The sequence below is a fragment of the Barbus barbus genome (assembly GCF_936440315.1).
Source record: "Barbus barbus genome assembly, chromosome: 42".
In the NCBI taxonomy this organism is placed as follows: domain Eukaryota; kingdom Metazoa; phylum Chordata; class Actinopteri; order Cypriniformes; family Cyprinidae; genus Barbus; species Barbus barbus.
In genome coordinates this window covers 23,083,321-23,155,409 of record NC_136720.1, presented here as the reverse complement: position 1 = coordinate 23,155,409, position 72,089 = coordinate 23,083,321, and the positions used below count along the sequence as shown (strand labels likewise).

Genomic DNA, 72,089 nt, shown 5'->3' with positions numbered 1-72,089 from the left:
TGATTGGGACAACGTCTGGGGAAATTGTTTTGCTACCTCTAAAAACCCAGCTCACCAAATGATCCATTATAAGTTAATCTTTAAGGCATATGCCACTCCTTGTTTATTATATAAAATGAAAAGAAAGTCTGACCCCTTCTGTCACCTGTGTAATAGCTCTAGTCAAGGTACATATATACATATGTTCTGGGACTGTCCCCGAATTGCCTCGGTCTGGGCCTTGGTACAGGACTTATTGTCGGATCTTCTGAAGACTCAGATCCAAAAGGACCCACTGCTTTTTCTTTTGCTGGATGATTCATCACTATCGTTGTCTGTCAATCAAAAAAGGATTCTGTCTGCTGCTCTTACTGCTGCTAAAAAGGTTATTTTAAAACTGTGGTTGGAGTGTACCACAGCCAAAATACATGGTGCCACCAGAAAGACAATACAATTTTGGTTAGACCTTATTGACAATTTATCAGACCTCTCGAAATCCTGAGATGACATATATTTATGTAATTTTATTTATCACCTTTTTTTATATATATATATATATATATATATGGGCAGATCTAGGGCACTGCTGTAAAAAGTTGAAAATCAAAAATCTGTAATAAATAAAGAATCAAAAAAAAAAAAAAAAAATTAAATGCAGAAAGACAACCAGACGAGTGAACACGGCCTGATTTGAAAAGTATTCATAATAAGAATGAGAATGAAGTAATGCACGCGGTCGCCTCGGCAACGCGCGCTGCAACAGCCAGCTCTCACTCAAAGTGGGAAGAACCGCACCGGGGCTTCCAGCCCCAAGCGAGAGTGCTAGATCTGGGGAATGCAGGTGGAGATAAGGCGAACCCGTCTCCAACCCATCCGCCAGATCCATGTTGCAATCCCCGCGATCTCACTCGCCGCCATGCCTCAGCAGTGGCGGACCGGAACCGCGAGATCTTACGGCGGGGAAAAGCACAATCAGCCTTTTATCTTAGAGCTGACAGCGCGAATATAATGATGTCGTCATTCATAATATGCTTGTGCAAACACTGCAGCTTACAAAGCTCATCGACGTCTTTCACGTCCACCTCCTCGGAGAAAGACAAGCGGAGCGTCGAGCCCTCTTGTCTGGGGAGAAGAAACCGCGGGGCGGGCTTCCGAACACAGAGAGCGGGCGCTGGATCTGATGGGAAAGGAAGAATATAGGGGCTCGCCCGTCTTCATCCCCTCCACCTGATCCATGTGCGAGCCCCACGAGTGTAGCCGCCGCTCTGCCTCGGCAGCCAGCACCGTGAGGACCACTCGCAAAGGCTCCCTTCTTGAAGAGAGCCCTCCGGGAGCGAAGCGTGCGTAGCGGAAGCCGCTCACGGAGCAGACTCCGCATGCTTCGCGCCCAGGCAGACCACGCACAAACTGTGTGTATCCCCGCTCGTGATTGTAGCGAGAGCAGGGAGGAACACACAGCTTGAAGCGTGATCCGAGATCGCCCTTATGCTTTGATTTACTTGTGGCAATGGATATAGTGCTTTATTTTGACAAACAACACCAAATAAGACTCACAAAACAAATATCGGACTGACAGACACACAGAGCGCTTGCTGAATGACAGAAAGCTGAAGCCGACTCCATCGCACGTGCTTATAAAGCTTCCTGGCCGTGACGTCACCCGCCCATGACGCCTCGCCCTTCCATTGGACTGATTGTACAGATGATTCAGAGCACGGTCACACTGAAGGCGTTCCCAAAGCGTTTCTGACGCAGCTCGAGTTCCTGAAGGGGAACTAAGCGCCCATATACAATAAACGTTATAACCTGTAAACGCAGATCTCCGTCATTCGCTGGTCAAAAACCTTGTTAACTCCATTTGAGCTTGATTTGCATATAATGTTAAGTGCAAGTGTCTGATAAAACCACAATACCAAGTCTGACGACGCAGTGTTGAAAAAATCCCCCCAGAACAGCTCATTTCTAACGGATTATTCTACCTACGACCACAAAGTGGCAGTACAGACCAAGTTTGCGCTCAAACAAAGCAAGTCACATTATATACTAGTGACCTAACTACTAAAACACTCCACAGTCTACTGGAATCATTTTATCAGCTGCATTGTTGCAGTTTGCATGCACTCATTGCCCTCTTCTTGGCTTTGCTTTCTCATTCTTTCTCTCTCCCTACTTTGAGTCTTTTCAACTGACCTTGGCTGGAACTTAATATTTAGCTTGTAGGTCACATGAGTTGAGGAAACAAAGTAACAAGTGCACTGTGTTATTGTCCAGTTGAGGAAGCAGGTTGCAGAATGGCTGCAGATGGTCTCCCTGATGTATGTCTAGCAGGTGGAATGTGGGATAGATGGGGCCAGTTCATGGCCACTGTGTATCCGGTTGGAATAAAAGCTGATTTCCACACACACACACACACAGACAGACAGATATAGACTAAGACTAAACGTTTGTCAGTGTGTCTGGACACATTATGAACAGGAGCATCGTCCTACATGTCTCCCAAATGAGACAATTCTGGCCTTTTGTGGCAAAAGTTGTGGGTTTTAATCACTGTATTTTCTGTCTACTGAGCCATTTTGTGCTAAATGAAATTCTACTCTTTCAGTTTGGTTCCCATGCCTCTGCTTGTCTTTCACACGTCTCAGATATCGAGCTAAAAGTGAAACATCTCTCATTGTCAAGGTCTATTGGGGGATGGGGGGAGGTGTTAGGCAGAGAAAGAGGGGAGAAACAGAAAAATGAAGAGGAGAATAAAGGAATAGATGCCAGGGAGGGAGGGTGGAAGTAGAGAGCGATAGAGAGAGGGAGAGTGTGTGCCTGTCAAAACTCACGTAGACCCACAGCTGCAGAGCCTTTCTGATCCCAGAACCTCCCTTCGCTCCTCCGTCACACTCCCAGCGTTCAAAATGAGTGTGTGTGTTAGAGAAAGCGCCCTTTTATTTGTAGGTCAAGCTGTTTAAATAACCTACTTGTCTGGGTGGCACCACACAAACTTTGCAACCAACATATGCAAGTGTGTGCTGCCAACATGTGCTGCTTTTTATAGCATAGTTAATATACGCACCAGCTGAGAACAGACATTTATGACATGCATACGTGTAGAGCGGTGTCTTTTATGAAATCAGCCCATCTCTATCATGCTTATTTGATCAGCCTAATTCTGATTGGTTGCTGCTTTCCTCTTTTCATGACTGGATTACTGTGATTGGTCACTGGTTTGCTTTTTTGACTGGCTTTGATTTGATTGTTTGCGGCTTTAAAAGTGTTAGATTTACATTACTGAAATGTGATTTCCAGTCACTACAGCTAAATAATCCTTGAAATGGTGATCAGGACCCCGATGTCTTGTAACTGTTTATGAGCCTACTTTAATAGCTTCTTACCAAATACATGGATTTAAATAATGAAACTAACATGTGATATCAAAAGAGACCAGCCACAGAGTATTAAGAGAGACATACATTTATAAAAGCTATCGGTTTATATCGTTTAGGGGTCATTATGCAAAAATATTTAAACACCAATTTGAATTAAAGGGATAGTTTTCCCAAAAATAAACATTCTGTCATCATTTATTCATATTTTTTTTTATAAAACCTAAAAAGTTTCTGTCACTCTATTGACAGTCAAGGTAACCAAACTTAGAAGATCTAAAAATGTCATAAAGGCACCATAAAATTAGTCCATATGAATCGAGTTGTTTAGTCCAAGTCTTTTGAAGAGATGCAATTGCTTTAGACACTGAAAAATAATTTAGTGTAGAAACGATAGGATTCCTGCTATAGGATACTATTTACTTGTACAGCATACTCCAGCAATCTTTACTTCAAACTTAAAATCACTTTTACAGTGTGTGATGAACAGGTTTCATTTCAAAGATTTTGTTTCAAAGATTAACCAAAGTCTTATAGGTTTTGGAACAACATGACACTGTAAAAAAAGTGTTTTTTGTAAAAAAAAAAAATATTGGAGTAGGTTTCACAAGAAAATCCTATTTCACAACAATTGTTTTTTATTTAATTCTATGTGCTACTTGCCATTTCTTTATAAAAGTTATGCAATTTCTGAGTGAAAATGGTATCCACACTGAATTTTTTTCAATATAAATGACAGAATTTGAATTTTTGGGTGAACTATCTCTATACCATCAAGAATTTCTAATAGGCATATCCAAGTTTTTATGCAATGCTATAAGCATTTATTTTGGCTGTTTATGGCATATCCTCACACATCTGTGTTAACCGAACAAACCAAATATTATTTGTGACCCTGGAGCACAAAACCAGTCTTAAGTCGCTGGGGTATATTTGTAGCAATAGCCAAAAATGCATCGTATGGGTCAAAATTATCAAATTTTTTTAATGCCAAAAATCATTAGGATATTAAGTAAAGATCATGTTCCATTAAGATATTTAGTAAATATACCGTAAATATATTAAAACTTAATTTTTGATGAGTAATATGCATTGCTAAGAACTTCATTTGGACAACTTTAAAGGCAATTTTCTCAATATTTAGATTTTTTTGCACCCTCAGATTCCAGATTTTCAAATAGTTGTATCCCGGCCAAATATTGTCCTATCCTAACAAACCACACATCAATGGAAAGCTTATTTATTCAGCTGATGTATAAAGATGATGTATAAATTGTATAAATCTCAATTTAAAAAAATTGACCCTGAAGACTGGTTTTGTGGTCCATGGTCACATTTGTGCACACTAATTATGTTGCAGAACTGAACATCTCAGTCTCCATTAATCAGGTTGAGTGTGTTAACAGGTCATCTGGACACTGGTCATTGCATTAGAACATTCTGTGCTCATCAGCACACTGCGATGGTCTACTGCCATCATATATCTAATACACAGAAATATTAAACATGGCAAAGCATGCTTTCAGTGCCGTAAAGCATGGCTAAGAAAGTTCAAACTCACTCGTGTTCAAGCATTGTAAGAGCATCTGCTAACTGAGTAAACAAAACCAAATTTAGCAGCAGCTTAAACTTCTGATATTTGAAAGCATGCACTGACTCAAGGAGAAGGCTATTTTTAGCCTGGGTCGTAATTTCAAGGTTTCCTAAGAAGAGCCGTCTAACATCATGCTGGCAGTCGGTGATGCCTGCTGGCTGTCTGGGAGCTGGTGACTCGGACATTGACAGGCTCCTACAACAGTGGGGCATCTGATTACACATTGTCTCAAAAGATCAGCAGTCTCTGTGAGAAGAGAAGATTCATTCAGACACCTGTAATTGACTGTACATGTCGCTCATGAATCGGAGACTTTCACTCTTTAAAAAAGGTGCTTCAGGGTTGCTTTAAGTAATGACTGATTGCATCAGAATCTGAGTCATTGCAATTCTTCATATAGCTTCTAAAACCAAAAAAGAACAATATATATATATATATATATAAACTAAATATTATTAACATTAAATGTAACATTTTAATAATATTTCACGTTTTACTCAAGTTCAAGTTTTTACTGTATTTAAAATATATTCCAAATATATTTATACATGTAATAAAATATTTGTAAAGTCATGCAACACTTATAAAACTAACAAATTATCCTAAGTATTGTACTTTGATTTGAGATATTATATGCAACCTCGATCCTTAACCACTGTTTACCACATCCAGTGTTTAATAAACCTGATATGAGGTCATACATCATTGAATTTTGAGGATTTAATTATCACCTGTGTACAGAAACTGTGAGAAACTCTGTTTACAGTAAGCCAGACATCTTCGGTATTACATTTCTCTCAGACTGAAGATTTTCTGAATGAATCTGCAGGCTGTGTTGACCCAGCTTTGCTGTGTTTCTCGCTGCAGCTGGTTCCTGTAGCGACAGCAAACATGGCAAGCTGCCACGCTGCTGAGCTCAGCCAGCCACTGAGGTAGAGAGCCAGATAGTCAGCTGACTAGAAAGAGAGAGTCAGTCTATGAAAGGATATGGCTGAGAGTTGTAAAGCGGCCGAGTAAGAAAGAGAGAGAGAGAACGAAGGACTTTGGAAGGACGTGTTTTGTAGTCTGAGGCCAAAAAGAAGAAATGGAGTTGAATTGAAAGAAAGAAACTGAGAGGGGGACTTTGAAAGGGTGTGGAAAAAGAGAGAGAGTCAGAGTTCATACAATGCACATAATGGCAGTATTTTTGTCCAACATTTAGCAGATCCAGTGCGACCAAAAGGACAGCTGGGTACAGTTAACATGAAATTCTTCTAATTCAAACTCCAATTAAAACTATTGAAATATTTTACTTATTCCTTTCTTATTAATGCAAGATGTATGTGTATGTATACACACACAAATATGTTTGTTTCTGTGAATTGTGGGGACTTTCTATTCCACTTCTATTACTTTTATACTGACCAAACAATATTTTTTATCCCCTAACCCAAACCTACACTCTTGGAAGAAAAGGTTCTATATAGAACCTTAAAAGGTTCTATCAGGCGCTACATATTTGGAACCCCTAAAAGGTTCTATATAGAACCCTTTAGAGGTTCCCATCATGGGATCATTCTTTGGATTTAATTTTTGTTTTAATTCAGTTTTAAGGCTTAAACGGCTCATATAACTAATTTATTACTAGAAAAACTGAAATATCCATAAGCATAACACATCAAGGTTTAGTGTGATCATTTAAGACATTTTTATTAGCATTTACTGTGACAAGCAATATATAACACAGCAATTCATAGTGCAACAGCTACAGAGATGAACATAAATCCATGTTTCTTTATTTATTCATACTTTTTAAAATCATTTTTACCTGTCTAAATAGCACTCTCCGTTTTAGAAATATTGTTTTTTCAACCCCCTCCACCTTACTCACCCATCCAACATGTCAGTCACAAATATTGATTGCTAAGAAACTACAAATAAAAAAAAACAACAACAACTGAATGGAATGTTAACTTACACAAATAAATAAACTTACAGTTAACTTGCAAAAAATTATTATTAATAATGTAAGTTAGAATGTGAAAAGTCTGTCATGAAATAGTACCGGTATATTAATGACACTCTTATTTTGCATCTCACCACCAGGTCATTACCCTTTACCTTAAATAAATGTCAAGTATTTACTCCACATTCTCCTATAAACCAAGTAGTCTGAGTTTTTTTTTTTTTTCTTTTTTTTTTTTGTATGCTGCAACTTTCCCCAATTCTGTAACCCATGAAAGATGGTGAACAACATGTTTCTGAAAAGGGAGTTAAAAGACTAACTATAGTATTATTTTTAAATGTATAAGCATTAAATATTAATTTAAATATAATGTAGTATAATAATTTTAAATAGCCTAATGTGTAAATATACATAAAGCATAGTTTAGCCCAAAGAACCCTTTTGTGCCAAAAAGGGTTCTTTCTCCTTATATAGAACCTTTTTGGCATAAAGGGTTCTTTGGAGTTGAGTATAGAACCCCAAATAACCTTTTTTTCTAAGAGTGTATCCCTAAACCTTACAGGGGTACAGGTGCATTGTTACACTTTCAGATAAACATCATTTACTATTTTTAATAATTTTTTCCCCTGTGGGGACTGCAGGCCGGTCCCCACAATGTCAAAAATTTCAAGTTTTACTATCCTTGTGGGGACATTTGGTTCCCAGAATGTAGCATAAACAAGTACACACACACACACACACACACACACACACACTATATACCACTGAAGGCACTGTTGAAAAGCAAAAGAAATTCAAATAGCAAAGCAAAACATCTTTCTTAATCTAACCTAAAATCTTGAGTCACATTATATATCAACTACCCTTATCTATATCTATAAGATTACTGTTTCACACTTTCTTACAGTTTCAGTTCAGATGACATTCAAATAGTAAGGTGGGAAATGCTTTCCATTATTTCTATGTTGAATTTAATGGAAAAATCTGGATTCAATTTTGGCTTTAAATATGGTAAAATGCTGATAGTATTATTAGTCTTACTGGCAGCTAAAAGCTGAAATATTTCATAAAGAAGCACCAGCAGGATATGCAGAACTTTTTGAATAATTGCGTTCCAATTCGATGGCATTTTGCGGAACTTTCAGCGGAAAATTATTTATTTGCAGGTGTTCACAGATTCTGTTTAGAGGGATAGTTCACCCAAAAAGGAACGTTCTGTCTTCATTTACTCACTCTTCAAATTGTTCTGAAGTATTTTTTGATTAAAAATAAATGTTTTGAAGAATGTTGGTAACCAAACAGTCACAAGTTGACCTCCATAGTGTAGGAAAATACTATGGAAGTCAATTGTCAACCTGTTACTTTCATTCTTCAAAATATCATCTATGTTCATTTGAAGAAAGAAATTCATACAAATTTGGAACGGTTTGTGGTAATGTCATACCAGATGATCCTTAAACATGATGGAGACACCTCCAAAATGGGGCGAAGGGGATATTTCATATTTGCTGGTGAAATGAAGCGGGTTAAAAGGCCTTCTTACTCTTCCTATACCCACCAATTCTGAAATATTCTGTCAGACTCCCTCAGAAATCCTCAGAGATACCAGAAAACCCACATCTATAACTCAAATATACAACTACTAGCATGATATATGTAGTTTGAGTTTATGTATGTGTGACTCAGGCGTTTGATTAATAGCTGCTGTCAGATTACAAGTCATCACAGTTGCACTGAATTATGGCTAATAACAGTGAACAATGTGTGTCTACCACTCTTCGCTTAAACTTCAGAAGTTTTAGATATAGGAAACACAACCTCCTTTTTCTTCAGCGAACGTGGATATGTCAACACCCACGCCGGGACAACAGCTTTTGGCTTGTTTGCTTGTTTAATATAAATGTTGGAAAATTGGAGAATCTGCTCAGGATCTCCTACTGCCAGGAAAACCTGCCGGAGAAGGGAGTGGTTGAAGGCATTCATCTTATAAATGTTTATACTCAACTCTTTCAGGTCCTGTCTTGCAAAAACCTACTGTAAATATGAATTATTTGCTCATTGTTTGCTATCGTGGCCACGTGAGGAAGAGGGAGAGAAATATTTTCTGATGCTGAGCCAGAATAGTCCAGGAGGTGATGTCAGGGTGCGTTTCTCCTACAAATCTGAGTTTTCAATTCCGCTCAAACAGCCATTGATCATTGGGGAAGTCGTGGCCTAATGGTTAGAGATTCGGACTTGTAATCCAAAGGTTGCGGGTTCGAGTCTCAGGCCGGCAGGGATTGTAGGTGGGGGGAGTGAATGTCCAGCGCTCTCTCCAACCTCAATACCACGACTGAGGTGCCCTTGAGCAAGGCACCGAACCCCCAACTGCTCCCCGGGCACTGCAGCATAAATGGCTGCCCACTGCTCCAGGTGTGTGTTCACTGCTGTGTGTGTGCACTTTGGATGGGATAAATGCAGAGCACGAATTCTGAGTATGGGTCACCATACTTGGCCGTATGTCACTTCACTTCACTTTTTTATCCCCTGTAATATGTGAACTGTAAAGGTGAAAGGATGTTCTATAAAGGCCAGTATCTGCTGACTGGTCTGGCCACTCTTTAAATAGCCCACTGTCCACTATGTCCTGCTCACCATGGGCACAATTATGCCTTTTTAAAACCTTGACACAACACTCTCACTGTCATTGTGACCTCACCAGATGACACACACCTGTCATACTCAAGTGTTAAAGTCGAGCAGCACATGATCTACATCAGAGGAATTCTGCACTCTAATCGGTCAGGGACGTGCAGGTCAAGGTTGCAGAGAGTGACAGTGAGCCACTCTTCACGTCTGTTTCTGAATGTGTAAACCTGTCAGGTTTGGCTAGTTCTTAAAGTTGCAACTTTCCCAAGGCCATTTTTACGTAATTTCTAGTATGTGTTGGATTCAAGAATGGTAAAATGCTGATAGTATTTTTAGTCTTATTGGTAGCTAAAAGCATTATTAAATAAGCTGATATATTTAATACACAAGAACCTGCCGGAACTTTTTGAATGATTGGCGTTTCAATTTAAGTAAAGCTGAAATAAAATACAAATGTCAGATGAAAAACTAAACAAAAATTATAAATGTATCTGAAATATGACAGATATAAATATAAAAGATAAATATATTTAAATACCTGTTTAACTATTTAAAAAATCTATCAATTGAAATTAAAATTATATAAAATAAAATAGAAATATTAGATGAAACACAAACTAAACAAAAATTAGAAATGCTACCTTGACGGGATTATGCGACGCTTTCATGAGCCAAGACACACTTTAGCTGAACTCCGCGTATATAACCGTCTTTTACTGTTGTTCATCTTCTTTTCTTACATTTGCGGTATTTTTTCTGTTTGTCGTTGGTCTGGACTTTACACAGTCGTAAAGTCGCTTATCTTTCACCATCATCCTCGCCAATTAAGAAGAAAACAAAACCAGCGGTCGTAGCGGGCCGAGTGGACATAGAAGACAATATGGCAGTCAATAGAAGCGATTTGAGGACATTTTGAGGCTGAATTAGCAGCGATGCGCACCGAATTCGCCTCTCACATGACTACAATCCAGAATATATGCTCTAAAATTGAATTTTTTTTAATCGGGGAACAGAGAGAGCAGAAAAAAGTTATCTGCGAACACACCGGCCGTCTGGATGCCCTCGAGCAGCAGGTGACTGATTTACAAGACCGCAGCAGACGCAGTAATCTCCGGCTGTTGGGACTACCTGAAGGGGCCGAGAAGGATGATCCGATTGGCTTTCTGAAACGGTCACTGCCGATCTGGATCCCATCACTTGCGGGCAAAGATATCAAGATCGAACGCGCACATCGAGTTTAATCCAGAGCTTCAACAGATCACTCCAAACCGTGAGTGTTTCTCTTCAAACTGTTAAGCTACAACAACAGGAATTTGATTCTTAATGAAGCAAGACGCCGCGGTCCTGTAGAAGTCAATGACGGTGCGATGTTGAGCTTTTCCCCCGACTTCTCTCCCGCGACAGCAAAGAAGCAGAGTTCCTTCAGTACAATACGGAAGGAATTGAAAGAGGCAGGTCTGCAGACGTTTCTTCAGTATCCAGCTACAGAAGATCGTCATGAAACATGCGAGACCAAACTAATGCACTCACCGGACGAAGAGCGTCAATTCCTGAGCTCCATTCCCGCTCCTCATTTTTCCGGGATGGACGTGCCATAAGGGTTTGATAATACCGAGTGACTCTAATTCTGATTTACTGATCTAGATCTTCATGTGACAATCGGCTACTGGCAGTTCTTCAAGTAAGCTAGGAAACTTGGTATCACTAATGTACAGTTTTCAATGTTTTATGGGGTGGGTTTTCTTTATGTTAATGGATTCTTAAAGGCAGACTTGAGTTCATTCATTTGCAGTGGTACAACTTTCTCTCATTTGTTCAGTTCACTTATTTGTTTGATAGTAATGACTGAAATTAATATAATAAATTGTAATGTCAATGGTTTAAATGGCCCCCAGAAACGTACAAGTTTTTTAGAACTACAGCAAAAAAAAAAAAGGTTGACATTGCTTTGATCCAGAAAGCGCATTTGTGGAGGGATGATGTTCATAGATGAAATACTAAATATTACGAGGTGGTCTCTTTTGCTGCGACTGACAATAAAACTAAAGGTGTTTTGATAACTGTTTGAAGAAATTTAAATATTTCCATTTTAGACAGAAATGGTGATAATGCTGACAGAATTGCCTGTACATCCCTTGTGAAAAGTAATTCTCCCCTCTGATAATTCTGTTGTTTCTGCTTCAGTTGTTTGCTCTTTTCTCCTCAAACAATCATGCAGACCATTGTCCATAACTATCTGGTCTAAGGATATCAGTGGTGACTTGCGAACTTTGTTTTCTGATCGGATTTGGGAGACAATTACATCATCCTCGAAGAGCCCAGATCATCGGATGATCCATTTGAAATTGCTGCATGGACTTTGTCTGTCCCCATGTATAGCCTTTCCCAAATTTCAGTTTATGCACAGTATGTTTACGGGGTGCACAAGGTGCATGTTATTTATTATAAAAATTGTTGTAATGTGTACTTGTTGTATTTTAAAATTGTCTTACTGTATGGCTTCTACCTTGGCCAGGTCTCTCTTGTAAAAGAAATTTTAAATCTCAATGAGACTTCCTGGTTAAATAAAGGTAAAATAAAAATAAATATATATATATATTTTTTTTTAGTCGTTCTGTTTCTTCTTTTTGATGTGTAGTTTTTGTATCACTGTATTTTATTTATTTTGTGTGTTTAAGTTTGCCCTTAAATAAAATAAAAAATAATTGTTCACAAAAAATGAAATGCTACCTTGACAACTAACTGAAATATGTTCAAGTTGAAGCATTAAAACTGCTAACAGGAAATAAAAACTAAAATTTAACTAAATTAAAATAAATGTCATTAAAATAAATGACACCCTTGTGTCATTCCAAACCCGTATGACTTTATTTCCTCTAAGCAGCACGAAAGGCACATTTCTGAAGAATATCCTTGGCACATTGTTCAAATACATTAAATGTATGCATTTGGCAGATATTCAAGCTGCACATTTTAATCAGTATGTTTCCGTGGGAATCAAACCCATGATGTTAGCCAGCGCTGTGCTCTCCAGTTTAGGAGCTTCTAGTTACAACTTCCTATAATGAAAGTATAATGAAAGTGAATGATGACAAAGTCAAACTCCGAAATTACAAAAAAGCACCATAAAAGTATAATAGAAAGAGAAATATTCTCACTTTTTATTCTGTGCTATGAAAGTGAAAGATGTGTTGTTGAGCTCCAGAAAAGCTCTATAAATGTATGAGTTCTACACTAATTCAAGTCCTTTATGTCAATTCTTGCTGCTCAGTGTTCAAAAATCATTTGCATTCACGTGCAATCCATAAAACTTTTCAACAGCTTCATTCACGTTCATTGTAAGAAAATCAGCAGTGTGAATATAAATCACATTCAGTTCCAAAAAAAAAAAAACAATAGAAGAAAGAACCACATGAGCACAAAATGACAGAATTCCCATTTTTGGGTGAACTGTCTCTTTAAAGACTGATATCTGTTGAATTTATCACTGTTGTGACTTTTGCTCCAGAGAGCTTCTAGTGGAGGTAAGTAAACACACATGCTGTTTCCTACATACCTGTACATATTCAATCCGTATATGTATTATATATGCATAATTCCAAAAGTGAATGTGTACATTGAAAGAAAGAGAGAGACTTCTTGTTTAAGTTTAAATTTCTCTACATGCTGGACCTGAACATTGTTGATAGCTGATAGTAAACTTGCTTGAAAAAATCTTTGATGTTTCTCACTGACCCATAGCCCTGCTTAAAAAAGCAAGGTGACTTTGAGCCAAACATTGTTTAGATTGGTACTCGGTGGAGGTCCAGAATCACAGGAGATCAAACAGACCCTCCACGTCAACCTTCAGCCTCTGAGGGACAATATAGCAGTGGGAAAACACACTAAATATTAACCAACGAGAGAAAGAGTTGTTACATAAGCGTGTGTATGTCACTGCGCTAGTCGGAGGTTAATGTATTACCTATTTCGCTTCACATTGCTCTTCTCCTCTATTGAACATCCAGACTGTCCATCTGGTTTCTGTCAGGGAGAGCGAGGCGATTGGCCGTCCCATTCCAAGTGAATTTTCCTGAGAGTTAGCGTGACCAAGTTGGATTTAACAGCTAATATATTTTTGGAATGTTAAATAACTTCCAGGTGGAGTTTAGTGTAAATTTCCAGTGTGCAGTCGATGTAATTCTGCTGACGGTGTGTGTCCTGTGAGAGTGTCCCAGCATCCTTCCTGCTTTATAGAGGACATCTGCACAGGGGACAATTCAGCTGACTGGGATGACCTGGGATGACACAGCCTCAAGAATTAATAACTTCCTGTGCAAAAAACAGTTTTGAACTCGTGTTACCAAAAAAAAAAAAAAGGAAAAGTTAGGGTGTTTTGAGGTTCAGTGCAAGCTCAGGTCTATCAATAGCATGTGAGCTGTCAGTTACCACAAATAACACATTTTGAGTCTTCCCGTCAGTTTGGAACAATCAATTTAGAGTAATGCATTTATAACAGCAGTCTATGGGGCATGAAACTGCACTAGGATAAATGTTCAAATATACACTGTTGTGAAGGTACAGCCAAACTAAACATTATGTGTGCTAACATGAGACTAGTGTGGTAAAATTGTTTATTAACCTTGTTACTCATTCAAAGTTAGTTCTATATCCAATTTTTCAACTCCTGTCAAGCCATTAAACCTTGTAAACGTCACATGATATGTGCAAGCATACCAAATAGTGGCTTTTTACATGACATAGTTTTTTTAAAGGTATTTTTAAATGGATCAGAAGTGACAGTAAATACATTTATAATGCTACAAAAATTCTGTTTCCAATCATTTTGAATTTCTATGCATCAAAAGATCTTGAAGTATCATGGTTTTTACAAAAATATGAAGCAGCACAACTATTTTCAATTGATTATTAATTTTTGATTAAACAAATAGAGTCTTGGTGATCATAGGAAGCTTCATAGAGTTTTGAAAGATATATTCACATTATCAGACGTTTATACTCCTAGAAAAGTTCTAGCTCTTAAAGGAATGAATTTACCGCTCAAACAACAATTTTTTTGGCATTTTTTTGGCATCTTGCCACAGGAGGGCGATGTTACATTGTCATAGGCCCATCCCTAGAGACAGTGGGACATCTTTACATTGTCTTCTCAAAGCCCTGATGAACGTTTCCTAGTCTTTGTGCCAGAGCGTTGGCATGAGATCAACTGAGCGCAACCACATGAGTCAGCTTAACAGATTTGAACAGAACAGGATAAGCCACAGTCATTTCCACTGTTCTACTGCATCTATCCAGGTCTTATCAGGACGGTTGGGTTGTCCATTAGCATTAAAACCTAAATGCAAACTCAAACTGCAAACTCAAACTCAAACCTAAATGCAAACTCTGACTGGATTTACACTCAGTGGTGCGTTACCACATTATCACATTACTGTATTGATTTTAAGATAGTAACACGTGGTTCCGTGGAAACTTCAGGGGCGCTTCTGTCCATCGTCCTTGCTATGTTTAGGCCACCGTAGGTCATTAACCGTAGGGGGAGGGTTTGTTAAAATGGGACATTAGTATACGTGACGATCAGAAAAATGTGAGCACACATGTATACCCTTACCAAAAAACCCAGCCAATTGGGAGTCAAATGCCAAGCTGTCCAATCATTGCTGGTGTGTCTGTAGCATAACATTCAGTAGTGTTTGCTAAGGCAAACATCACTATTACTATTGCTCAAACTACCACGTTTATGCTTTGGACAGAATTGCTTCTGGCAAGGTTCTCCCCAAGTTACAACCCGAATTCCGGAAATGTTGGGATGTTTTTTTAACTTTGAATAAAATGAAAGCTAAAAGAATTTCAAATCACATGAGCCCATATTTTATTCACATTACAACATAGATAACATAAATGTTTAAACAGAAATTTTACAATTTTATGCACAAAATGAGCTCATTTCAAATTTGATGCCTGCTACAGGTTTCAAAGTAGTTGGGACGGGTGCATGTTTATCATGGTGTAGCATCTCCTCTTCTTTTCAAAACAGTTTTAAGACGTCTTGGCTTCGTGGTTATGAGTTTCTGGAGTTTTGGTATTGGAATTTGGTCGCATTCTTGCCCGAAGAGTTTCCAGCTGCTGAAAAGTTTATGGTCGTCTTTGACGTATTTTTCATTTAATGATGCGCCAAATGATCTCTATAGGTGAAAGATCTGGACTGCAGGGCAATTCAGCACCCGGACTCTTCTACTACGAAGCCATGCTGTTGTAATAGCAGCAGGATGGGGTTTTGCATTGTCATGCTGAAATACATCATCTGGAGGGGAGCATATGTTGCTATAAAACCTTTATATAACTTTCAGCTTTCATAGTGCCTTCCAGAACATGCAAGCTGCCCATACCGTATGCACTTATGCACCCCCATACCATCAGAGATGCTGGCTTTTGAACCGAATGCTGATGACACGCTGGAAGGTCTCCCTCCTCTTTAGCCCAGAGGACACGGCGTCCATGATTTCCAACAAGAATTAAATTTTTTTTCAACTTTGAAACAGTCCATTTTAAATGAGCCTTGGCCCACAGCACATGACGGCGCTTTTATTCAATTGGTGGAGTATATATTGTTGATTATTTATTTAAACTGTAGGCTTGTATAATAGTGATAAATGAATAATCCTAGATAATTCTTGCCTTAGTCACGGATGTGTAGTGTGATGTACTAGTGAATATGATGTTTTGTGTTGTGAAAATTGTCTAGAAAGTTAAAAGGAAATGGTTTAATGATTGTGATGATTCAAAATTGACTAATGAGTGATGACGTCATCATAATTGGTGATTTGAAAAGTTGGTGGAGGGATGCAATTGCTTTACACACTGAGGAAGGCTTGGTAGCCGAAACGTTTGTGTCTTTTCCCCATTGGTGATGATTGTCAAATAAAATGGAAAAAGAAGACTGTAACGGAAGAGCGCGGTGCAAACGACGTTGTTGAACAAATAATTACAAAGAAATGGCAAGTAACACAATGAATTAAACTTGAAAGACGAATATTTATACGAAAATAAGCTTTGCCTTATTTACAGTGTATTCATTCTTTGGGCTTACGATTTCCTTCTGAACGTTGAACCAAAATTCCCATAGACTTGATAAGTGATTGCAAGTTAATGTAAAAAATGTTTAAGTTTATTTTTCTTGTTCGCAGGTGGGAGAATAATACAAGCCAGGCTCGAATTTGTGATGTCCAAGTAAGCGCCACTGAAAAACATTTCTGAGTATGTGCACTAGCCAGCTTTTATTTTCTTTTTATCGTTCCATGAAACAGCTTTGACATCAGTATGGTTGCAAATAAGCCTATAATCGCTTTAATTTTGATTAGCCATTGATTAGTGTAAAGAAAACTCAAGAGTTCAGTTTTAGGTTATGCAATGTTTGCTCAATTCTGCAATAATGATTATTTAAGCTTAGCTCGTTTTCATTATCAAAAATATCACTGCACGAGCAAATGGGAAACACACTCTCGTAAATATGTATACAATCACAAAAGGTTTCGATGTGAAAGTGCTTGGCCTTTGCAGAGTGCTTAATTTGGAGCAACTACAGGTCCGCGTGACACACTGCTCTGAAGTAATTGTTACATGTGGAAAATCTGAGTGCCATAAAACCAATCACGTGACCCCTACCTTTATCCATGGCCAAATATTTGCTGTGCCAGGCCCTCTGGCCTTAATGACTCAATGTGTTTCTTACAGACGTGGGCAATGCGGCGTGTTTGAAATCCATTACTGCCATTATGCTGAACACACAGCCTCGATGAGCACAAGTCTAATGACTCGACGGTCTGACTCCATCTGTCTCTCCACCTATTCTCAGGTACTGGCTTTTCTAGCACCTGTTAAATTGAAGTCTAGATGAGTCTAGCTTAGGGATGGTGTAGGCAGACATACTTATGCAATTGAAGTTTCACTCCAAATAATGGGCCAGTTGTGAACTCTTGAGCAAGTGCTCTATAGCAGCCTTGTTGACAGTTATACCATAGCATCTCCATCATATGGAAACCTTACGGTGACCAGGAACATCCTGACACATGTGCAATTTCCCCTTAGTTTCCCTTCCTAATACGTCATTGTTTTGCAGTCGGGAAATGGTCTAAAATAGTCCAGATTTGGTCCTGGCTTTCTGGCTTAAACAGCCACACTGTAAAAAAAAAAAAAAGTTGAGCCAACTTAAAATTTTAAGGCAACCAGCAGATTTCTGAGTTCTCTCAACTTATTTTTGTAGGAGATTCTCAACTTTTTGTTGTATGAACTTAAAACAAGTTGAGAAAACTCAAAAATCTGCTGAAGCTGGTTGCCTTAAAAGTTGGTTCAACTTCTTTTTTTTTTTTTTTTTACAGTGTTAAGGGTTCTGGGTTAAGGGTTAATTCATATTTGGCCCACAAAACCAAATCATTATTCTTCTAGACGTTTGACCTAAGGCTTTCTGGAGGTGATGTTTCCAAGGGAGGCGTCGCCGCTCACTTTACACGATTCTCTGCCGTGGTCTTGATTCAGAGACCAAGAACAACAAAATATATCATTCCAAACACCTTTAAGTATCCAAAAATGTACAACATTAAGATCTAAGTTGGCGTCTTTTTCAAGCTAAATGGCTCAGCTGGCGTCAAACCTTGCATTTGCTCTCATCCATCAAAACTATTAAAAGGCCATTTGTGCAATTAGTTAAAGATTAGTGTAGTTATGAAACAAAAACTAAAAAAATAATGTAAACTGAATGTGTTCATCTAAATCACATGACATCTCAAAGAAATGAAATGTCTGTATCGGTTGAAATGAACATACTGAAGATTTATGGAGGGTCGTTGAGTTATTTGGGATTTTTAAAGCACCTCATCCAACAAAAACATTTGATAAACGTCTACAATGTAAAAGCCAAAGCATTATAGTATAATTCTTTATCTATCCTGTAAGAAAATATTCTGAGACAGACTCTTGCTCAAAAGATGATAGATTCTCTGCATCTCTTTGAAACAGCGGGGAATATTTAATCTCTGTGACAGCTACAATTACATATATTTCTATTTAGAGACAGCAAAGGACATTTGTATGCACAGGAAAGCTTTTCCACTGGAAGACTACGACACACGCATACACAAACTCCTTTAAATGAACCAGGGAAACCGCACTGAGTCACTGAGTTTTTCAAAGCACGCCTTCATTTGGTCTTTTTGTTCTATCTTCTGTCAGTGGGCAAACTGCTGATTTTGGTCACCTTTGGCCTGAAGTATAAACACACACACACACACACATACACACACACACAAACCCTCTTTATTACATCATGATGGCAAATGCCAAAACCAAAGATGGTGCAACAGAGAAACATTTTTTGAGGGAAATTCAGATTTTTCAGAAAATTCTTTTGCAACTCATCAACTGAAAAATTGCTTTTGGATGGCCTGCATGATGCAACTCACCACCACGATGGAGGGTTTTCTGAATGGTTATTACACTCTAAAATATGCTGGTTAAATACAACCCAGTGCTGGGTAAAATATGGACAAACCCAGCGATTGGGTTGTTTAGACCCAGCAATTGGGCTACTGCCCAGAAGGTTGGGTTAAACATTTAACCCAACTGTTGGTTGTAAACAACCCAGCATGTGTTCTGTCCAATATTTACCCAGCACTGGGTTGTATTTAACCCAGCATTTCTTAGAGTGTAGAAAGCTGCTGTTCGGTTGCTAGGGTGATGCAACATGGTTGGTAGGTGTTTGCTTACTGGTTCATAGACTCCAAAATTGGTCCCAAAACTTAACTATACATACAATTCACCACAGATTACAGCTGAAATAAATGCTAGTAGTAGCAAAACACCAACCACTTTTATTTCTTTTCACACATATTATGATTAGAGGGTCAGATTACAGATTAAATGTTTGCATAATTCCTTGCACAATACTATGTTAAACCCTTAAAACACTTTTATAGTGCATGATTTGTAAACAGTTTTATGTTTGAATCACATAACCATATCCAAATGGCTTTGAAAGGATAGTAAACTTGCTCGGTAGCGCACCTGGTACACCTGTTGGCATGCTCAGGTTTGAGCCCCTGTGAAACACAAGTCATGATAAAAGAGCTCAAAGGTTTATTAGAAGCAAGCTAAATGCATTTTATCTCACGTTTGTGTTTGTTAACACTGTTGGCTATTTCATATTATCGGTTATATCGGTACGTTATTTCAAACTCGATAGAACATTACATTTTTAGCACCACTCATTGGACATTTAATTTCCAAACTTCCATGATACCCAACATAAAAATCCATTGCCACAATCACTTTGCACAGTTTCGGAGAAAATTGGCTTATACCGCCATTCACTGTACATTTCACTTTGAAATTGCTGCAAAACATGCAATAAGCAACATAATATTATCTTACAAGCTCATTTTCCAGTGAGCTTGGGATGCAAAAGAGCTGATTCCCCTCAAAAAAGTTTACTTCCTATAGCTAGGGGTTTGTTTAAATCACTAGCTCTATGTCTGAGCAATAGTGAAACAAATAGTCAATGTTAAATATTGAAATATTAAACATTTCAGGATGAAAATGAGAATATGAATATGAGAGAGAGACGAGTGTGTGTGAACCAGCATAATGCTCTAAGTGAGTGTTGGCCTGCGGTTGGGAAAAATATCAGAGCTGTATTTGCCCAAATGGAATGCTCACACTCCACTACGTGGAGACACCACAGCTATAAATGGAAGATCAGGTCTGTAAGGGAGAGAAACCATGAGAGAACGAGAGAGGGAGTCCCTCCACAGCAGCAACAGATCACCCACACAAAATCTGCACACTGACCAAGGGAAAAAAACTGAATGGAAAAATGAAATCATGCACAATATCTAATAGTAAATGCACACATTAAGTGAGGTGCATGCACTGAAATTTATCAGACATTAATGTTGCAAATCTGGAAATCTATGGAACTTTCTGAGAGCCTAGTTTCCCTGTGGGCCTGCATAAAAGTTGCAGAGTAAGGCTTCCTCATTCAACAAATGGGGATAAGTAATACTAAGCATATAAAGAGACATAAGGCTTATTCATGTGCAATTTTGTCTTTTTAAATGATATCATTTTTATGTGATATATTTAGTTCCTTTTGTGAGCTGGGTGCTAAACAATGCAGAAAGCATGTGCATGTCATTCTTAGCGAGTCAGCCTGTTCACAGCACGACTTACAGAAGCACAAGTCAATTCTTTTCAAACGCACATGTAATTCCAAAGCAAAAATTATGACTTTGTATTACATCTTTAAAGATGACATTTTTATTTAAAACTAGACATAATTTATTTAATGAAAACAGACATCTGCCTATTTTCATAACCTGAGAGAGTTTCACAGCCCATGATTGACAGCAAAGAATAAAGAGTGTCTCAAGCTATAATTATGTCAATGACACGGCAGACAACTAGTTATTGACTGTGCACTGAAAAAAAAACTTTATATAGTATTTTGTTCTTGTTTTCTAATACAAATATAAACAAAATCAAAATACATTTACTTGAAGGAAAATGACTGAAGATATTAAGTATGCTTTCTGAAAAACATGAAAATTAGTTTGTTTAAAATAAGAAAAAAAGATTTGGGGTAAAAGAAATAAACTTGATTTTTATTTTTTTACTGCACTGCAAAAAAAAAAAAAAAAGATTTTCCTAGTATTTTTTTCTTGTTTTCTATTACAAATATCTAAACATTCTTAACTCAAGATACATTTACATGAAGGAAAATCACTGAATACATTCAATATATTTTAAGAAAAATTTATCAAAAATAAAGTGAGTTAATGCTTAGTGCATGGTTTAAGAAAAATAATTTCTCTTACTGTACCGACAGACATTTTTCTTCTTTTAAGCACTTTAAATTTTTCATGTAAGTTTGGTATATATACTGTATATATATATATATATATATATATATATATATATATATATATATATATATATATATATATTATTTTTAGAAAATAAGAGTTAGTATCTAGTAGACCAAACAGTCATTTTACATCTTATGTAAATGCATCTTAATTTCAGAATGTTTATATATTTGTGTAATGAAAAATATGTCAAAAATAGTTTTGTTCATACAGCAAATTAGGTTATGCCTCCCTAAGTTCACTTGTAGTTGTAGTATGTGCTTCTGCTGCAGTGTGACAGTAACCTCAGTGACATCTATACACATTCCCTCTCTCTCCTTCCCCTATTTCTGTCCTTCTCTGTTACTCTTTCACCCTCTTCTCTCTCAGAGCATTTGGTATGACATATGAGATCAGGCCGACACACACACACACACAAAGACACTGTGATGGTCTGCCAGAGGTTATAACTCACCTCCGTGTTGTTCGGCCATCCCATGTCCTCCCAGCCAAACCCCCGGCAGTGGTGGTCGGGCCATCCGGACCCCGGAGGAGGGGGCTGAGGCCCATGGAGAGGCCTCTCATAGCAGGCATGACTGAAGCATCTGCAGGGTCACGTTACAGCCAGGAACTCTCGGCCCCCTGCATAGCCCTGTCATTTTTCCATCTCTGAGGCCCATGGTGATGACATTGTCCCTAAGCACCGCACACAAAAGGGTCACAGGTCTGTAAGGTGAGAGGACACTAATAAAGGGATATTGCAAATGAAAGAGAAAGTTTTTCATAGAGAGAGTGTTTCTTTTGTGTGTCAGAGCGAGTGACAGCAGGTGCAAGTAACACACACACAAACACACACACTCATTCGCTTGCACACTTGAATTGTAAACAATTTCATTTTGTTGGGTTGCATTGCTTGCAGGACAAACATCTTCACAATGTTGCATTTAGATTGCATTTAGGTTGTTTTAAACGTAGAAACCAAAGCAAGAGACAATGAGAAGTTGATTTGTAGAAGATGTTTTTGAACAAAGGCTCCTCTTATTAAAAAATACAATAAAAATTGAAATATTGTGACATATTATTAATTTAAAATAACTGTTTTCTATTTGAATACATTTTAAAATGGCATCTAATTAAACTCATTGTTTGGGCACAATGTCAGTTTGGTAGGAGCTAGTCAAATTAGCCAGATATGATCCTGGACAGGATGCATGACCTGCCATCATCCTCAAAGAAAATGAGCAAAACTACAGTAGACGAAAATAAGCTAAAAACGATATTAAATATGGATTCAGTTGCAGCAAGAATAAAAATGTAATGGCCACAATGTGTTGCAAATTATTTCCATAAAACCATTAAAACTCAAAAGAAATAAGCCTGCATATGAGTTTTTCCACACAAAAAAAATACTACTTTTGCATAATAAAAAAATTGTGGGTCCCCACTTGACGTCCAATATAAAATCTGGATTCTGAAACAAAAATATTTACTAACTCGGAAGCACTGCTGTAAGATGCATTTTGATAATGGCCAGAAAAACTATATTATATTATATTATATTATAGTTTGCAAAAAGAGTCTCTACAATAATATGAAAATACAGATTTGCTATGTATAAAAAAAGAAAAAGCGGGGGTTAAAAAGTGTGTGATAAACAGAGAGATAAAAAAAAGCCCAAAAAAGCCCTCAATTTTATACAACCAAAATACAACATTGTGAACATGTGACAATAAAAATGTTTCATCTGAAGGTGAAAATGTTACATCATTTTCACTACATAAAACCCATAAGTGTGCTTGCTGGGAAGTGTGTGATAAAGAGCAAGACAGGAACAGTGCCGGTAAAGTGTTGAGGTCTGGTCGGTATATGGGTCACATACTTAGAGTTGATTTATTACACTGTTGCAGTTCTGCTTTGATTCTGTTCATGCAAAGGTGAAGCAAACATCTGTACAGTGGGCACCTTCTTCTCTCTAGTGTGTGCGTGTGTGTTTATACAGATATAGTTTAAGGACAAATTGTCTCTAGAAGTTACTTTTGTAAGTGCATCCATGCATTTTTATCCATTTTTTAATGTGCTACATTGATTACAGCAACAAAGCAAAGGCTAATGAGATTTGTGTGTGTTCAGCCTCTCTGTGTGTCTCCACTTGGAAGAAATCAGATACTCTGCTCTCTCAGCGCAGCTGATCGCATACCGGCCCGTTTCAAAGTGTCCAGATACAACGTGAACCCTGGCTGACCACCAAAAACGCTTTATAACCTTTATAAACATACATGCACACACACAGACGCAGATTAAGACCTGTCAGTCAGACCTCCAGCCACCGGGGCACAAATGTTTGTAGTTGCGGTATGACTCCAGAGATATGCACACAATACGTCTGACCGGCCGATCTTTCTTGTAGTTTCTAACGCACACACACTGGTCCGTTTCAGTTGAGACATTTGATATTTCAAGATGTGGTGTCTATGGTTTAACTGACAAAACCTCAAAATTAGAATTCTGTAATCACGTTGTCATGTACACGTGTTGTTGTTGTAGTGACAAAATCGGGAGTACTAGAACATCCAGGATCTTAAATATTAAACTTCCAAAAGGGGGTTTTCACAGAGATGCCCTAGAACCATTCTTGGTTCCTCAATGAAGCTTTCAGTGAACAAATCTTAAAAGAACCCTTTTTTCTCTTAGCGTGAAGAACATTTTAAAAATCCAAAGAACCATTTTCCACAATAAAGAATCTTTTGCGGAATGGAAAAGTTCCATGGATGGAATAATTCACCCAAAAAATGAAAATTTGTTTTCCCTGTAAACAGTGCTTGATCTGTGCATATTTCTCTCCTGATTCAGATGAGACGACTTTTTCACTGAAGAAATCAAGATTTTGGATTATCGACTCTTTGTTTAAGCAGAAAGCAATGGTTTGAAGTTAGAACATCTTAATAATGAATTGCTTTCTAACAAACACACAGCTTTTCACTTCACAGGATGTTATTTGATGGAGTCATGTGGATTAGTTGTGGATCATTGGGATGTTTTTTCAACAGTTTGGATTCTCATTCTGACGGCACCCATTCACTGCAGAGGAGCTATTAGTGAGTAAGTGATGTAATGCTATATTTCTCCAAATCTGTTCTAATGAAGAAACAAACTCATGTACATCTTGGAAGGCCTGAGTGTGAATAAACTTTCAGCAAGTTTTCATTTCGGGGGGAATTATTCCTTTAAAAGAACCGTTTTTGTTTACTTAGAACCTTTTTTGAAATAGAAAGATTCTAAGGATGTTAACCATCCCTGCAAGACAACAAATGGTACCATAAAATTATTGAAGTCTTCTGAAGTAGTTCAGTAATATTGTGACAGAAATAGCCCGATCACAGTCATGATTCACTGAAGATCTTGCCTTCCACCCAGCTTTAAAATCCACGTTCAAACCTGATGTGATTCAAGCAATATAAGGGTGAGTACGTGATGACAAAAAGTTCATTTTGGGGTGAATAATCCCTTCAAGCAATTTAAGATGTCCTTCCTGCACTTCTTGCTCATTGTCGAATAACAAAAAACTCATTTATTCATGAAAACGTAGCAAATAGTATTGTAAAGTCCATTTGTGGCCAAAAGTAAACTCAGGAGAACATATACCTGAACTTGTAAATTTTTTATCATTCAAAATTAGTGAGACTGCGTAGACTTCTGTTGTTTTTATATACAGCTAGTTATAAATATTATAACCAAGCTCTTTCCACTCCCTACCAGTGTTATTTTAGTATCATTGAGATACTATTATAGTTGTTGTTAATATTTTGAAAGTTTATGCTTTTATATTTTCCATTTTAATTTTAGCTAAAGTTTCAATAATTTTGTCAATTTTGTTGTGTTGTGCTGTTTAAATGTCTATATAGTTTTTTTTTATTATTTTTTAACTCATTTTCAGTTTTTATTTTATTGCATCAAGTTAAACTAAATGAAAATAAAGATGCTGAGAAGGAAAAAAAGTTGGATTTTTTAAATATATTTTATTTCAGTTAACATATGCTTTATTTCAAATAACGATGGACTTATACATATACAAGTACATGTTCATCGTTGTATATGTATATTTACGAGATATAAGTCCATATATATATATATATATATATATATATATGAGGTTTAGCTCAATATTAGATACAAATTTGTCCATAAAACATGGTTAAGTAGGTACACAAACACATACACAATTCAAAGCTCCTTTATGAGGGATCACACTGTATATAGTGTGCTGTAAACATTCATAAAGCTCTGTGTAGGAGTGTTGTGTATGTCTGATTTCACAGAGTATACATTAACATTCGACACACTTTATTTCTGCTTGTCATTCACTAAACACATAAACACATTTCCCTCTGCATGTGGCCGAGCAATATATAAATCAAAAACCTGAATCACGCAACCTCGAAGCTTGTAAATATTTCTGATGCTGACACAAAACGGCTGGTTACTTTGATACAGGAAAACATGTCATGACAGACTCTGGCTTGCTCATTTAGTAAAAAAAGAAATCAATGTGAAAAAAATGAAAGCCGATTAAGGGCTAATCTATGTAATTAATAAAACATTATAAGTGATATGGTGCAAATAACTGAAGGATTAGTGAGGAAAATCAAAGTTCCACCCTAGGTGGCAGGAACGAACTTTTGAAATATTTAAGTCAAATTTCACCCCAAAATCAAGAAAAATAAAATGAAATAAATTGCATTGTGCAATAAAGCATTGTGATGCTTTTTCATGACAATAAATAAACCCCTAATTCTCATTACTATAATGCAATAAAAAATACATATTTAAAGACACATTTCTTTAACCTGGTTTACACATAACACACTAATACACTTCTATTATTCAAATCCGTTAAAGGATTGTTAGGCTGCATTAATTAGATCAACCGGAACCTGGAACACTCCCCATAACACACAATGTACTCGTTACATCATAAGAAGAATGGCATCTATGCTAATATTTGTCTATTTCTATTCTGTTTCTCAGTCTGTGTCCGGATCAGATGGTGGATCGGTGCCGGGAGATGATGCATGTGGCCCTGATCGTCAGCGGAGGCCGGACACCTGGATGAGCCCCGGGGACATATCCCGTCACCGTAGCCACCCGATCCGGTCCGTATCCAGCCCAGATGGTCAGTGCAGTCACCAGATCCAGTCCGTATCCAGATCAGATGGTGGATCAGCACCCAGAGACGACCTCTACAGCCCTGAACGTCAGCGGAGACCAGAACACCGAGATGAGCGCCAGAGACAGATCCCCAGTGAGGACCCCGTCACTGAGACAGCCATCGGGAAAGACCACTGGAACCAGTTGAGCCCTTACAATCTGACTTTGCTGCAGTTGGAATTGAACTGCTGGTTCGTTTGGCCAGAGGAGAACTGGCCCCCCGACTGAGCCTGGTTTCTCCCAAGGTTTTTTTCTCCATTCGGTCACCGATGGAGTTTGGTTCCTTGCCGCTGTCGCCTCTGGCTTGCTTAGTTGGGGACACTTCATTTCCAGCGATATCGTCGACCTGATTGCAAAGACACTATTTAAACTGAACTGAGCTGGATGATGACATCACTGAATTCAATAATGAAATGCCTTTAACTGAAAATCTTTTTTTTTTTAATTTTACATTATTGACACACTATTTTCCTTTTTTGATATTGTGCAGTTGCTTTGACACAATTTACATTGTTAAAAACGCTATATAAATAAAGGTGACTTGACTTGACATCATGGTACACTGATAAAATATATTATAAAATATAAAATTCTCAGATTCATCCAGATGCATTACAGTTATGGGAGTAACAAAGAGATCAAATGATGTCACAATGGCAAAATCATTTTTATACTTCAGTTGGAGTTAAATATTAACATAGATTCTTCCAGATGCAAAAAAAAACAAAAAACAAAAAAAGAACTTCTAATGGCTTGAATATGGATCTTATAATAACTAAAAAACTTGATACTTCTGCTTATGAACACAAATAATCACACAAATAAAATATAAAAAACAAAGCGCTCTCAATCATCTTTAATGTGGGAACACCCAAACACAGGAAAAACTTCCGAGCTCAGCCCTCGGAAGAGACACTTACCACATGTCAATGATTTTAACAGCCCGGAATGAAGGATTAGATGGAATATGTGTGGAATGCCTTAAACTGGTCTCATAGCAACGCTACAGACTAATCACTCACTAACACCCCATCACACACATGAGAGGGAAATGAGACAATATGCCAGACAATAGCATGTGCTAAAGAGTGCTGTCAGCACACACACAATATTACACGCTGTCACTCAAAGGCAATAAACTCAGGCCTAAAACTGATCCAAAAACGGACGGAACTCAAAAAGACTATGAGGAGAGAGAGCGAGATGTTTTTTTTTAATATATCAATGATCTTTTTCTCTATTTTTTACCCTCTACGTGATATTGCAGTCAAATAGTTCATTATGAGTCACACAATAAGGGTTTACAGACTGCACTTAATATCTTTCAAACAGTTAAAGCCACTTTAAATTATTTTTTAAGGTTGGTTAGAACTGTCCGCTAACATTTTATGGCGAGTTGTTTAATAACAGACGACCAATACTAAACTGTCTCAGTGCTTATCTTATTAAATATTCATCGCATTTTGCAATTACAGACTTTCACACACTTTTAGTTTCAGCATCCAAGAGGAAAAAAAGTAAACCGTGGCTACCCAGCTAACAGGTTCTCTCCAAGTAATGAACATAGTAACATGTTTGCAAAATTATCAAATGGAATAGTCATTTAAAAAAGGAAAAACGTTTTTAAACATTTTTCTAAAAAGGGACGTTTTAAAGGTTCAGAGAAGGTTTAGAAATCTAAGATTTAAGAGTAAACCGTGGCTGTCCAGATAACATGAAACATTCTTAGAACATTATGGCAAGGTTCTCTGAAAGTTTTGAACAAGCATTCTTCTAGTAATATGAACAGAACAGTCGTTTGAAATTATCTGGTCTTTAATTTCCTCTAAACATAATTATTCATGGAACATTTGATCACACTTAAATCCAATTCTCGCTATTAACAAACCTTATACTACGGGGCCGTTGAATGCTTGAATCTGATTGGCTGACGAACGTTCTGAGGCGTGCAATTATTTTCAGGGAAACGCACGGCGAACGTAGTTCCAGGCAGCTTTCTTGACCGCATTACAGTTCCATATCACTTCGCATCGTTGTCAGCGCTGCCCTGACGATTTTATCAGTTAGCCTAGTGTAGCAACTTAAAGGCTACACATGACATTTCTCACTAGCGAGGTAATAACAGCGCTGCATCTTAAAGCAGACTTACAGTTTAGAGACGGTGCTTCAGAACACTGTTGAGGGACACACAGAGGTAGCCTAATTCATACAAGCTCTCTCTCTCTCTCTCTCTCTCTCTCTCTCGCTCTCTTTCTAATAACTTCATTATTAACTGCATTAGTCTGCTATCAACGGCTCAAGCCTCCATTGCCAGCTTTAAAATGACGTTTTGGAACTAGCAAAAGAGTCGTTGGATGAGATGCGGAAGAAATAATCCTACTCACAATAGCGATTTAAGTAGAAAAACCGGACGAATCCCTTGAAATATATAATCTGATCGATGTCTTGAGGTGTGGCAACCGTAGTATAAGCGGAATAATTGACTCCGGACCGTTGAATTATTAGAAAAATAATGCACACCCGAGGTGTAACGGCCACTCCGCTTCGCGTCGTGGCCGCATCACCACCTCGGGTGTGCATTATTTTTCTAATAATTCAACGGCCCGTCGTCAATTATTCCTTACATTAACTACGACTTCTGCCTCAATAAACACCTAATCACTGTTTATTAATAGTTAGTAAGGTAGTTGTTACAAGTTGTAGTGTTTAGTTATTGGGTAGGACTAGGGATGTAGAATATGTTCATGCAGAATATATGTTTAATAATGAGAATCGGTCCCTAAAGTGTTACCGAAGCGTTTTACTTGGGTGTTTGTCTAATGATTTTTGATGTTACTACTAAGTTTCAGATGGTTCAGAGAACAATCAAAAGTAACATTCCCATGTTTGCAAATGTAGCCTAATTGATATTCAAGGAAATATTTTATATGCTAATGCTAGGAAAAAGTTCTTTGAACATTTTGTTAGCTGGGTAGAGTGATGAATATACTATTTTTGTAGTATATTTCAGAAAAAATGGAGAAAACCACAGCAGTGGTTTGCATGTAAATATGCAAATGAGATTATTAACCCAAGGTTTACAAATGCACAGTGCAGGGAAATATGTCCAGGATGAACTAACTCAGTGTATGAAAGTGTGGAATATAAAATAACCCAGGGCTTCATGACACTGAGTTTACAATTTCAAGTGTGAAAAGCCCAGCAAAGACTTGAATATACATAAACTCAAGAGTCACAGAGATCCAACAAGTATAAAGACAGACGCAAGAGAGCCTAAAGAAACCCCGAGTGTTTATTTCAATGCAAATGGGAGAATTTGTCTCTGTGTGTTTGTGCGTGTGGACGACTGTGTGTTTAGTCTTGCAGAAGTTGATTGAGTGTGCGCTGGTTGTTTATACCATTTCCAAAATGTGTGATCTAAGAAAAACTGCTTGTTTATCTTCAGTGTAAGAAAGATGTGGAAGGAGAGAGAGGTTCAGAGGACAGATGCAGGCAAAATAAGCACGACTTAACGATTATACCGACAGAGAGAGATGATCAGTCTTGGGCTTCTCTCCACACTGGAGTCATTTCACAGATATGTTCCATGCCTACTTACATCACATTTGACCAAAATTCCCTCTCTTGTCCTCTCAAAAGCATGACATCAGCTCAATGCATAACAATTATCTTCTTAAACGAAATTGGGAGGTGAGAGGAGAAAAACTAACCCGCTTTCAAAACCCATTGCATCGAAACCCGGAATTGAAAAACCTTACGGTGTGACTCATTGTTTGACTCATTCTATGATTCATTTATGTAAGCATTGATATTTTTGCAGTGGTTTATCCCCCAGAAGTGCTTTTTAATGCGGTAATAGCGTATTTAAACTGGACTCAAAATTGTGGGAAACAATGTATCACTGTATTGTATTATATTTTTATTTCCATGCACTAGCAGCTGCAATAAACTCTGCAAAGCTGTTTCTAAACATGCTGTAAATCTCTGAATGAGGTAAAAGAAAATTTGGCTCTGAAAAAAAGTACTAATAAATAAAACTAATTATTAAAATTAGCATCTGGCTTTTAAATAACTTCTAATAAACTTTTGGCTATTTTTAGACAGCAATATGAATGAATGAATGATATAATCAAATTTGAATCAATTTAATAAAAAAATACATTTATAACCTAAACAACTATGGCTAATAATTGTAAAATGAATGGGGGTTGTGAAAAAAACACTGATAAAATTAAAAACCTAATCTGATAGATCTGGCACTTCCAAAGGCACTCAAAGCATAATTACACAAGGCTAAGAGAATCTGATTATATTGAATGTTAAATAGCAGATAAAGCCTGAGAAATTCACTATCATCATCACATTTATAATTTGAAATATCTGTGATATTTTTCTGATACTGACTGGTCTTTGCATGATTTAAAGATTAAACTCTTGCAGATGCATTAAATTGCTAAACAAAATGTATCTTTCTTCTACTGCTCAAACTCTACTTCAGGAAATAAATCATGTTGCAATCCTTGTAATAAAACCACTTTGAATCCTGAACTTTTGTTTTGTGTTTTATACAATGTAGTAAGTGTTTTGATAGAAGGATCAAAGCTCACTTCTCACGGAAGGGATCTGAGTTCAAATTCAATACGTCATCATGCCTTTTTACAAACCTTATATAATCTGTTAGCAAACTTCAGTGAATTAGACGCAGGCTGTCAGAAAACCATCCAAAACATGTGCATTTGACTTTAATGTGACCGTTTAATCCACAAAGCTTTCAATCATAAAGGAAATTTCAAGCTGATAATTTCATCACTCCTGCTCTTTGAATCATTTTCCTAGAAGACATTTCCTTTCTCTGAAAACGATGCCAGGAAAATGTCAAATATAGCCATGTTTTATGGGATTGATGACTTAATGGTGGTTAGTAGTATGTGTGAGTGAGCACGCACCTAATCTGATGCTCACACACACACACACACACACACACACACACAGGTGTGAGACGTGGACAGATGAGTAATGATGCCATTGGACGGTTGTATATTCCTGACAGAGTGCACGTCTCTACTGTAGGGTGTGGACTGCTTCTCATTTTAAAGTCACAGACCTTGGTCACGCCACACTGTTGGAAACGAGGGTAAATTCCAGTTTATTTTCAGCAACATGACAATTACACAGCATGGCATCAATTTATGACCACTTGCTAAACAATAAAATCAATCTCAACAACTGTAAGACTCTCTGATCTGAATGTCCAAATGTATCTCAAACCAAATTCTTGGCTCACTCTCAGTAATTTGTGCATGGTAGATGCATTTATGCATTCCACAGACGCGTGTATCCAAATAAGTGGTTTTCAAAGTAACTGCAAAAATGATTTCAACCCTGCCACAGTACGTTTAGAGTTCATATAATTTGAACTGACAGCTGATTAGATATGGCAGAACAGCACAGTTTTTGTATGGCAGTTAAGTGCAATTCAATTAAAATGGTATTATTTTATTAATTAAAGTTCTCTTGACCAGCATTTACGCTTTCTACATTATTTTACGGCTCAATGTTTAGGGTACTAAAATAAGTGAGAGGAAAATGGCAGGGAACCAACAGTTAGCTAGCAAAACTATTTATACTACACATAATTTAGTCAAAACTGCACAGATTCGTCCTATAAAAGAGATGAATCAGCTTGAGAAGGGCATTTTTCATCACAGAATGTGAGAAATGTACTTTTGGACTTACTGTTTGAGCCTTGTGATGTCAGAAACAGCAGAACAAGGCTGAATAGAAAGTGATGGCAAAAACTAATTCAGCATAGGCTATTCTCATCAAGTACATAAACAGTGCACAATAGTTTAATTTCAATTAATGCAAGATTTAGGTGTAATTTGATACTAATTTAAATGAGGACATGCAAATTGGCTCAGTTTATTTTATATTAAATAAATATGTATATAATATTTAGAATAAATATACAATAAAATCTTACATTTATTAAACAATGGGTAACACTTCACAATAAGTTAGCTTTTTTTTTAAATAGAGCTGCTTTGCAACGATTTGTATTGTAAAAAGCGCTATACAAATAAACTTGAACTGTTTTGCACATGGCTAGTGATTTTTGTTTTGTGTGAGCCATGTGCTCTCATGTCAATTGTCTTGACCCCACCCACCTCATTTCCTGATTATTGGTTAATTTGCCCCACCTGTTATCTCGTTACCCTCCTCATTTGCTCCCTTTATAATCACCTTGTGTTTGCAGTCCTGTGCCAGTTTGTCGTCGATGTTACCCTGTTTGAAGTCCTGTCCTGCCTTGCCAGTCTGGTTTCCCCTATGGGGTAGTTTTTGCTGTTTATTTAATTTTTTTTTGTATTTATAAAGCGCTTTTGCCTCCTGCAATTGAGTCCTCGCTCTATCCCTTCACCCACACCTGACAGAACGAACTGGCCACTATGAGGACTCAGCGGAGGAAGGGCTTGCGCCGTCCCCCACCCTCCACTCTCTCCAGCCCCCTCTACCAACGCATCCTCCAATTCAAGGCCCTGAGCTCCCTCTGTCAGCAGGGCACCGATGTCAGGAGGTTTGCCCTGGAGTTCAGTGGTGCTGCAGAGGGGTTGGGGTTTAATGATCCGGCCGTCAAGGATTTCTTTAATAGTGCCTTGGATGAGCCCCTCAACTGGTGGAGGATGAGGGGGCTGGACCACCTGACATTTGGGGGATTTGTGGATTTCCTGGCACATCCCCCAGCTATGGAGGCTCCAGCGCCCCCAGTGACGGCTGATGTCGCTGCAACGCCTCCAGAAGTGCTGGCCATTCTTATTTCATGTTGACTAATGTAGTTAACCGATGTAAAAAATTTAAACCTTATTGTGAAGTGTTACCAAATAACATACCAAATAATGTTACCAAATAAGTGCAGTATCCAGTTCATTATACCAGTAACAAATCATGGGGACATGGTAATCTTTACTGAGAATGAACCTCCTCCTTTCTGATTGGATGAAATGCATGAAAAAAAATCTGTGATTTAAACCTGCAACCTCCCGGTTCATGCCATTTAACTCTAAGTTAAACCGATGGGGTAAAGTTCACTGGTAGATCCAAATAAAATGACGGTTTACACGGGAGACGTGGACCTGCCACCCCAAAATTCCTCCTCTAATCACAGCTTAAGTCATTTACAACATTCTTGGGGTATTTAAGCGGCTGAGGGTCCTGTGCAGGTGGGGGGGGGGCAGCAAGAGGATTATCTTATATTTCATAGGTAGTGTAAAGCTGCTGCTCTTAAGTGCTTCACGTGGTCATATGTCAAACATATCGGCTAATCTAGTACAAGCAGAGCGCTGCTTAGGCTAGAATCAGCTGTTTCAAAACAAACACTGCAAACTGTTCCACAAACCTCTCTTAAATTTAAGCCTCATTAACACTGATCTACTGATGGCTGCCATTCTGATGATCACATGGACCTGTCGACTCAAGTTTAGTGAGACGGATGGGAAATGTCTGGAATGGTAATGGTTAGTTGAACATTTGTATGTTTTATATAGTTTAACAAACCAAAACATTCCTACACAATGTTCTCCGAGACTGAACTGAACCATATAAAGGACATATTCTGGACAAAAATGTAGGACAAAATATGTAAAAAAAATTGTTTTAAAGTGGAATCTGGGTGATGCAACACTAGGCAACATCTAAAACAACTAATACAATAAAAAAAAGTATTGTCTTCAGGTCGAACAGTGATATGCATTTCTTGACTTAAGTGCACTATATTGTTGTGAAGTTTAGTAATTATTCAGAGAACGTAAGCAATTCCGTTCCAGCCATAATGGAATGAACTTCTTTCTCTAAAACACTCAATAAATTTCAGTGTGAATGGTTTTCCATTGAATATAGCGTCATCTGAATGTAAAGGAACTCTGAGAAACGCCTGCAGCTCAGCATGAACTTCGAGCCAGTAACTTGGAACAAGTGTTAAACCAAACAACAGGAAATAGAAAACATTTGAGAAATGGCATGTAGCAATGCAACATTGTACAGTATGTATGGATACAATGGGGACATGCTTCATGCATCCGGGGTTTTTTTTTGGGGGGGGGGGGGGGGTGCGTTTTAATTGAAGGTGCAGCTGAAGATAATTTTCATTAGATTCAATGTCACTTGACTACAAGAAATAAGGTCAAATATGCTCCTGAATGGCCATAATGCTTCTGGAGTCAAGAATATAGTCTACTTTTGAAATCTGAAATAAACAGCTGGCTGGTAACTCCAAAAGTAACCTAAACACTAAATTCTATATTGCAATTAATAAATACTAACCAGATAAACAGGTGTTTTCATGAAATCGTAACACATCAAGAGTTTTCAAACAAAATTTTATAGAAAAAAGGCAATATAATTTGAAAATAAATATGCTGTACTACATTACACAGACACAAAAAAGATGTTAATATTCAACATATTTACATAGAGTAAATAAATAAATGTAAAACTCCAATCAAATCAGACCCCATCTGAGCATACTGTTTCAGCTTGTTAGATCTTATTATAGTAGAAGTAAATGGCGACGTGGGTTTGGCCTATATTTACATTTGGCTGCTATATTTGTTATTCAATACGTATGTCACACTGACATCAAGACTGTTTCGCCAAAACGTACTCACACATGCACGCGCACAAACATATGCACACGAAATCACATTTACACGGTTTGTTTGTTAGAGATCACACGGCACACACACATCTGCAGCAAGGCGGCAAAGTCAAGGCAGTTGGCAACACGACTCACTGATCAGTATTAGGAATGTTTCTCTGTTCATCTACGGAAAATAAAACAGGATGAAAAGCTTTTTTCCCCTCCAGACAGCCGTGGAGGTTTGCAGACAATAAAGGGTGAGAAGATCCATCTTAACATAACACTGCACATAAATAGGTCAAATTAAATACAAAGAGACAGAATACTGAAAATATTCTAAAAAAAATTAAAATTCATAAATTACTGAATTGCTCAGGGGAATAGATTTGGACTAAAATTCCAAGACTAGTTGAACGACAACGAAAAACCTAGCACGAATCGTCATCTTAAATCCCCAGTAGTGTGGAAGCGTGGAATCACACGATCTACACAAAGTGGTTTCCAAACATGTCAAAGAATGAATATCCCTTCAAGGAGTGAATATGACCAAAATCCTCTTGTGTTTGCCTCATCAAGGTCAGAGCTCTGTAGCAAACATTTACCACAGCGGCCAGCAGGTTTCCATGGCGTGACATTCCAACGACAGAATCAGTTCAGCCTTCCGTCAAAACTCCAATCATTTGTCCGTCTCTAAAAACACACGCATTGTTCTCAGTGTTCGCGCACTGGGAGGAATGATTCCACATCGTGGAGTGGACGCAGACGCATCGTTGCAGTCCTCCAATCTTTCCGTTTGCGCTTTAGTTTCAGATGAAAAACTGCACAGCAGACCCAAATCCAGTGATGTGTTTTGTTGAGTGATTTCGAGGATGACTTTAAGCACGCCAGCCAAGATCAGAAACGTTTACGCAGGTCTTTTCCGAAGACCCTTTAGCAGCAATTAAAATCCTGTGCTTTCAGTCTCTCGCCTTCGCTTAACGCGCACACATGAAAATCATGAAAATATACAGAGAGAACATTTCATTGACTATTAACGCCCCACCTCCCCCGAACCCCTTCACTTCATTTGCTCAATATCTCCGGGACGGAAAAATGAGAGCAGAGTTCAAAGCTGAAAGTTCAAAGTGCTGTGAATTATTGTGAAATATTCCTTCATGTCAGAGTCCATTCTCAAGTTTGGTTCAGTTCACCTCCTTGGTTTGTCACATCTGGGAAAGCAAGTGGTAAAATCATACATGAAATCTCTAGAACATCTCAATTATTTACTCTAGACAGGAAGATTAAACCTTCTGCCAAAATGGATCCCTGACAGAGTATCTTCTAAAGTTTCGGAAGAGATGCATCAATGTCTTAAACTAAAATTTTATCTTTACACTTTTTCCGCACAAACAACTGCATTTAGTTGACATTTAAAAAAGCGGCAGGTGTTTGTATGGAAAAGGGCAGCATAAACATTCTACCAAACATCTCCATTTGTGTTCTACACAAGTAAGAATGTCATATAGGTTTGGTAGGTAAATAATGACGAAAAATAGTCTTGCGCTAACATGTGTAGGTACACAAGAGAGTGTAGATTCACAAACACACCTGCAGGTCCTTTCGTTGAGTTCTAGGTGTCTAGACCTGCAGTCGGCTTCAGAGTGTTTACAGGAGCACTGACACGTCTCGGGGTCTTGAACAAACAACCTTCTTCTCCTTTCAGAGCAAGTAGAACAACAAGACTCACACTGACTACTGAAAAGAGACAGAATGAGAGAAAAGGAAAAGGATTGGGGGAGATTACAGCTGACTTATAGTCATGGCAGATATTATTAAACACTTTCACTCAAACATACACACACACAGGCACTTGGTGAGTCAAGCAGTACGTTTGTTTTCCCTCTGGTACAACCGTTTTGCCCCTTCTGAGGGTCCGAGGGGGATTTTTAGAGTGCAAATAGCTGAAGTTAGACAGGATGTGGCCATGCACCTGCAAGCTCAGTTGATGCAAGGAAATAATGAAAACAACAATAATCTGTTTAAGAAAAGCACACTGGAATAAACGTCAATGCGCATGAAAACCCAGTGTTTCTGTTTATTGATTTTTGTGGTGTTGGATCAAAAGGAAGATTCACATATATTTGAGCCAACTGACCTTATTCGAAGCCACAGTCATTTTACATTTACTTTAAATTACAACAGTGTAAAGACCCATTTACACAAAGTCTGTACGTTTTTATTTGACCCATTTTCATTGAGAGAAAGAGTATCGTGTTTGGGAAATGTCACAAGTCAGATTTAAACCCACCTAAGCATCTCAATGATTCCAAATTTGAAATCCAAATCTTCTCAGAGAATGTCAAAAATTCAGTGTGAATAGTTGTGGTGCAAATTAACTTCTTTCATGCTCTTTGTCTAAACAAGCCTCAAATCTAATTTAATTTTTGATATGTAAACCCAAACCCCAGCCCTCAAAAAAATGCTGACCTCAAAAGCATCAGTCCCACAGGAGCAGATTGTCCCCATGTACACATTTCTTCCCCCTTTCACTCTCATTGAAACACATTTCATTTCCCAATTGCTGGGAGATGAACCAAAGTAAACAGGCTTTTTGACTTTCGTAATGCTGTGCAGCAGAGTTCACGCAGCATGACAAGACCAAACTCACAGCAATTCATTAAAAAAACATCTCACACAATCCTTCTCAGAGAGGACACAACCGATGCGAGGATGACGGTAAGTCCTAATACAATTATGAGAACAAAAGAACATTCCAAAAACAGGAAGCAGCACAAACAAGTTTGTGATTCCAACACAAATATTGTACTAGATTAGTACCATCATCTGAAAGCCATGCTGGGTGGATCGGGTGAGTTTGTATGTCGGCTACCTCCTCACTGCCCACCTCCTCCAATCATAGAGCTTGATTTATTGGGTCCTACGGCACAACCTATAGAGCGCAACTGTAGGAATCCAGAAATAGAAATCCCATTCATTTTGGCAGACCTGTGAGCTCAGATGCCGTTAAGCGATTGTGCTTTTGCAGATGGTGCTTTTTAATTTCTGAATTCCCATGAAGTGCTGCACTAGTCACAATCCGTAAACAAGATCCTCTGATCAGAGAACCTGAAAACCAACCTTGGAAATGAGAACAATTCTCGTTTACAAGGTTGCTTCTGAGACCCCTGATCGACTATTTCCATAAAGCACTGCTAATGATGAAATCCAAGGAGTTGCTATACACGCAATCAATGTATATATTTGATTATTCTGCAATAAACATCTCATATAAGATGAATCGTCTCTGTGTCATTTATTTTACGCTTGTCAGACTTGTTAGTGTATTGTGGCTATTGTTTGGATTACATCATTCACAACGCCGCATGGGATGAATATTTCATTCTCTCATAAAAGACTAATTTTTTCCAAAATACTTTGTTCGAATAAAACATTGTAGTCCTGTGATTCATCTTGGTTTGGGTGTAGCCTTAGAAACCTTTACCGATTAACTATTTGAAACGCTAAAGAGAATGAATGGGAAAATAATTCTGACTGAAAGAGCGGGTGGTTGTGCTCTACTTGTTTGTACCGTTTTTACCAAAAACAATTTGGCCAAACTTGTTAATGTTAATGGTTTTAGCATGTGCATCAGCATTAGTGAGTCAACTGTGAAAGCAGAGATCGTGCATGTGGTTTCGTGGGATGGTCAGTTTTAATTAAATGGTGGAGGAGTTGATGGATTAAAAGCAATTAACAACGTCCGACGGGAATGCACTGATTAAAGGAGGCATAAAATCTCCTCCCAAATTAATTTGACGACCAAGAGTGCCACACTCAGGTGCAGGGGAGAGGAGGCGAACGCAGAGGTGACGTACAAATCCCGCTTTTTTTCACGGTTTTTCTTTCGCTTTTGGCCTTTGCCCTTCCGGGGTTTTCTGGAAAGGGAACATGACAAACAAAGAAGAACATCGAAAAACAAAAACTGAATCGGAGAGGTTGCAAAAGATCATCCAACACAGTCAAGATTGCAGTGAACGTAGTGCTAAAATAATGAAAATGATGTCTCTTCTTATTCTTGTATAAGTGCCTGACACCACAGCAAACTCCGCGAGACGTGAATTAGAAATTAAAAGCCAGCCAGGCTCTGGGAAATTGACCAATTCTTCAAATTCTCTCAAAATAAGACGTTTCAATAAATAAACAAGGCATTAAATCTTCAAAAGATTCAGTAACGTTTGCAGGATTCCAAAACAGAGACAAACTGATCCAATTTGAGCCAAAGCTCAACATCCATTAGCAAGTTTTAACTCTCGCATATTAGAGACTTCGGTGACACTTTATTTTAAGGCATCCTTGCTACATATGTTACACGTACTGACTATTGTAATAACAATAAATTATACATAATTACATGCAAGTAACCCTAAGCCAAACCCTAATCCTAAACCTAACCATATAGTAAGTACATGTAGTTCATTAATATTACTCAGTACTTAAAATGTACAATTACACTGTAACAAGGACACCTTAAAATAAAGTGTAAACCCTCAAAAGTCGTTTCATTATAATGATCAATCAGCAAATCAGCACGCAGTATTGGCAACATACACGTCCATTTATCTTTCAGATAGCCGAGGATCCTGGCATATCACGTCAGACACGTCAGGCAGCAAGAATGTGAACTTTCCCCTATCTCACAATCACAATCACAGTACAAACTGATGTGCCGCGATCCGTATATGGTTATTTGCATTAGCAGTTGACCAATATCGGTTTTTCAATGCGTGATGAAAATAAATGTATTGCAAGATGTCCAATATTACGGAAGCGTATTGCATTCACTTGAGGAAAAAAAATCTACTCTGTTTTTCTGAATTAACGAGTTAATTATCTCAGAATTACGAGATAATTTTTCATTAAAAAAAGTTTTTGCTCTGTTTTTCTGAATTAACGAGTTAATTATCTCAGAATTACGAGATAATTTCATAAAAAAAAAGTTTTTGCTCTGTTTTTCTGAATTAACGAGTTAATTATCTCGTAATTCTGAGATAATTAAGTCATTGTGTACAGCAGTGGAAACGATATATTGTTATTGCTGTTCTATAAGCGCCACCTGCTGTCATAAAGTGAATTTGTCTTTTCATCAGAATCAGAAAGAACTTTATTGTCAAGTGTGTTTACACACACACACACACACACACAAGGAATTCGTCATGGTGTCAGGAGCTTCAGTACAGAAAGTACAGACATAGTGCAAACACATATAATTAAGGTAATAAAACACCAATAATAAAGAGTAATAATAAAACATTTATTCAGCTTGTCTGCTGTTTTAGTTTTGTGCAGTTGCTTCATGTTGCAGATATTTTTGTTTGTTTGCTTAAGGTTAATTTGACCAGTAACAGAGCAAAATAAACAATTAAAGGTGCAATAGGGGATTGTCTTCAGAAACATTTTTTGTTATTCTGGTTGAAAGTCTCTTCACATCCTGATAGCAATCATTAAGTGAAGTGGTCTAAATGTATTTATCTGTATTTATATACTATGTGGAAGGTGTTGGACCAAGAAATACTCGTCCAATCAAAACGCTCGGTCCGAGCGTTTTAATTGGCTTTCCTACCTGCCAGTCAACATATGTATTTTCATAGCTCTGCGCAACCTGTTCATTCGTCATCAGCGTGTTCACATACGCTGTGCAGACAGCTAGAATAGCAGGCAAACATCAACAACCCAATCTTACTTCTTGGTATTTTAGTACTTTTACTAACTGTACTATAAAGTTTTCTCACTGGTGAATGACACATGATGTAGCCTAGCGGTTCCCAATTCCAGTCCTTTTGCATGTCTCTCTTAGTTAACACACACGATTCACATAACCAGCTCGTTAGAAGAGAGCTACCGTGCATGAACTGTGTTCCGATTGACATGCGCCCTACACAGTGTTCATTGCTCCCTACTCCCTGAGCAGGGAAAATCTGTTGAAGTTTATTTCACTTCGGAACATTCATTCACGGATTTACGCTGCGCAGTGTCTTCACACACAGATGAAACTTACTAGAGAAGTGTGACATAATATGCTTCTGTAAATCTGTAAATAAATACAATTTAAATTCATGTCTAGCACAGTTTAATGCCCTTTGTATGGTACGCTCACTTTGAACTGGAATCATGGCGGAATATCTGGCGATGCCCACTTCGCAGGGCACTTATGACTTGATCGAATAGAACAACCGTCGGACGTGATAAGATATGAAATGTGCGGGGAAGTGTGTAATTGGAAACCGTTGATGTAGCCTATTGTAGTAATTTAATGTGGTCTCTGGTATTCTGCTCTTTGAGCGTATGTGCGTTCAGGGGGCGTGGCTTTATATCTCTGTATATAATTTATAATACTATAATAATAATAATTATAATCAGAGCTGTAAGTCAGAACAATAAGATATAAAGTGAATAACTCTTTTTATTTCATGGCAGAAACAAGCGTGATTTTTTGCAATTGCAAGACTGTATCGCGCAATTCAGACATTTCATATCTCATAATTCAGACTTTTCTTCTCAGAACTGAGAGTTTATATATCGCAATTCTGAATTTGTTTCTGAAAAAGTTCAAATTGCGAGAAAAAAAGTCAGAATTGTGAGATAAAAATTCACTATTACCTTTTTTTCCGTGGTGTGAAAAAGCTTCCATATATTTGCTCTATAAAGTGTTTTTTTAATCAGAGGAGAAAACCTAACTAAACAGCTATTGTAGATGCAAAAATAGTAAATATATACTTTAAAATAAACAAGGCATGTTTCCACATTATTTTTCACTGAGTAAAGGATTATAAAATGACATATATATATAATGATTATATATATTAAAGCACTGAATGCATTTATTTTTGAGTGATAAACAAATTGTCGAATCAGAGCTGAACCGTTTCATTGAAATAAATATTTTTTAAAAGATCTTAGTCTTAATTTTCTTAAAATTGGGAACACAAAATGAGTTTCCAGAGCTTCTTTAGAAAACATACAAGTTAAATAAAAACATATTCTAAATTATTACTGCTAGCAAAAATATCATGTATTCCTTCAATATATATCGCCCAGTCCGAGTTTTTGCGAAGCTTTAATTTGACAATAGTGCCACTAATGATGTTGGAGATCTAAATCACCTGTTCGCTTGGTTCAACAACATAAGAGCTCCACTGTTCTCTCACCATCAGATTTTATGGCTTTATGTAACATGAAAAGCATGGAGATGAGATGAAAGGATCAGAAAGAAAAGAAAAACAGGAAGGAATACAACTAACTGGAGATAAGGGTGACTGAGATAAAGAGATTAGGAAATGGGAATGAACGCATGAATGACGGAGGGGGAAATGACAAAATAGAGCGAGAGCTGAAGCATGCACACACATGCAACATCACCACACTAGAACAACAGCACTTACTTTTCTCTTTCCTCCGGAATATCTTTTTTCACCCTGAAAGAGCAACAAAAAAGCGAGACGTTACCTGAGTGAACCTCAGTTTGTTTGTGTGCACACAACAAACACACTTATAATTAAAGACCTGCACACATTTAAAAGGGTACAGTCCACTTACACTTATGTTCTAAAGTAACACTTATTTCTAAATAAAAAAAGAAAATAAATTCTAAAAATGGAATGAGGTAAGAACAGGGTTTGTCTGTGGTAATTACGGTATAATAAGCTATAAAAAAAAGGTCTCTTTGTATGTATGCGTGTTAAAATGAGGCTTCTTACCGACACTGGCATTCACTGTGTTCTGCAAAACTCATGAAAAAGTCAACCTGACTACGGCGCGGTTTCACTCTTTTAATCTACAGGGGGAAAAAAAGCAATGACACATTAAAACAGACAAACAGGAAAGCTGCATTCAACACTGCCTAAAAATTGTCTACTCTTATTCAGGAGAAACCCTGTTGGCTTGGCCAAAAAGTGAAAGATAAAGGGTTTGAGTGTGGGAGACAAAGTAGAGGAGTGTAGGGTTTCCAAAAAGTACAGTTAACAAGATTCAGACGGATAGCGGAAGAAATAAAATAGAGAGAAAAAGGGAGCAACAGTCTGGAAGCTAGGGGTCTCTGACCTCCAAGGTAATGTTGTATGTGACGATAGGGGTGCATTCCATCATCTCATCGTTGCAGCACCCAGCACAGCGGGTGAGAACCACACAGGACGGTATGAAGATGTGCTCGGTGTCATCAGGGTATTCCTGTTGAATTTCCACCAGCACTTCCCGAGGACGGCAGAGAGACTTGTTATACACTTCCATGAATGGCACCACTGCAAGTTCAAAGAAAAAGGGGAAATCAGTTGCCTTTTTTTGCCAAAAATGCCAAGTTGCACCACTGGGAGCGACATGGTCTTTGCTCTTCTTCAAGGCCAACTCTGTTTGGAAATCTGGTAGCCCTTCTAGGAATTTGTGACTGAGATGGGTGTCCATATGAACCATGTACATTCCTTATGTTGCACTCTGGCTGCCTCAAAAAACAACACCTCAAAACATGTTTAAGTAACCTGTGTGTATGTTCTGTACAGTTGTGTGTCTGTTTTTGGCACGAGGAAGAAAAATGGTTCATTTTAAGAAAATGTTGTCTGGTTCTCTGGGTTTAGATTGAGCAATGAGAGGTTTGGCAATGCATGCTTACTCCAAATTATCCCTTGGAGGTTTGTGTGTTGAGAAGTATTACAAATCACACTGGCTTGTGAGATTCTAATAAATACTACAACTTTATCCAAAACTATGCATTGACAGTTTGATTAAAGGCACAGTTGTGTTTTCCTTCACCCGTCCACAAGAGGGCTCTGTACTTAGAGAATCTGTATGTGTCCAGTTTCTGGATGACACCATTGAGTGCCAGGCCCAGAAGAAACTCACCATCATATTTGCTTCTGCCTTCCTCCCTGGGTATGTAGGCACTCTGTGGTAAAAACAAAACAAGGAATACATTTTAATCAGAAATTTATACTTAAACACTCTTCAGTTACTCTTCATTGCCAATTGTTAATCAAATGAGTCCCAACGGGTTTGACTAGTTATTAACCACTGCATTACCACAGGCTTAGGATGATGCAACAAATCACCTAATTTCATTTCAAAGACAAAGTTCACCATAAAACTTAATAATGTTAGCTATTGCAATGAAATTACTTTTTTTTGGCCTGTGTATAGTTAAACATTGCATTTTTAAAATAGAATGTAACTCAAGTAAACCTATCAACAACTCAAGCCTGAAACTCAGACTCAAGTTAACTCAGGTTAAGTTAAAAAAAAAAAAAAACTGACATGTAAGCAGTTCACTTGAAACATGACTTTGACTTCTAATGACTGACTCAAGATAACAGATAAAAAGGTGTCGATCATGAAAACAACATGAAAGACAAATTGGGCTTTCAAAGATTTTTTTTTTAAATACATGAAATGAATTGTGCAACAGGGTTTCTAACACTAACCTGTAGAATTCTGAAAACTATTAAAAAAAAGAGACTTAAGACTTCGACTTGGCCTTGAAAAACCTGAGACTTGGCCTTGAAGTCTAGTCTCAAGTCAAAACTTGACTTGGACTCTGCATTAGAGACCTGTGAGCCTTTCACTTTCTGAGATTTCACAAAAGCTTCATGGAGAAACCATGTGCATTACTCAATGAAGCTTTTTTTTTACTCTCCTGTCTGACCCTTTTACTCAACTTTTTCTTGGGTTTCATATGGTTTTAGATAATTTTTGTTTGTGAATAGCTGAATATCACGTTCTTCAATTGCTGCAAATACAAACTTCTTTTGGTTAAAATGATCTGAAGGCTGGCTGAAATCGTAACTTTAACGAGCTCTCCAGAAGCCGGATATGTTGGTACCCGGTCCGTCTGAAGCGTTACGCTGCGCCTTTGAAGCGTAATAATATCACCAATGTGGATAGAGCCTTCACCAAAATCGACAACAAACTTATAAACAGCTGAATGGACTCTGATTGGGTATACAGTTGAATTCCCCCGCTTGTATCCTGTCTACAGAGTTAAATAGCTCACTGTGGGGTGGTTCAATACATGGTCAGTGACCTCGCAAGGGGAAACACAAGGACGTCCAATATAGTGGCGCAGACGCATTTAATTCCAAATAGCATTATTTACAATTCAACCAATACGTCGGGTTCGTTCTCTATACATGCACAAGCGTTTAAAACTTACCTTGACAGCTGAAAAATACAGAAGCGTCACAAGAAATAACTGGAGCACGCGAACGGCAAAGTTCATGATTGAGTTTATAAGGCGAATAAATCTTTTTAAAACCCTATCCGATGATAGGCGGATTTTAGCAAACGCATTGGTAAAGGTCTCGGAAAGCAAGTTAGACATGAGTAAAGGCTTCTTCACAAGGGGTCCGATCTATAGGGGCAACAAGAATCCCATGTTGGTCCCAAAACACGCATGCAGGCACCTGAGAGGGACTGAGATCCACGGCAAGTATGTTATAGCGTCCCTCAGCTGTTGCCGATTATTTTCAGAATATCCAGAAATATGAGAATCCAGGACGCAGGTCCTCTCACATTGTTGAGAAGTAAATCAAATTTTTCTTCCAAGGCTATTACAATCCACATCACAAAAGTAATCCCATGCAGTCTCCAAGTGCGTTGCGTTCATTGGGAATGGGACGCAGAATGGAGCAGAAACTCACTCTCTGATCCAAATCTGAGTATTGCCGACACTGTGTGTTATTAGTGGAGCGCACAGAGAACACAAAGGCGCTGAGAAGAGAATACTAAATCCAAGCGCACTTCTAGTCCTTACGAATGAAGGTTGCTTTTAATTCCGCTTCCTGTTGGATTTGTCGTCTCGATTCTCAAGTTCTCCCTCTTGCTGTTATCAATGATCACGGACGCCGCCGGTCTCCGGTTTTAACGAACAGCTTCAGCTGTCGGTCAGTTCAACGAATGAGACTCACGCCATTGGACGAGTCGCCGCGGTAGGCGTGGCTATAGTGGTGTCAGCGTGGACTCGAGACGATGCGCAGATCTTCACTCAGATAACTCAAAGAGATTCTCTGGCATCAGTTTAGGTGCTTGATATAAAAGCGCTATTATGGCAAGTATTTAGTCACTTGAGCCAACAGTTATATTACTCTTATTGCAAGTTTGCTTTTTGATTGGTCAGTCCCGGCATTTATTACTTTTGAATAATGGCTGTTGTCCATGGCGACGCTATATTAATGACCAGATCTGCTTATGTTCTAATAAAAACATTTCAAGTCAAATGCAAGAGTTTAATTCTACTCCGCTTTTCTTTTTTGGTAAGTACATGTATAGGCTACAAAGCTAGACACTGTAGTGAATCTACGTTATCTTTTATATATTTATTTGTACGCTTAACAGTTATGTCCAAAAGTCAGAGACCACCACTGAAATAAAAATGCCTTGCCTTTTTTGTAAAATGCTAGATTGAAATAGGGTATAATCTTTATATAATTTCTTATATTTTAAAATTTTATAAATATATAATGTATGTAAATATATATGAATTAACCATAATAAGTAACGGCTGGGTTGTAGCTACGTGCAGAAGCGTAGCGGTCTACAGTATGTGCGTAATCCAGTTTGAATATCATCCGCATCACATGACGGCAGCGCTGACGCCTTTTTGGGGCTTCCCGGTCATCTGCAAGGTTGTGTGGAAAATGGAAATAGTGCTAGGTAATGAAGGCGTGATCACATGTGTAAGTGTGTGTATGTGTCCATCACCACGTACAGGTGTGCGGGTGCGCACGCGCGCGCGTAGAAAAAGACCCGACTCGCTCCTCGCGCGCGCTGGACATGTGAGCCGCGGTCAGTCCGGCACTCCACAACACCACTGATCGAGGATTTACAAGACGACATCCCGTTTCCATAGACACACATATTCAGAACAAAATAGGAATTTAAACAAAACGATGAGTTAAAAGTGTCGTTTTATATTCGTATTACGGATTAAGGGATATATATTTTCAGTACTTTTTTTTTTTTGCATCAATTTGGGGGAGTTTTTTTCTTAGCATGTGGCAATTTCACACGTAGGCATCTATGAATTGAGTAAATTCTGGATAGATTTTCATGGATAAGTGCTTTCGAACAAAATCCTTCTCATTACATAAATTCCTCATAAAGCGTCTAATATGTTTATTTCTTTTTAAAATAATATTTCCTCACTCTTTTGGTTTCCTGCAAGTTGCATTGGCGCCATCTGCCCGTCACTACACGTATAGCACGTGTAAGGGGCTTGTGTCCACTTAACAAGCAATTTTTTGGTTTGTTTTATTAAAAGTCTCTTATAAATATGGAAATACACGAGTTTCCATTTTTGGGTTTATACGTCGCATATTTTTGATTGCTTTAGGTTTATAGTAAAATAAATCAGATCAAAAGGTCAAGCAATTACCCTTAAACCATAAACCACACATCCATAGAATCAAAAACAACTGGAGCAGGCCTGTTTTTGTGAAACAAGTCATTTATTTTAAGGGCTTTATTTTCAGACTAGGTTGTGTGTTTTTCTGCACATATCTGGCAACACCGGACGCTGCTCCCATATCACTGACCATGCAGCAAAAACCACTTGGAGTAAGATTACTAAGATAATTTATGATGTGAAATACATTAGATAGACAGCCTGATTGCATATCTTGGTGATAGTCACCAATTAGCAAGTCTCGGCAGCTGCAGAAAAGCACCAGCGCTCGCTCTCTCGGCACACACTCAGACAGACATGCACCTCAGTAAGGGCTGTTTAGTCTGAGTGCTAGAGGAAACCTTGAGTGCAAGGTGAAGGAGTGGGAGGAAGTTTCAGAGAAAGAAAGAGATGTGGATACACTCAAATGAAACAGGAAAGAGTTGCGTAAAGACAGAAAAAGACAAAGACGAGAGCTGTACAGAATGAGTTAAAAAGCAAGGTGTTGATGTAGGAGGTAATGAGAGGAGACATTTGTTTTTTGTTAGTGTGGTTCGTGTGTCAGATTGTAATTGAAAAATAACAGACAGATATGAGCTACACTGCCACCTGTCAGAAATACTGCAAACTCAGTAAGGACAAAACTAATGAAGTTTACACTCCTACTGCTGTTCCAGAAAGCTCCAGTACACAAACACCGCCCCACAGATGGGAAGTCACCAAAAACGACCCACTATTGTTCAATAGAGGGCAAAAAATGACCTTTTATTGGTTTAAAATATTTTCCAGTTAATTTTCTACACAGGCATTAAAATGTTAAAAAAGATAGATTAAATGTGCCATGCTTTTCATATAATTTGTATGAAGTTTTATCCATTATTCTATTGAGAAAATGAATGGCATTTTTCTTTTCAAAACCGTTCCACTCGATTCTGCGGTCGTCATATTCATAGGTAATTTCCTAGTTCCGTCTAGTGTTCATCTCTTGATCCGTGCTTCACAAAGAGAGTCTCTTACACTTCACTATCACTCACTCAGGTATGGGCGAGTCCTGTATGCATACACCACTCCCTACCACACACACACTCACACAGGTCCGTGTCAGAGGGGAATGAAATGGCTCATAGCCAGGCCCAGATTAGACTCTACCCTAAACGCCAGAATTGAGCTTCCAGTAAAAGCACAGCTCAGATATCCAGGGAGGGAAGTTGGGAAAATTTCTGCCATATCTGTCAGAAAATATTCCATAGCCGTCAGGAGGAAGTTGTAGATCCAAACATGATTTTGGAGGTTGTAGGTGAATGCTGAGAAAACGTGAACCTTCAATCAGGTCTACTTTACTTTGAAACTAATCATAATGGTTAACATTAAAATTATTTTCCAGGTTAAATAAAAGTTCAGCTCTGTTGACAACATCTGTCATATACTTGCTCCATAGACATTCATTGTAAGCCAAGAACTGTCAAAAAACTAGAACTAATTTTCTGTGGTATAAGGCACTGAAGCTGTTGGCAAAGCTTAACTTTCATTTAACTCATAATATTCTCTTAAAAAAAGCATTCTGAAGTGTTCAAACCTGAAACATCATGAAATCTGTGTATGTGCTTGCATCATTCGTGGAGGTGGCATATTAAACTCATTTTTAATAAATGTCAGTCTTTTCCCAGTATGATTAGTCACTCACCTTGCAAGTGCCAACCCAAATAGATCATATTTGGATGATTTGAACTTGTCCATGTACAACACAAAGAGCTTCTTTAAAGACATCATGATCTTTACACACCCAGCACTAATCCAGCGGGAAGCTGAGGCTGTGGAAGAGACAGCATTTCCTGTGCGAGATAAATATATATATATATATATATATATATATATATATATATATATAATATATATAATATTTATAAAATATAATGCTGGCTTGTTGGCTTATATAAACAACTTCATTTAAATCACACTTTTCCTTTTTATAAGAATAATACAGGGTAAACTTCATCCTCATAATTGTCTTAGTAGCAAGATGCCATATTCCACATCCATCAATGTTTGCTGTTTGCACAAAGATGGATTAATTTGATATTTAAATTAAATTTTAAAGAGGAGAAAAACAGATATAAGTGATATACGGCATTAGAAAAGGCCAACTAGATGTAGACAAACTTTAAGTTGGCTTGAGAAAGCCTAGGCAGAAAGTTTGAAGAAGTTTTAACAGCTTTAAGTTTGGAGGTTTTAAGTTTGAAATAATTTCAAGTTTTAGTTTAATAGTTTTCAAAGTTAGAATGTGCAACAGATGGAAAAACAGACAGATTTACTTACTACCATGAATGAAAAAAACAGCTAAAATCAGCTAAAGCCATCTGATTTATTTATTTAAAACAAAAAAAAACCCAGCTGATTTAGCAAAAGATAAATAATAAAAAAACAGCTAAAAAAACAAACAAACATAAAACCAGCCTAAGCTGGTAGTCTAGTTTTAGTTGGTTTAATCTGAAAGTAACTGGTTTAAGCTTGCATGGTCTTTTAGCAGGTCTCATAGCTTGACCAGCTAAGACCAGCCAAAAAGTAGCCCAAACCACTTGAAAAAACAGCAAAACCAGGAGACCAGCCAAAGTAGTCACACTGGTTTTAGCTGGGGGGGGGGGGGGGGGGGGGGGGTCAGTAGGGAGTTGTTTAGCTCTGCTATAGCAATAGACAGCTTAAATACACCATAAGACCATAAATCTCATTGTATAAAGGTTTTTACCCCCTCAATACAAGTATATGGGATTTTTGGTGGTTTTGATAGTCTGGTTTTCAAAAACTGTAAACCAGATTAGTGGAGAGAGCGCTGGACATTCACTCCCCCCACCTACAATCCCTGCCGGCCCGAGACTCAAACCCGCAACCTTTGGATTACAAGTCTGACTCTCTAACCATTAGGCCACGACTTCCCCTAAGGCAGATATAAGATTCCCCCAAGGCAGATATAAAAGTTTAAAAGCTATTATTTAGTTGCAGATCCCTTGCGCAGTGAGTCTGTGATCTCTTGGTCTTATCCTTTGAAATGCTTTTCCCAGCCTTTAATGCACCCAATTCCAATTGTTGCTTGTCTTGGGGAGTTTCTGCCTTTACTGTCCTCTTCAGCTGGTGAAATTCATGTTCAATCGGATTTAAATCTGGAGATTGACTTGGGCAATCTAAGACTTTCCATTTCTTTGCCCTTATAAATTCCTTGACTGAACTGGCAGGGTGTTTTGGGTCATTGTCCTGATGCAATATGAAGCACTTCCCAATGAATCTGGTGGCATTTTCTTGAATATTGGTGTCACAACCTCTCTGGAACAGGGAAACGCGGAGGCGAGGAACTCTTAAACATAGAACTTTATTTATAACTTAGGGATCACAGGAGACACGGATGAAGGCGATCAGACTGGACACAGAGGCAGGGAAACACAGGGCTTATAAACACAGGGAAATCAAACGAGGAAGAACAGAAACAGGTGAGGAGTAATTAAACACAGGGCTGGGGACAAATTAACTAATGATGACAAACGAGGACAGGAACAGAAAAACCAAATATGAGCACGAGAGGAGGGGAAACAAGACATAGGACTGACATTACGCCCCCCTCCGGAAGGCACGTCCTCGCGTCATACACCATCCAACGGGGAGAGGGGGTGGGGCGCCCTGCAGGCCTCCAGGGGACAGGAGGCAGGACTACCGGCCTCCAGGGCGGTGCCCGTTCCGGGAGCCATGGCGGGACAGGGGACCCGGGAGGCCATGGCAGATCCGGGGACTCGGGAGGCCATGGTGGGACAGGAAACTTGGGAAGCCATGGCGGATCCGGGAACTCCGTGGCCTTGGCCCTTGGCCTGGCCACACAGGCCGTGACCATATGGCCCCTCCAAAAAACAATTTTCTTGGGGAAATTCCCCTCTGGGGGCCATTGAGGAGGAGCGGGCTCTGTGGGGCGCTCTGGAGGAGCGGGCTCTGTGGGGTGCTCGGGAGGAGCGGGCTATGTGGGGCGCTCGGGAGGAGCGGGCACTTGAGGGCACTCTGGAGAAGCAGACTCTTGGGGGCGCTCAGACAGCGCGGACTCTTGGGGGCGCTCGGACAGCGCGGACTCTTGGGGGTGCTCTGGCGGAGCGTATTCTTTGGGGCGCTCAGGCAGCGCAGACTCTTGGGGGCGCTCGGGCAGCGCGGAGCTGGACGGAACCAGCAGAGACGCAGGAGAGCTGGACGGGACCAACGGAGACGCAGGAGAGCTGGACGGGACCAGCGGAGACACAGGAGAGCTGGACGGGACCAGCGGAGACGCAGGAGGGCACTTGCGAGGGGCCGGCACTGGCGGGCACTTGCGAGGAGCAAGTGGGGGTAAGGACAGACGAGGCGAGAGAAAAGGAGATGGAAGGATGAGGAGAGACAGAGACGAGAGAGGGGAGAGAGGGAAAAAAAAAAAAATTCGGTCCAGTTCCCGGACACACTGCTGGTTGGTCCTCAACCAGCTGAGAGGCTCTCACTCGCGGTGCCATGCGATGTACTGGACATCTTTGGTGGACAGCTCAACGCTCAAGCCTCCTGGCGAGAGCAGCCGGCAGCGAGTCCCCCATTCCCTGCTCCTCCCCAACATGGCGGATGGCAGCAAGCTACGGCCTCCTGGCGAATGGCTCTGACTCCTCCGCTCCCTCTCGGACGGCAGGAGCACGGGAGCTAGCCTTCCGTCCCACCTGTTCTTCGATCGCTCCAGCACCACCGCTGCCTTGGGCAGCCAGCGGCTGCCCCCACTACTCCCTGCTGCCCGATCTCCTCAGCACCACGATTCCCCTCAGCAGCGAGGGCTCTCTGACAGCGTGTCCCTCCTTCCTCCCGGGTTTCGGCACCAATGTAACAAAGTTCGTAGAACGGGAAGAAGGAGGCGGGAACCGGCAAACCTTTCAAGAATTTAATAACAGAAATAAACACAAAAGTAAAGCGGCAGCTCCTCACGGAAGACTGCCGCACACAAAACACAAAATAAAGTCCAGGCCTGGTCCTCTCTCGTCTTCCACTGTCGTCACTCCTCCTTTTATCCTTCCGGAGCTCCTCCGTGGGACTCGAGACCGGTGAGTGGCGCAGGAAGCGCTCATTATCATTAACTCCACCAGCCTCGTTCCGCTCCCACGGCTCTCGGCCCCGCCCCACTCACTACACACCTGTATATGTATTACAGGGAAACTTGCATTGCACTTTCTTGCACCATTTGATTGCGCAAGAAGTGTAGAAGTGTAAACATATACATGTACATTAATGTGACTGTACGTGCATATGAACAGCAAATTGCTTAGGGTGGGGGTTTGTTCTAAACTCAAAGCAATTTTTCTGTGCAAATGTAATCTGAAAATGCAAATACAGGTCATTGCAACAAAATTAGAATGATGTGCAGACAAGTTTTCTCTGCAGTTGAAAAGCTTAAACTTAAAACACACACCTTGTATTTTCATGATGTCTGTGATACTTCTCCAGATGACATATTTTTTGGTTCTCCTTGAGGGGTTTGGCATATCAAAAGTTTCTCAAGAAAATTGTTGTTTTCTAAGAAATTAGACTGATTTAACCCTCGAAGTGAAAAACATACACCTGCATCGATACTCTTTTGACTTGTGCAAACCACATAGCATTACCCTAAAAAAAACACTCAACCATCAGCAACGTTCCAGCATGTGGGTGACTTTTGCATGGACATGAACTACTCACATGTTCTTCAGATAATGGAAAAAAAAATACAGGTGTTAATATTTAACTTAAACATGGATATGCAAAGCATGTTTCTTCACATAACCCTTTGTATTTGATGGTTGCTTTGTTACAAATGTCTGATCTCGTTTGCTCAAACAATTAACAGCAGTCATTTTGTCAGTGAAGTGTCTTGTGAGGAGTATTCCAGACCAACAGAGAAACCTCGGCATGTCAGCTCTCCTCAGCTCTTCTGTGTGTTTGTCTGCGCTGACCAGTACATCCAGAAAAACCCTGACAGATTCTTGGACGGGACACAAAGCAGATGAATTCAGTCATTAAACTTAAACGGCCAATAAATCACTGCCATTTTGCAGGCAGAGCGAGTGACCCTCGACCTCTCCAGCTGTGGCAAGTGCGCAGCGGCGGTTTAGCGCAAGTCTACCTGACCTGACGCAACCTTTAAAGAGAATAGCCCTGTGCTGCACGTACATAAACACATTTCCCAGAAACCTGGTAAAAACTCACACTCCCCTCATATTTAAGACATATTAATAGAAGAGGAATGGGCATTTCCCTGTGAATCACCTACTATCTGTAAATATCCTCGAAAAAACAGCAAAAATGACAAATTGCCCCAGAGTGTTTTCAGCTGTGGAGATACAGCGCAACAGATCTGAATTACAGGAGATTGGCATCAGGGGGACAACATACTAGAGCATATTTCGGAAACTTGTAAACACATGACATATATCTTAGCTCTATGTACGGCCTAGCATGTCAAAACCAAGCCATATGGCACTTGAAAGGATCTTTATGGATATAGCTGTTTGGAAAAAACTGGCAGGGGGTGGCAGTCGGGCCTTGATGTAAACCCTTCAAACTTAGATCACCTTTTACATTACAGATGGCGTTACACAAGGAAGTTTTCAATCTGTAACTTTAACCGATATGTTGGATACCTTCAAAGGAGACGAGTACCAGTCACTCAAACCTCCAAGCACTATCACTCCATGAGGTGACGTTCTGCAGATGTTTCATTCTGGCTAATGAAAAAAAGCTCCATGCGACTCTTATAGTGTGCATATGTTTCTCTCGCTGTGAGTGGGATGGGACTATGTGTCTACTGGCAGGTCTTCAAGAACACTGTGACGTAATTTATGGGAAATCATACTAATTTTTTTAGATATTATGCAAGTACCTCAAGATCAGCATTTCCAAAGAAGTACTCTGGAAGAGACTAGATGTTTAACAGTCGAGTTGGGTGGTTTGGTGCATGAGAGAGTGTCTGGGTATATATTACATGCTCTTATATTAAATGCTTTTACCAGTAACGGACATTTCCCAGGCAGGCAGAAGGCCATGGTAAACCCACTTTGTAAAGATACAGTCATTCTTTGTACATGCACTAGAAAACACACCATTACAACAAACAAATCAAGCACAGACCTGAACTAAAAACTCATGACACATTTGACCGCCTGAAATCTCTATTGGAAGCAGATGCCTCTATTTACAGTTGTAGTGCTGTTCAGACAAGCTTAAATAAACTTCTCTTCCGTTCACATGCATTTGAATTGAAAGAGATAAGAAAAAAGTCTTGAAGATAAGCTTGCACCAGAAATGCAGTACCAGAATTCTACTAACCGAAATACACTCCAAAGTGCTTTTTGGTGCAGATCAAGGCTGTATGGGAGGACCGTGGATAAAATCACATTCAAGCCATGATTTCTGAGTCTTATTAGTTCTGGCATACAGACATACCTAGTTGTCTTCTGGAAGGTAAAGCTAGTAACCCCTCACTGGTTTGGGTCATAGCTGCCTGACAGTGTTAGGCCTCAACAGTGCTCTCCTGAAAAAGGCTCTGTTCCAGCAACAGGATTCAAGGCTGGGCTGAAATGTCAAATGCCTGACTGATCAGCAAAACATGATGCTTCCTAAATTCCTTATTCTTCTGTGCTTGACCGAACGAAGGTGTTATGCCTATGACCTTTGACTTCTGACGTTGCGGCCAAGGTACCTTGGAGAAATAACAAGATAAAAGTAACAGATAAATACTAATGCACACGAGGAAGGAGAGTGCAGGAGAGTCTTGTGTATGAATGATGGACAGGCAGATATTATACAAGTTATAAGCTCCAAAGAAACTTCATTAGTATTACTCATAAGAATTAAAAAGCAAAAAAAACAAAAAAAAACAAAAGTCATCCTGGCCACAATGACAATGTATCCTGTGGAAAACTGCATGTCTGGTTACCCCATTATGTGTCGCGGTCACACCATTATACCAGCGTTTTTCCAGTCTTCGTCATTTTACACATCAAAGGAAAAATTCTACCAAAAATGACATTTCTGTCATCGTGTACTCATTCTCATGTCTTTGCAAATGTGAATGACAAAGAAGGAAATATTTTGGAGAATGTTCACAGTGCTCTTTTCCACAATATGAAAGTACACAGTATAGTTGAGGGGCTGTCAAACTCCAAAAAGGACCAAGCCAAAATTACTTACAAGACTTACATTGGTGTCATCAAATCTGGAATTACACATCATCACGTCTCATGGCTTTAGAAAACATGACACAGTAATTCACCCTTCAAAGTTTGATTGAAGGGTCACCCTTCAAAGCTTTCCTGTAGCTCAAATAGTAGAGCATCGCGCTAGCAACGCCAAGGTCATGGGTTCGATTCCCAGGGAAAGCAAGAGCTGATAAAATGTAAAAACTGTAATTTGAATGCAATGTAAGTCGCTTTGGATAAAAGTGTCTGCTAAATGCATAAATATAAATGTGATTGACAGGTGATCTGATCAATCATAATGATGAACCTGCCATTTTGTTCAACAAACAACCAGACAGGAAAGTAGATTAATATCTGTGGACTTGAAATAGAAAAATGGTGTGTATTGACGTCTTTACGAGGCTAAAACAAGACACCCTCTGATGTTCATTCATATTTATTTCTTGCTATAATAATTAGTAAAGAGGAAGAGATGATCGGTTCAGGTGCTGCTTTAACTGAGCGCTACAGCGATCTGTCACGACACATTAAAGAGCCACAAAACTGTATTTATTGTTTGAATTAAAAAAAAGGAAAAATTTGAAAGCTGACACTGTCATACCATAAGTAATCTGCTCTATTGGTGCGTAGTCAGTGTCCTCTTTACTCCACAATGTATTTTCACTGTGTGAGAACATAATGTGTGGCGCGAGAGTACCATGGCTTGTCGGACTTAATAACAGTGACGAAGGGGGTAGGTCTTTGCGACGGGTTAATTGAAGCACTTCTTTATGGTTTTGACAGTTTCTAGTTATATGGTTAAGAGCAGTGTGATCTCCTTTTGCATTTTAATTAATAAAGAAGGTCATACAGGTTTGGAAAAAAAATTAGGGTTAGTAAAAGATCATACAATTTGGATTGGGAAAACAATTTCATTAAAATGTGAGAAGACCTGCTCGAGCTCTGTATCAAACAAAGCAAAACCGCTTTTTTTAATTTCCAAGTTTTGGATTTTTCTTTTCATTCTGGCACTAAGGGAGAGGCATTTTTTAACATACTTAAAGACTTGGAAAGGAAAGGATCATTATTATTCTTGTAAAAAAAATATAAACAATCCTACAATCACATGGTCAAACTGTAGAAAACATCTGTGAGTGTGTGTGTGTGTGTGTGAGTGTGAGAGAGAGAGAGAGAGAGAGAGAGACTATTTTATAAAGGTTGAAAGTAATGTCTAAGGATGTTTCTTTTAAGAATCTGTGTTTGTGTGTGACAAGGGTAGATTATTTGAGTGGTTTTGTGGAATTTCTTTGCCTAAAGCCTGAAAGATCAATAATACAATTTTGATGGGGAAGGTGGGACTTTGAAGTGTTTTCATGTGTGAAGGTTTTTGATTTTATTTTATAGACATATATTTGTGTTCCATTGCAGGGGTGTGTGAGAGAGAAAGATGGGTCTTACCTCACAGTGCGTATCACATTTCAGGGGCCAATTACCCCTCTGTGTGTGTGTACAGTGCAGCACTTCTGTCTCCACAGCACCAGAGCGGCAGTGAAAGCGAAGACCTCCTGGGGCAAATCCTTCACTATAATGACAGATCTTTTTACGAGGTGAAACTTCGTGCTAGGTGGCCCGTCATCGCACTGATGGGTTTCTCGTCTTTCTCATCCGAGCGCTCACAAGTCTTGAGCCGACTCAAACCAGCCAAATACAAGTTTACTCGTAACATAGAGCGAATCAGTCTTCCATGGAAGACAGCGTAGATGTTTAATGATTCAAGACTTGAGGAAAGGCATAAAAGCTGTGAAGTGTGACTTCTCAGACAAACACTTTAAAACAAACAGTTTTATAGAAGCAGATCACAGACAAAGACTAGTAGAGGATGAAGAGGCTATTAAACATGGATGTTTTGTGATGGTCTGGCCTTCCTCTAGAAAAATATTTTTGAAGCAGAATCACCATGAATGCAGAAATCAAGTAGAAGATCAGGGTTAAACCAGCTCTGTATGTATTAGCGCATGCTGGGATGGGGGCCAAAAAAAACACTCTTACTTTCTCAGTTGCCATTTTAATAATTACAGTACTCTGGAATAGTCTGAGAAACATGGCTGTTATGATATCCAGAAACACCATTGCCCCTGTAGTGAATGAAAGACTATGATGAGTTGGTTAATTCTCCCTCCAGCATGATATATATATTAGTCTAGCACCTTTGCCTTTGGGATCTCTACAAGTTTTACTGAAATAGATCTGTCTTAACTCAAAAATCTCTGTGCTGGGTCAGCATTTCACCATTCGAATAGCTTCTTTATGGCATCTCTCAAGTAGTTCTCTACCTATCTAGACTCAACCGACGGTATGACATCTTAGGGGTCGTTCACCCAGAACTCCTTTTTTCATTCCAATGCTCTACTTTGTTTTTTCTATGCAAACGCATGCTAGATGGACTTGTATAACTGTTGGACTTTTGCACCGCATTTTTAAGATGCCGTGTCAAGTTAAATGAATTTAAAAAATTTACACGCAGTGCCGCTAATCAATGTCAGTTCTAAAAAAAAGTGGACCAATCAGTAGCAAGTTGGCATGGCAACTGTTTTATTTGACGGCAACATGGCAGAGGAGGCATTCTGCGCTGCACTTTTTTAAAACCATTCTTGAGCACTGCATCTCACGTTTTAGATGCAAAGACGTGTTCTGTATGAACTGCCACTTAGTGTGTTCTAGTGACCCTGAGGCATCCCTATCCCTTCTGATACCCTAAAAGAGTGGAACTGAAAAAGTACACACTGCACCTTTGAAAAAAGCAAATGTTCCAGAAATAAAAATTCTAGTATTATAAATCACACTCATGTCCTTCCAAGCCAGTATTATGTTCTTTCTTCCTCGGAAAACAAAAAGAGAAGTGTCTTCTGAAACCGTACAATCCCTTTGTGTAAGGAACATGCCAAAATTGAAAACATGCAACGGTAGGTTTGACGTCAGTGACACCAAATGCAATAGGTTCTCACCTTTAGCATTCTTCACTATTTCTCTTTTTGTGTTCCAAAGAAGACAAAGGCAATATGGGAATGAAATGACATGGGGGTGAGTAAATGACACAATTTTAGCTATTATGCGGCCCGCAGCTGGAACCAGCTTCCAGAAGAGATCAGATGTGCTAAAACATTAGCTACATTTAAATCAAGACTCAAAACTCACCTGTTTAACTGTGCATTTGAATGAGCACTGTGCTGTATGTCCGAACTGACTGCAATACATTTTATGTATAATCATTTTCTTTAAATTTATTTTAAATCATTTTCTATATCATTTTAAAATTCCTTGTTTTTATTATTCTTATTTCCATGTTTTTATTGATTTTAATGTCTATTTCACTTTCTTTTATGTAAAGCACTTTGAATTACCACTGTGTATGAAATGTGCTATATAAATAAACTTGCCTTGCCTTGCCTTGCCTTTTAGACTGAAATATAATTTACATTTATTCATTTAGCTGACGCTTTTATCCAAAGCGACTTACAATTGCTATATATGTCAGAGGTCGCACGCCACTGGAGCAACTAGGGGGTTAAGTGTCTTGCTCAGGGACACATTGGTGTCTCACAGTGGATTCGAACCCGGGTCTCTCACACCAAAGGCATGTGTCTTATCCACTGCGCCATCACCACCCCATTTAAGAAGAATATAGAGACTGTACGTCTCTAGAAAGCAGCAATGTTTGGTTAATCTCATACCAACCTACAGGCAGAAACTTAAATGTCCTAAACCTGTATTAAGAACTGTACTAATGGACTAATGAAATAGAGCAGGTTTTACAAGCCTGTTTATCTCTCACTGATTGGACTGTTTTCGAAGCTGCTACAAACGATCTGGACAAGCTTACAGAGACTGTAACATCTTATATCAGTTTCTGTGAGGATATGTGCATTCCTACCAAGACTCATCAAATTTACAACAACGACAAACCATGTTTGGTAAAGATATCACCAATTACAAGACACCATCCCCCAGCACACTGGAGAATCAACAACTGGCAGACGATCTGAATGAGTTCTACTGCAGGTTTGAAAAAACACCCCACACCCGCCCTGAACACCTCTCCACACAACCATTAACACCCCCAGCAACCCCCTCTCCCCCACACCTACAATTCAGATCAGTGAAGATGACGTGCGCCAGGTCTTCAGAAAGAACAAAAGAAGGAAAGCACCAGGCCCAGACGGTGTGTCACCAGCCTGCCTAAAAACCTGTGCTGACCAGCTGGCCCCCATCTTCACACAGATCTTCAACAGATCACTGGAGCTATGCAAAGTCCCCTCATGCTTCAAACGCTCCACCATCATCCCCATCCCAAAGAAACCCAACATTACTGGACTTAATGACTACAGACCTGTGGCTCTAACGTCTGTGGCCATTAAATCATTTGAAAGACTGGTTTTGGCTTATCTGAAGACCTCCACTGGACCATTACTGGACCCCCTGCAGTTTGCCTACAGAGCAAACAGGTTTGTGGATAATGCAGTCAACATGGGACTGCACTTCATCCTGCAGCATCTGTACAGACCAGGGACTTATGTGAGGATCCTGTTTGTAGACTTCAGCTCCGCTTTTAACACCATCATCCCGGATACCCTTCAGAATAAACTGACTCAGCTCCCCATCCCCATCTCCGTCTGTCAGTGGATCACCAGCTTCCTGACAGACCGGCAGCAGCTAGTGAGGCTGGGAAAATTCTCATCCAGCACCCGCACCATCAGCACTGGAGCTCCTCAGGGCTGCGTTCTCTCCCCACTGCTCTTCTCCCTCTACACAAACAACTGCACATCTAAAGACCCCTAATGTCAAGCTCCTGAAGTTTGCAGATGACACCACACTGATCGGCCTCATCCAGGACGGTGACGAGTCTGCTTACAGACAGGAGGTTAAGGAGCTGGCCGTCTGGTGCAGTCTTAACAACCTGGAGCTTAACACGCTCAAAACTGTGGAGCTGATCATGGACTTCAGGAGAAACCCCCCTGCTCTCCAGTTCAACCTGCCACAGTAGCTGCTGAAACAGTTTTACTCCGCCATCATTGAATTCGTCATCTGCACTTCAATAACTGTCTGGTTAATCTCAGCTACCAAATCTGACCTCAGAAGACTACAGAGGGTAGTCTGGACTGCTGAGCAAATCAATGGTACAACCCTCCCCAATCTCCAAGAACTGTATTTATCTAGAGTGAGCAAAAGGGCTGGCAAAATCACTCCCTCTTTGAACTGTTACCGTCTGGTCGACACCCCAGAGCTCTGAGCACCAGAATGACCAGACACAGAAACAGTTTCTTTCCTCAAGCAATCCATCTCATGAACACTTGACATTAAACGTGGAACACACAACACTATTATACATTATTTATTCACCACACATACTTATTTTTTCATTTAAAATTTGCACATATCAGACATGTACACACATAATTGTATATTATATATTGTGTTTTTGCTATTTTGTACATTGCCTATTTGTATATTATTCTTTTATTATCTGTGTCCTGTCCTGTTGCTGTCTTTCTGTTGCACTGTAGAGCTTCCGTCACTATAACAAATTCCTTGTATGTGTAAACATACCTGGCCAATAAAGCTCATTCTGATTCTGATTCTATTTCGACAAACTATTTCCCCGTCTAAATACTATAAAGCTGATATAAAGCCACCCAGCTTTATATCAAGCTGATGTAAAGCTGCTTTGAAACAATTTGCATTGTTAAAAGCGCTATACAAATAATAGTGACTTGACTTGACTGTACATAGGTTATGGTCATTGGGCGCTCTTTGCCATACTAGAGAGATTCATTTTTGTAGAAGCATTTTATGACAGTTGGATCTAAGTGGACAATTGACCATTCAGGAAACCACATTACAGTGCTGGACACATTCAGGATGTGGAAGCTGTGTGGGAGAAGTTCATGTGGTCAGAAAGGGGATTGCTCAATTTAAAGGCCTTGAATAATCCACAATACCAACCACTTGCAGAGTTAAAGTTCAGCGTAGCTCTACAAAACAAGGTTATCGGAGTTGGTATTCTTGCTTTGTTTGGAATGAAAGTGAAATCAAGACCCTAATTCATTATGAATCTCTAATCTGCTGTAAACGGACTGTCAGTTGATTGTCTTGGTAACTGACCAACAGAAGGAACCAAAGAGATTCTTCAGTGAGAAACCACCCGCTTTGGCAGGAACAGCGAAGAGCTCATCCTGCTTTTGACACTGAAATTAGAGAATCCTCTGGAGCCACTGATCAAGAATCAGATTTCTCCGACTCGCATCTGATCTACAAGCTAAAAGCTCAAATTTATCACAAGAACGAATTCTGATTTGATGGGAAATGTAACTACAGAGGTTATGCCTCCACAAAAAGACAATCACATGCGGTCTGTGACGGATTTGTCTCTTAGCCCGCTTTTAATCTTTGTTCTGTGGGACGTCCTGGTCTGTGTGTGCGTGTTTGTGTGGGAAGACAAATGAGAATGAGGTGAAAGCTGTCATTGAGAACTTGTAATCAAAGAGAGAGCTGGAGAGAGTCCAGGATTGGGAGTCAGATACAGTATACCACAGAACGCCACATCAATGCTTTCATTTAAGTCACTATTTGACTCTCTTCTTCTCAAAGTCTGCCTCCGGCTTTGTCTCATCATTGCTTTTTTTCCAGTCTGTGTTCTTTTCATCATTCTTTTAGACAAATAAAAGAATGTTCTTCAAATAACTAAAATTCATAAAAGAAACAAAAATAGGCAACTGTTGACATACAACAGGAGTATAAGAATGTTAAATGAATGTGGACGCATAGGTCAGATCATTTGATTTACCAAAGAATTTGACATATTTAAATCTATGGCTTTGATCACAGACTTCAGTGTCTTGGCATGGTTAAGTTTTCTTTGGAAATGTTAGAGGAGACACGTGAGAGTCCTCAGGAGAAAAATCAAAGCAGGAGATTTAGGAAAATGTCTCCATTTAATCTCATCGTCGTGAACAATTGAGATGCGAGGGATTTTATGTATCAGACGCTTTAGGCCGCTGCAGAGATCATGGTTGTTAGGCGGTTAGCCAGAGAGGTGAGCCGCGACCGCAAACACGCCACCACCTGCACACAAACACACAAACACAGACCTCCATCAACAACCTGCTCTGTATGCTTGAAATAACAGAGCAATGCGGAAAACCTCAAGCTTCACTTTCAGGCATATCCTTCATTCAGGTCAGGATCAAAGGAAAAATGGAAAATTGACAATTGACAATGAATCTGCAGTGCAAAATATTATTTTTATTTAGTATTTGTGTCTTGTTTTCTAATATAAATATTTAAATATTGTTGAATCAAGATACATTTACTTGAGAAGCAAAATGACTTAAGTCTTGTTTCCTGAAAAATACATTACATTTTTTCTTAAAACAATGGAATAAGAAAAACTTAGGGTAAACGTACCTATTAAGCTCACCAAAATCTACATTGAGACATTTTTTGAGTGCACAATATATTGGTTTCAGTACAAAAAGTTGTTAACATAAAATAAATAAAAAATTTAATGTAATATTTATTAAAATGACAGGATTTTTGCTAAATAAATAGTCTAGGTCATGAATGAACTATTATTAACAATTATGAAATTATACTTTTTCTTATTGATGTCACACTGAAGCTGTGTGATTTTCATAGTAGTGCAATCTCACCTTAAAATAATATGAAATCTTTAAAAATTACATCACTGTAAAACGACAGGCCCGTAATAAACTGTCAATTTATAATATTATGGATGTATAATATTATGTATTATGGATCTGCATTATGTTGCTAAATCTATCTTTTGGATCTAATGTAATTATTTCCCACATGCAAAAGTCTGAACATTAATTTTACAATAAGTAATGAAACTTAGTCAAAATTAAGACTTAAATATCTAAAAAAAAAAAAAAACACATTTTAGGGGCTCCTCTTTTGGTGAAAGTTTTTAGACAGTGTGAACACATGGAGACCCATATCTCCGTGTGCAATGATCTGATTGACTTGAAATTATAGGAGGTATATAGTAATAAACATATCAACTGGTTAAGACATCAACGATAATAAATTATTTTTTCTTTTTATAATCCGATCTCAAAATTGTAAGTGTGCTTAATGGGTACGTGAGCTTAACAGGTACGTTTACCCTAATTCAAAGGTAAAAGAAGATTATTCTTCTTATTCCATTAGTTTTAAGCAAAAAACTATAAATTTTGATAATTTTTTCAGAAAACAAGTCATTTTGCTTCTCAAGTAAATGCATCTTTATTCAACAGTGTTCAGATATTTGTACTGGAAAACAAGCCAAAATTACTAAGTCAGAATTTACATGACACATACATAAACAAAACAGTACTGAATTCCAAAATATCGGAATATTCTTAATCTACGGAGAGACATAAAGATGTTTAACCGGACACACAGTTAAGTGTGTACATATTTGTTTAGAGAGTGTCTACAGTGGCTTTACGAGAAAACTGCATCCTCCCACGACCACAACTGGAAGTGGTTCTAACCACACGGCCTCCGTACTCACACGCCACACCAGTGCTGCAGACATGCCACAGAGAAGTGCTGACAAAAATGCACAAAACCTGTTTTCAATGGTAGTCAGTTTACCATGCAAATGACAGACAGAAACGCTCAACAAGCAATGCTGAAACCACCTCAACCACGTTGATGTTTCAGACCAAAAATATGTTGTATTCTATGGCTAGACAGCAGAGGTGGGTAGTAACGAGTTACATTTACTTCGTTACATTTACTTGAGTACATTTTTTGGGTAACTAATACTTTTAGAGTATATTTTAAAATGGGTACTTTTACTCTTACTCAAGTATATTTTTAGAGAAAAAACTGTACTTTTACTTCGTTACTGTGGGCGACTCTCCTCTCGTTACTGTATCTTAATGCAATACAAGTTAAAAATGCTTCGGTTTATTACAAACGCGCCGTCTACTTTTTTCTGGGCAATGAACGATGCCCATTCGCGAATGATTCATTCTTTTGAGTCGATTCTGTTTAAAGGCTCTATAAAACCAGTTGGCAAACCAGTGAATCGGTTCGCGAATCAGTTTGAATGATTCGTTCAGTTCCCTGCCGCACGCGCTGAGTCTCTGAAGCGGTTCTCACTCAAATAACAGAGAGTTTAAGAACATCAAGAGCGCTGAAGACGTGGCTTTGGATCTACAGTCAGTTGAAAGCAAATCTGCAAAGGCTTGTTTGCTAGAGCTATATGAAGATCTTTTATTAGATGAACACCGCGTGTGCTGTCTACTGTTCCACAGGTATAGGCCACGATACCACTATGACATTACCAGTTTGTTGTACATGTACCTTACATTAAATACAATGTATAATTTATACATTAAATAAGCTGTCACAGAGTATGAAATGAACACCCGCGGAACCTGTGTTAGCTCTGCGCAGCGGCGCGCGGCCTGTTCTAGACACAATTAATATTCATATTTTTACAATATTTACGCTTGCAAAAATATAGGCTACATTTGTTTACATTTTGCAGAACAGAAGATCCGTCAATATGCATTTGTTTTGTTATGTTCAGAGCAGTCATGTGAGGCGTTTTCAGAGGTTTCAGTGTTATAGGATAATACATAATTAATTTACTTTAAAATATAATTTAATTCAGTGTTGCAAATCAGAATTTTCATCAGCTGTTACTCCAGTTATCGGAGTCATATGATCCTTCAGAAATCATTATAATATATCGATTTATTACCAGTGTTGGAAACAGTTTTGCTGCTTAATATTTTTTGGAACCTGTAACATTTTGTTCAGGATTCTTTGATGAATAGAAAGCTAAAAAGAGCAGCACTGATAATAAATCAACATGATTTCTGAAGGATTATGTGACTCTGAAGACTGGGGTAAAGGCTGATGAAAATTCTGATTTGCATCACTGAAATAAATTACATTAATATATATATATATATATATATATATTGAACGGCAGTGTGTGTGTGTGTATACACATACACATTACATAAATGTAATCTATATATCTAAATAAAAATAGACTATATTCAGTACCTATATGATCCAAAGTAACTAGTAACTAACTACTTGAGTAGTTTTTTTATCCGATACTTTTTTACTCTTACTCAAGTAACTATTCAGACTATTACTTTTACTTTTACTTGAGTAAATATTTCTAGAAGTACTTTTACTTTTACTTGAGTACAGTTTTTGGGTACTCTACCCACCGACAGTGCAGACGTTTGAAACAGAATTAATAGGAAGCGTCAGTTACTACTGATGACCATTTCTGACTATAAATGTGTGTGCGGACAGAGGAACTCACATGACCCTGATACAGCTGGATACAGCAGTAGTGTCAGAAAAACCAACAGTACAGTGACTTTGCGACCTCCATCATTTTTAATCACTGTCAGTGTAAACGTTTCTCTACGGGACATGTGTGCTGTGCAGTGTGTTATAATGAATGTCCTAACGGGTGTTACAGTTTCACTCCCTTTTGCACATCGCATGTTGTTTCTCTCCTAGAAACATCTTCACAACTCATATATTAATGTCCTGAATAGGAACATGTGGTTCTTTACACATTAAAGTAGCCCTCACTTCAAAACATCTGCACTGTTGACTCAGCACAGAAGTCAGAGAGTTCACAGCACTGAATCTGAGGGTTGTGCGGAGTGCAGAAAGGCGTTCAGACCATGACGCAATCTGATGCTGAAACTTTTTTTTTCCACAACTATAAAAAACGTTTTGTAGAATAGAAAGATTCCATGGATTTTAAAGGTTCTTCATGGAATCTTGGATGCCAATAAAGAACCTTTATTGTTTTACACACCTGTGTGGACCTCTGCACCTGTGTACACTCTTCAAAAAAAAAAAAAAAAAGTTTAATGAAGATTTACGGTGGCCCAGTAGTGCACAACACAAAATCTCCACAACACAACGCATTGGACTAATTTTGTTGTGTTGTTGCTTGTTTCCATTGTGTTGTGCTAATATCGTTGTGTTGCGGCTTGTTTGCATTGACTTGTGCTAATTTCATTGTGTTGCAGCTTTTTTCTGTTGTGTTGTGCATTATTGGGTCACCATAACCTTTGGTTCAGATGATTTATCTTTAGATTATTAAAATGATCTTCACACTAAGAATATAATGGTTGCATTGACTGAAAGGTTCTTTGGGAAACCAAAAATGGTTCTTCTATGGCATCGCTACAAAAAACTCCCTTTTGGAACCTTTATTTTTAAGATTATAGGTGACTTAACTTTATGAGTGTGGGATGCAGACCTTCCTCTCCATTTTCTTGCACTATATGAATAAAAGGAAGACACAAGAGCTCTTGTGAATGGGCACATTCTCGCTCCCAGAGACACTTCACAAGTTATGAATGGCAAGAAGCAGACAGAGCGATGGTTAATAGGCAGAATGCCAGAGTTGGGGGAAAAAACCTGAAAGAGATAGGTAGGATGAGTGTGTGTGGGATGAGATGAACTCCGTCGCTACTGAACCTGACTTTCTCACACTCTCACCCAAACACAGCTGACTGCACTAATCCAAAGAATATAACAAGGGTTCAAAGAGTTTAGATAAGATGAAGAGACATGCAGACAGACAAGAGAAAGAGCATCAAGGTCAAAGAGTCCTTTAAAAAAAAGAAGGATTAACGAAAAGCAGGAATAAAACTGTGGCGAGGTGAAAGGGTGCAATTATATAACAATTTCCTTGATAATTTTGTGCAGATGCATATGTAATAAAATAACGCAATCAAGCATCAAACAGCATGTAAATCAAATGTTACAGAATGAAATGCCGACTCAGGAAGAGGTTTAGGACTTTGCAAGCTTTAGGGGTGTTAATGGAAGTGATCTACTCCATCTATGTTTGAGCATCGCTCTGAATCCGATCCGGATGTAGTCTTTGAACAAAACGTGATTTTCTCGTCATTTTTGGTTCAAAAAATTGCTTCTTTTTTTTTAAACAAAAGAGTTGATAAAAAAAAAAATGCATAAAACTAGAATAAAACTTTAAAGCAGAGCCTCTAGCTTCATTTGACAAATTTCATTTCAGATATTCATACAACAAAATAATCAGGGGGGCATGAAAATTTGGTGAAAATGATAGAAAATGCTGGCAGTAGCTGGCAACTTTTTTTTAAATGCTGGAGGGGAAAGAGTTAACTATTAAATTGAACCTTTTGACAAAATCATCATAAACCATAGTAAACATCACCTGCACATAAAGTGTGAAATAAGCCATAACCATGTCACATCTATTACAATTTAGACTGTAACTGATATAACAACAACAGCAAACAACCCAAAACAATCACAGCAGATACTCAGTTCAGTCTCATAGACGTCGTGTCCACAGGTCATGTGTGGTGAATCAGTGCTCCGGCCTGAAACTACTGCACTTGTAGGCCTGGAGAACCTTATCAGCGCCTGCTGTCTGGTTGCCTGGGGCGACAGGTGGGCCCTGGTTCTGGGTCAGAAGCCCATTAGCAAATGAAAGCTGTTGTAAGCAGTGCAGACACTCTTTGCTGCTCTGATTTGTGTGTTTGCATTAGGGTTAACTGACATCAAAGCACAATCGTGCGAAGGGTGGTGATGGCGGTGGGGGGGTGTTTATTTCACTTTATTATGATAAGAGAGTCATGTGGTGACCGAAAGCATAAATGAAAACACATGTTTATAACAACTTATATGTTTTATTGCAAATTTCAAACCTACCCCTAAAGTTTCTTTAAAGTCAACATGAAAACATTCTTAATGCAAAGTTTTTCTTTGTAATTTTTCATCAAAGTAATAAATTGTGCACCCTCTTAAGGCAAGCTCCAACAAGGCAAAACAATGTTTTTTCATGCACTGTTCAATTTTGAGATTTTGGAATATCTGACTTTTCATAAAGTTTTAGACTGGTAGAAAAAAAAAACACATTAAAAAATACTTTAACTGTTTTACTTAAAAAAAGTGTTTATTTTATTGTACTTTATCTATTTGCATCTGTAGATTTCAATTACAATACATATCTTTATAGTTTTTTTTCAGCCAGAAATTTCCACTTCAGAAGCACTTACATGCAACAAATTATTATAATTTTTTTGAATCTATATTCTGAATGTTTTTTCAGAGTGGTTTGTTTAAGCGTGCGTTTATTTCTATATGTTATGTATTAAAAAGAGAGATCCAAATTTCCCTCTATAAAATCATTTAACTGTAATGTTCAGATTTCTGGAAATGCATGAAACTTAGTGCATGTTTAATTAAATGCATCATTTGCATATATAAACATAATATTTCAAACAACTCCATCAAGCGGGAAAGTATGGTGATATCCATTACCTACATTTTTTACCCTATTCACCTGGGATGTCTTGCCTTGAACAATTTTCCTCCACAAGAAGCTTAAAGCAACTTCATCAAACTTCACTGTAAACTGAAACTTAAGAGTGCTATGATAAAGACATGATCACAGATAAATATCGGCAGCACTGGAAACTAGTGCAAAAATAACTCTAGCATAACCCCTCTCTCTCTCCATCACACAACGTTTGTGTTGTTAAGGTAAATGAAGCTGTGTGAGTATCGACGGGTGAGTGCTGGTGACCCCTGTCTAAATCGGAGGGGAAATGGGCCCTTCCAGTCATTTAATGTAATTATAACCATAAAACCACACACGAACACACTACAGTCACAGGCACATCACACACACACAGCATGATTTTTCCCACTCTTGGTATATCTTATACCCCATTGGCTTGTTTTTATCATGGCGTGTCATATTTTGTCATACTATGCTCGTGCTGGTCTAATCCGGTCGTGGTTTCTGCATGTCCTTATTTTCCCTTGAGGTTTGATTAAGTATGTCTTTTTATCTACTGGATCTACAACACTAGCACAAAGCCAATCTTGTGTGAGCTGAACTGTGGTATGATATGCAGCTATATGGGCTGATAAAATAAACAGATTGACTTGCTTGATAATTGGTCTACAGGTATAATACTCAAATAAGGCTGGGAATAAACTTGGATCTGTGATAAAAAGTGGGAATCTGATTCATGCCAGATCATGCATGTTTGGAAACAGGAAATTGCACCCCATCACCTCCTTTCTACTTTCCCGTAGTCTTATTGTAAGTCCTTTATCTACAAACACAAAAGAAAAACACGAGTACCGACTGTGTGGGAACTTTTAAATCCGCTGCTGTCTTTGTAACCACAGAATGCTCTTGATTTATCGGCCATCTTCAACCCATCCCTCTCTGTCTCTTTTTCTCCTTGTTTGTCTTTTCCTCCCCAGCATTTGACCTTCGCCATCCTCTCCATCCGTTCCGGCCTTGACCTTTTCTCCCCCACAAAGCTCCAGCGTTCTCCTGCATCCCCCTCCACGGCGTCAGACTCCACTGACCTGCAGTTAACGTACGGCACTTAAAAAGTTCATTAACTTTAGACAACCTCATCACTCTTATTTCCCCTCTCTTTCTCTCACGTTCTATCTATCTTACCGAGGTCATTACCGTCTCTATGGAAACACTATGGTGAATCTGAAAACATGCCACATTTCAGCTTAAAAAAAATCTAAGGAAAGCAAATAAAGTATAATCTGGTAATGAATATCAAGCATACGTTTTGTTTTTTTACATTATGACTTTTTTTTTAACAATTAAGCACATTCACCCTCAAATTTGTTGTAATCTCTATTACTGTCAGTGGTGATTCTATTAAATAGCTATTAACTACAACTTGTTTCTCAATAAACTCCTCATTTGCTGTTTATTAATAGTAAACCAATAATAAACCAACATAACAGCCAATGTGCTGGTAATATGCATGATAATTAATAAGCAACTAGTTAATAGTGAGAATTGGTCTTTAAAATAAAGTGTTACTATTTTTATTAGTATAATTATATTTTATAGGATGTGAAACAGGTTATCATGCATTATGCATAATTTATCATTACAAATATACATATTTATATATATTTTCACAATACAAAATTTTCTTTCTTTCTTTATAAATATATCTGTGTCAGGGAGACACAATCAGATGTCAAAAAAGAGAGAAATGGTCAGTATTTAATGTGAGATTGTGAGGAGAGATACAGTATAAAATTGATTTACATTTCTGATTTCTTTTTACTAGAGAACAGAAATCCCCCATCAGCAGCAACTCTATCTCGCCAAGTCATTTGTTTTCCTGTCCATTCCTCCCTTTCTTTTTCCTTTTTGTCATTCTTTTTTTTGTCTTTTTGCCCTTCCTTTTTCCTTGGTTTCTCAAATATAGCTCAGACTGGTTTCTTTGCTTGTTTGCGCAAGTTTTAAATTTAAAGAGTCAAATAGCCAAAACGACAAAGGTACAAGCAAACAACACAGAGAACAGAGAACAACATACCGGACAAGACCGGTCATTGCAGACTGTATTTTAGGGCTCAAAATTAAATAATGGAGAAGCGGTGCACAGCCTGTGGTTTGTTCTCCTAAACAGACAGCAGAAATGTCACGGGTTCATTCACTAGACTGGGACTGCATTATAATTACCACTAACACTCGTTAATCAATCACTGAGGCGCTCAAAGGGAAAACCACAGCAATAGAGCTAAAATAAAAAGACATGGTAGGCACTTGGTGCTTTAAAGCTCAACAGTGACCAGTTTTGTAAGTATATTTCCCATCCCTTTCACTCAACAGCAACATCACAACATTTAGTAACCTGTAACATTAGTAGCATTAATTACTACCCAATAAAACATAACAAATGTTATAATCAACCAACTTTGAATGTATTTATAGGCCTACTTGACAAGTCAGAACTTAAGAGCACATTCCTACTTATGAGCTCCAAAATTGCAACAATGTGACGCACTTAAGTAAAATTGGTTAGAATAAAATCGAAGAGTTGGGTAATTTAATTTCCTTCTCCAATTTTTACTTCCTGACGAATGCACTTTTTTCGAGTTTAGTGCAAGAAAATTAATAGCAAAGGTTGTGCATCAAAAGGACAAAAAAATCTGTGTTAAAAAAATATATGATTTATATAAACAGGGTATTTTTTGTAATTGCACTTGCATGTTTCATAAATTTATATTTTTATTGTATATGAATGCATTTGTTTTCAATATTTATTTTTTATATTTCAGTGTACATTAATTCAATCTGGACACTCTACTTACAATTGGCTCCAAAAGAGTTTGACATTAGCATGCAGTGTTGGGTGAGTCA

General features: G+C 38.5%; 1 protein-coding gene across 3 annotated transcripts; it reads right to left on the bottom strand.

Annotated features, from left to right (window-relative positions):
• Positions 1-34,974: 34,974 nt before the first annotated feature.
• LOC306861412 (vascular endothelial growth factor A-A-like) lies at positions 34,975-46,182 on the bottom strand. Of its 3 annotated transcripts, XM_079403649.1 has the most exons (8): positions 45,423-46,179; positions 44,120-44,162; positions 43,328-43,524; positions 42,985-43,061; positions 42,670-42,702; positions 39,106-39,165; positions 36,839-36,985; positions 34,975-36,459 (listed from the first exon to the last, which is right to left on the bottom strand). In XM_079403649.1, the coding sequence occupies exons 1-8, from the start codon at positions 45,588-45,590 to the stop codon at positions 36,438-36,440; spliced, it is 747 nt and encodes a 248-aa protein (XP_079259775.1). In that variant the 5' UTR covers positions 45,591-46,179; the 3' UTR covers positions 34,975-36,437. The 3 variants fall into 3 exon arrangements, with proteins under 3 accessions (XP_079259775.1, XP_079259777.1, XP_079259776.1); XM_079403651.1 differs by lacking the exon at positions 39,106-39,165 and having other exon boundaries at positions 45,423-46,182; XM_079403650.1 differs by lacking the exons at positions 34,975-36,459; positions 36,839-36,985 and having other exon boundaries at positions 38,867-39,165.
• Positions 46,183-72,089: the final 25,907 nt, after the last annotated feature.

What these genes read in the sequence shown, in the direction of transcription:
- LOC306861412 (XM_079403649.1), bottom strand. Translation starts at nt 45,590, where the DNA reads ATGTCTAACTTGCTTTCCGAGACCTTTACCAATGCGTTTGCTAAAATC. An exon ending in CATACAACATTACCTTGGAG is followed by an intron (nt 43,062 to 43,327) that starts GTCAGAGACCCC and finishes TTCCCCCTGTAG; the next exon opens with ATTAAAAGAGTGAAACCGCG. An exon ending in ATTCCGGAGGAAAGAGAAAA is followed by an intron (nt 39,166 to 42,669) that starts GTAAGTGCTGTT and finishes TTCCCTTTCCAG; the next exon opens with AAAACCCCGGAAGGGCAAAG.